The sequence below is a fragment of the Monodelphis domestica genome, chromosome 8 (assembly GCF_027887165.1).
Source record: "Monodelphis domestica isolate mMonDom1 chromosome 8, mMonDom1.pri, whole genome shotgun sequence".
Lineage (NCBI taxonomy): Eukaryota > Metazoa > Chordata > Mammalia > Didelphimorphia > Didelphidae > Monodelphis > Monodelphis domestica.
Window position 1 is genome coordinate 92,380,612 of NC_077234.1, and position 72,089 is coordinate 92,452,700.

The window sequence follows — 72,089 nt, forward strand, 5'->3', positions numbered from 1 at the left end:
CCTGTTTGCCAGCTTCGTTGGAATGTTTAGCTACTACTAGTGAATCTTGCTTCATCCCATTGGAGGCCTGACCAATAGAGGAGAGTTGGTTTATTGCCCCTCCCCTATGCTTTACTGCCAATGGATTAACCGCTATCAAAGTGGAAACCAGGCCTTTGGAAAACCTCCTCATTGAGTGAGGCAGCATGCCAGTTTATAATTCCTCTGGAAATCTTTACAAGGCTAGCTGTGAGACGGATGCATTTTATAATCCAAGCAGCCCTCGGGTCAGGAAAAGCTGCTTAAGGCTCACTGGCACAATTGGAAGTATAGAATGAAATGGGGCAACATGTTCATGGCTATGTGGCAGCTCTTGCTGCTCATTCAACTTTCCTCGAATATACCAAGAGCTTTTGTCCCACCCAGTGGATAAAAGAACACAGTGAAAGACATCCTTTGCAGAAATAACCTCCATCGCCAAAATCTTACCAGGGATTGCCACTCTTGACAAACCAAGCACAATGGGTGGTTTCCTCACCAGCCTTGCCAGCGTCAGTACAATTACTGAGGATTCTAAGTCTTAATCATATCAATTTGTTGGTATATTGCTCTTGGTTTTATGCATGAAAGAGTGTGTGTGATGTGTGCCTATGTGCCCGCCTAATGAAGGTGTGTATTTGCAGCTTGACTGATGGTCAATCATTTAAACAGAACTATCTCTAGACAATTTTTAAAATTTACATTCTGTGTATCACACGATGCCTTGCTCTTAAGAGTTCATGGTTTTTTTCCTAAACTTTTCTGGAATGTTTTAGAAACACCAGTACAATTGCAGTGTTTAATATTTTGGGAACATCTGACTCAACTAAGTTATATGTGAGTTAGCTGCCATTTAAAAATATTTTTTTCTTAATGAGTGATGGAATAGGCAGGTTTCTGCTGAATCTTTTTCTTTCTTTTTGTATTACCTAATCAAAAGTTTGAGTAAACAAAATTTCTCAGGGTCAGTCATACACTTTAATGACCAGTACTCAATAATCTTTTCTGTATATAATGAATACGTTTTTTAACACACTAATACAAGTGTTAAAAGGCAATGGTTGCCATGAACATAATGGAAGCATGACTGAATTTATTGAAAGAGAACTTGATATTTTGCTTTTTTCCTCATCAGACATATAGTTAATTTTGATATCAGGTACATTTAGGCTTTAGTTTCTAGATAGGAGTTAGCTATTCTTCTGGTTATTATAATAATGTGGTACAAATATTACAGGTTATTGTGGGACAGGAAGACCTGTTTTATTTTGTAAGATTAAAAGCAGATTTGTGGTTTATACTTACTCTTCTTTTTTGCCTATCGATTGCAGAATTAGAAAATAGCCATTTTTGTTACATAAAAATTAATACAGCCTCTTCGCTTTTACACAATGACAAGTGCGGGTCTTTATTTCCAACCTTGAAATAAGTCATTAAATCCTTCTTTTTCTCTCATTGAGCCTGTGCTGATATGTGATGTGTGTGCATTGGCCCCTGATTTTTAAAAAAATTGCTTCCAGACCAAGATTGTCTTGAATGGAGATTAGTAGCCATGATTTTCTTGGGGTTTTTTTGGCTCTTATTCAATGGGCTGATTTTTTCTGTTTCAGGCAAAATCTTGAACTACTCTAGCCTCTTTTTCCCCTCACTCAATAGAGGAATAAAAATAACTACCTCACAGGGATATTGTGGGGATTATGAAAGTTTGAAGAGGAGTTTTAGATTTCTAGAACTGGACCTTCAATGGAATTCCAAGGAAATAGCTCTACTGAACAAGTTATTTGGTTATAAAATCTCTGCCATAGCTGGACAGGTAGTTTAGGAGAGCATGGTACTAATGAAGCCAAGCTCTGATTTAATTTCTCTTCAAGATAATTAGATTTATGAAAGAAAAAACTTTTAATGACTACTGAGATATCTACACAACAAATTCAGTTCCTTGTATTACCAGAGACAATCAGAACTCCAAGCCCACGTCTACTAATAATAGAAGAAAATCATCAGAGTGATACTGAACTTGTCAGAATCCAACTTCCTTCCAACTACAATCCAGCCCTCTTTAAATAGTAAATGCATGTTAAGAGGCTTTCAAAAGAAAAAGCATTATAATCATGTGGAATATTACTTTAAATAGCTCTGTTTAGACTTCAAATTCCAGGGAATATGGGAGCCCTTTGTGTGAAGAGTTATGCTCTTTATCAAAAAGCATGAGATGGTTGGAAATCAAAGAGTTCAATTGGTTACACTGTGGGAGTAAAAAGACCAAAGAAAAACAACTCCTTGAATACATGGGTTGAAGGGATATAGTTGGGGTTGTAGACTCTAGATGAACATCCTAGTGTAAACAACAACATGGAAATAGGTTCTGATCGAGGACACAAGTAATACCCAATGAAATTGAATGTTGGTTGCGTGAAGAGTGGGTGGAGGGGAGGGAGGTAAATAATGTGATTATTGTAACCAAGGAATAATGTTCTAAATTGACTAAATAAATTAATTCAAATGGAAATTTAAAAAATAGAAATGTTGTGAACACATTGATTTTTTTTACCCCTAAGACAATGCATTTTGTAACTAGATTAAATAGTATTGTCAGTTGGATTATATGCCTTGTAAATGAGATGAAAGATGAGTCAAAGAAAATGAAGGATAAGGCAAAGAAGATGAAAGATGAGGCAAAGGAGATGAAAGATGAGGCAAAGAGGATGTACTCCTATAAGAAAAGAGGTCTTTGGTAACTCATAAAAATTGTTATTATCACCTGACAGATAGAAGATTTATACTTAGAGGGAACAGTGGCAAACTGTATAGGATGAAAGACATAAATATGTATATAGATACAACTAGAGCTAAAAAAAAAGAGGTTAATACTAAAAGAAATGGTTAAAGAAACGAAAGGGGGCAAATTTATATGTAACAAAGAAGCTCATGGCGGGAGCAGGAGAACATCAATACACCAGAAGGGTAAAGTGGTCAGGGACAGGAAATACTCAACTCTTACATGCATTGAAATTGACTCAAAGAGGGGAAGAACAATCCAATCCATTGGGGCAGAGAATTGATTTGCACCTTATAGGGAAGTAGAAGGGTAACAAACAGACTGGTGGGGAGAGAAGCAGTACAATGGAGGGAAAGGAGGGGGGGAGGTAGTTTAAAAAGACTGTAAAGAAAATAAGGGCAGAATAGGAAGGGAGTGGATAGAAAGGGAAGTAAAATAAGGGTGGGAACTAGAGGGACTGATTAAAAACAAAACATTTATGTAAAAGGAAATAGTGAAAGAAGAAAAGGCAGGACTAGGAGTGGAAATCAAAATGCTGGGAAATACACAGCTGGTAATCATAGCTCTGAATGTGAATGGAATGAACTCACCCATAAAATGCAAGCAAATAGCAGAGTGGATTGGAATCCAAAACCCTACCATATGCTGTCTACAAGAAACACCCATGAGGAAGGTAGATACGCATAGGGTCAAAATAAGAGGATGGAGCCATATCTATTGGGCATCAACCAATAAAAACAAAAAAGAAGGCAGGAGTCACAATCATGATATCTGACAAAGCCAAAGTAAAAATAGATCTGATTAAAAGGGATAGAGATGGTAACAACATCCTGTTAAAAGGCAGTATAGAAAATGAGGAAATATCAGTTCTCAATATGTATGCACCAAATGGCATAGCATCCAAATTTCTAAAGGAGAAACTAGTGGAGCTCAAGGATGAAACAGATAGAAAAACGATACTAGTGGGAGACCTGAACCTTCCTCTATCCAAACTAGATAAATCAAACCAAAAAATAAATAAGAAGGAGGTAAGAGAAGTGAATGAAGCCTTGGAAAAATTAGAGTTAGTAGAAATGTGGAGAAAAATAAATAGGGACAAAAAAAAGAATACAGCTTCTTTTCAGCAATACATAGTACATTCACAAAGATTGACCATGTATTAGGGCATAAAAACATTGCAAACAAGTGCAAATGAACAGAAATAATAAATGCAACCTCTTAGATCACAATCCAATGAAAATAATAATTAGTAAGGGTACATGGAGAGGCATCTTGGAGATGCAAGGGAGAGTTGGGTGAAAGCTAGACTCCAAAGGTGCAGGAGTAGCCCTGAATAGGGCAATCCCTCACCAGAGATGCTAATCCTTCTTGAACATTCCATTCACTCTAGGGCACAAGGAATACAACACACACCCTAGCTGTCACTTGCCCTATCCCACAGTATTTCATTTACTTTTCAGTTAAATTTCCAATTCCTAAGTTCATCTGCCCTCTCTTTCCACTGCTTTCTGGAACTATTGGAATATTTACTCTCTCCTAGATGACTTCCTCTCACATTCCTTCCATCTTTTTTTAATTTAAATTTTTTTCCTTCCATCTTCTCATGCTCACTAAACCACAGATTTCTCTTGAAGACACTGCCTTTTTTGTCACCTTCTGCCATAGGTTGCTCCTTTCATATCCTTTGAAGAGTTTCTTGTTGCCCAAAACTGCTTGAAGACCTCCTTTTTCCACTGTCACTCAGCAGTCACAGCTTCACCTTTAAAGTAAACTTCTCTCATGATCTATGCACCTTCAGGACACTAATCCTTCTCTCCAAAACGTTAACACCTGGTTTAGCATCTGATTCTCTCCCCCAACCCTTTATCCCTTTGGAATGCCACAGTATCCCAATATCTCAGCCTACTGGCTGGACTCTTACGACCTCTATTTATATCAGGGATTCATAACTTGGGGAATCTAGGAGAATAGTATGCACAGTAACAGAAATATTATACGATGATCCACTGTGAAGGACTGACTAATCTACTATCAGGAAAATAAGTTTCCAAGATAGCCTGAAGAGACTTATGGTTAAAAAACACACATTAAAAGAAAACCATTATCCACAGCCAAAGAAGGAACCATTGGAATCTGATTGCAGATGCAAGTTTGCCACCTTTTACTTTATTTCCTTCATGAGTTTTTATGTAGATGTGTCTTCAGTCATGACATGGGGAGAATGGAAATATGTACTGCATGAAAGCCTATAGCAGATTTTTTGCCAGCTGGGGAGATTAAAGGAAGGGAGAGAATCTGAATCAAAAAGTACCAGAAATCAAATTGTCAAAATTGATTTGTATATATAATTTAAAAAATTAAATTCATTTAAAAATTTTAGGGAAGCTATGGAAAGATGTCTGGGGGGTCCATGATCTTAGATGAGAAAAAAAATTACATCTTATTTTCACTGTCAAGTTCCTCAACTTTCCCTCTTACTTTGCCTCCTTCATATCTCTGCTTACATCATACCTTCTTCAAAAAGCTTTTACCAGGGTCAGCTAAATGGCTCAGTGGATAGAGAGCCAGGCTTAAAGAGGAGAGGGACTAGGTTCAAATGTGACCTCAGATACTTCCTAGTCATCTGACCCAGGGCAAATCACTTCATCTCAATTGTGCCTAGTCCTCACCTCTCTCCTGACTTGGCTGCTAAGTATCCATTAATTCTAAGAGCAGGTAAGGGCTTATTTAAAAAATAAAAATAAAATGCTTTCCCATTCCTCCTTCATCTTAGTGCCTTCCCACTGAATTATCCCCAACTCATCCTCTCTATATCTTGTTTTTACCTAGTTATTTGCATGTTGTCTGCCCATTAGATGGTGAGATTCTTGAGAACATGGGACTTGTTTTTGCCTTTCTTTGTACCTTCAGCACTTAACAAATTGTCTGGCATATTTGTTGTGTTGTTTTCAGTCATTTATGACTATCTGTGACCTCATTTTGGCATGTAGTACGTGTTTAATCTGACTTGCAAAACACATTGTGATTTGGATCTTCTCAAGAAAATCTGTAGCATGACACAATATAGTAAACAGACTTATCATCCATAAATTGAGTAACTAATATCATTTTATACCCACATTGCAATTTTCTAAATGTGTGTAGTTACTATGATGCTTAGTAAAAACACAAATGCATCTTAAAGTGTTACTGAACTCTTAGTGGCTTAAAAAAAAAAAAAAAAACTCTTACCTTCTGTCTTAGAATCAATACTGTGTATTGGTTCCCAGACAGAAGAGTAATAAGGGTTTGGATCACACAGGTAAGAAGCGTCTGAGACTAGAATTGAACCCAAGATCTCCTATCTCTAGACCTAGCTCTCAATCCACTGAGCCACCTAGCTGCCCCCTCTCTTAATAACTTTTGATCCTTACATGTTTTCTTTATCAACCAATACTGAGAGTACAATGAAATTATGAGACTTTCAAATCAAAGTTAATGCATTTGAGAGTGTGGGATAATGGAAAGAACGACAGATTTAGATTCCAATGGTCAAGATTTTTTATTCTGTTCTTTCTTTTGCTTATTTACCTGTAAACGTGTGGCATCCTCTGTAGGTCTCCATTCTTACTCTGTGAAAATAGGGGGTTCAACTAAATCACTTCTAACCCCCTTGTTCTAATTCTGTGATCTAGAAGGCACAATTGATTGAAGCTATAACTTTCACCCTTGCAAATTTCAAAGTTTTAACCTGGTGCTTAGCAGGCATCAGGAAGAGGATCTTTTTTTTGTCACATAAGATCTCTGAACTTTTGGTTCCTCCTCTGCAAAATGAAAGTGATGCTACCTAGTACTCTGGGATGCAGGGAAGCTCAAATAATATACTGCATATTTTTATTCTGTGATTATTCAAGTGCTTTATCAATGTTTATATTATCAATGTTATGATTATCTACTCATATTTTACAAATGTTACCTCAGATGAAGGCAAGTACACTCTATAACTAAAAGAAACACTTAAACCCACTCTTTTGTTGACTCTGACCTCACTTATCCCACCCCATCCGCCATTTGCATCCTCCACCAACTCAGGATATGCCATACTTTGGTGGGAAAGGACTAAAACAAAGCTCTCCAGAACCAAGATACAAATTCAGAATGTCTAACTGGTTTGTTTCGTATTGTATCCTCACACTCACTTCATAATAATGGTTAAATTAGTTGGTTTTGCATCTATGTTTTTCTTCTGAGCTCCAAATCCATTTCTCCATTTCTGGCATAGACCTTTGGGTTAACAATGAATTACTTGATCAAATTTATTACGTTACTTTTTCTCTGTTGTTTTTTGTTTGTTTGTTTTGTTTTGTTAAGATTTGCACCAGTGATTTCATTGGATGTGGGGAATTCCCAATGTGAAGATACAACTCACTGGCAATTTATAATCTTAAGAGGTTATTTGACTTTTTTTCTGATCACTCAGCTAGTGTATCTCAGGTTTAGAATTTGAACCCAGGCCACAAATTACTCCAAATCAAGCCCTCTGTCCACTATACTGTGTCCACTAAGTTATGTTATTGTCATTATAATTAATCACTGAATGCTCACTTTTATAATAATAATGTAATATATTATAATTATTATATATTATGTGACATAATATATAATAATAATAATTGACCTCAAAATTTATGATCAGATTATTTTTATTTCACATATGAGGGAACTGAGGCTCAGAAGGATTAGGTGACTTGCCCACTATTTCACAACTATATCAGATGTGGTATTTGAACCCATCTTCATGACTCCGATCTACCATTTTACTACTTATTAGTACTTCTACTAGAATATATTTATACTATTATAACATACTTTCCTTTTTTAAAGTTTAAAACTGGAGCATCACATGAGGAAAGTCTTATTGGTAATGGAGTGAGCAAGACTATAAATCCACATTTCTGTAATCTATTGGTGGACCTGTAGGAAAAAATTCTCCAATAAAAAGGCATATTTTCTTTTATCTTTGACCCCATGCCAAAGTGTTCCATGTTTCTTCAATCCTATCCTTTACCAACTATTTATTCAGTGCATCCATTAGGCAACAAGCATTTGGTGTTTACTATGTCAGAAAATGAATATTAAATATTGTATCATCATGTAATCTGGAACAAATGAAAACAATAATTAACTTTTTTAAGTGTTTGCTATGCACCAAGCACTGTGCTAGGTGCTTCTGATATGAAGAAAAACAAAAACATCCCTACTCTCAAGGAGTTCACAAGAGAGATAGCATGCAAAGAAACTGTTCATACAAAATATATGTAGTGTAAAGGAAGGTAACCTCATTCAGCCAAGATCAGGAAAGAATAAATACAAAGAGATGACGGAAAGAGCAGCATCACCTACCGACAGTTCTTGATTTACACCTCTAAGTAAAGCAATTTTTATATAATGTGCCCAGATTTGGAGAAGGGAGAAAGGGAGGGAGACATAATGTAGCCCCTGGAGGGAAGAAGCCAGAATATGGTTTAAGGTCACATGGGGGTTGGGGCTAGCCATATGGCTGCCTGATCAAACCCAAAGGTAAAAGGATAGGGGCAGGGGATCTTGGGATGCATTTTATATCAATGATGTTAACTTCAAAAAGCTGTGTTGACCACACTAGCTTATGCTGATCTCTTTCTCCCTTTGCTCAATACCTATTGATCTAAAAGGAAGCGTTGTAGAGTTGAATATTTATTTGTTGCCCATTTTTTCCTTCTTTTTAATTCCCCAAATAGATTTGTAAGACTTTAGAAATAAGGACCATGTCTCATTAGAGACCTATAGTCTCTAATGCAGCTGTAAGAAGCCCAATAAATTCCCTGTGGAGACTGAAGGATAAGGAAAGGAGTCTGACTTGCCTTTAGTGATTCTCTAACACATTTAGGATACTAGTCAGTAGTCATTATAATAGCTAGCATTTATACAATGCCATAAAATTTGCAAAGCACTTTACAAATATCTCCTTTGATGCTCACAAACACTCAAGACGGTTGATTATTAACCTCCTTTTACAGATAAGGAATCTGAGGCAGAGGTTGTGACTTGTCTATCGTTATACAGCTAGAAAGTGTTTTAAGGTCAGATTTGCAACCAGATCTTTCCAGGTTCCAAATCCATCACTCTCTTCAATGTGACACTGCTTTGGATAAAACATAATCATCCTGTATTCAGTGATAAAGCTTTGGTCAATCTGCCTCCAATCTGTACTTCCCAGGCTGATTTCAGTTAACTCCTTCTACTACAACCCACCATTAAGTTAGACTACAGCCTATTTACTCTTCCTGGCATATAACATTCTCTCTTTTGTTGCCTTGTCTTTGCCCTGGCTATTTCCCTTGCCTTAAATGTTCTCCTCCCATATCTGTGTTTCTTAGAGCCTCTAGTTTCCTTCAAAATGCAGCTCAAATTCCACTTTCAACATAAGATACCATTTTCCTCTTGCATTGCCAACATGAGTTTTTTTCTGACACTCTCAGTTTTTAGGGTTCAGCCTTAAATGACAGGCTGAGTTTCTATTTTATCTGCAAGGAAATAGGGAGCCATAGGAGGTTTTTGAGGAGTGGAAATCATAGCTTCTGGCTAAGTTATAAAAAGAAGAATATAGACTTACTCTTGTTTCAGTGTACAACATTTGTAGTTCTTAAGTTCAAGCAATAGCCTATTAGTGCAGTTCCTTCTAGACTGGTCCAATTCAAAATACACCTTTTTTATTGGTGGATTAAAATTAGAAAGAAGCAGATATTATTGCTACCAGCTCATTTCTCTGGAAACAAGGCAGAGACCATGTTGAAAAAGACCCTTGTCAAAGAGTTGAGAAAGTCATGCTCTGGTTGAGGTTGGTCAATCAGGTGTCGGGCCAGAGGGTCCCCACAATAGCCAGGGATTTTCCCTGGATGCTCATAAAGGGGACAAGTTAAAGGTCATCTCCTCTCACAGGATGAGCAAGATTTATACCCATCACTGACTAAGGAGTCATAAGAGGGGCAACAGAATGCTTGTCTTTCAAGCTTGGTGAGAGGAAAATGTCAGCAGGTTAAGATCCAGAGCTCTGGATGATCCCCTTTCACACATCAGACCACAGACATTGAAGTCTTCTAACTTGGGGATGTTTGTGATTAAGCACTCATGACACATAGTATACAGTCTTAAACATGCTTCTTATTGCCTAAAAAGTCTGATGTAAGAAAGAGTCCCTTTAACTTGATTTGAGTATAGCATGGAGTTCCTATCTATAGAACCAACCTCATTGACTACATATGAAGGTGAGTATATTGAACAATCACTTATGTACTCACATTATACTGAGTAATACTGATTAGAAATAGACTAGGAACCAATCAGAGCAAACTATGCACCTTCCACAGCCAATCAATCAATAAAGCAATTGTTTTTCATATCTCCCAACTCAGAAAGGACAAGGATAAATGGGTTCTCAGTCAATAATTGATTTCTTCTCATTTGTGCATGAAGATATGAGAACAGCACAACAAAAGGGAAGATAGTGGAGAGTAACTGGTATTGACCTGATATTGGGTTGCCAAGGTATGGTCAGGGATAGTGGTATCAATATGGGATTGGGATAGAATATGCCTTCTAACAACTCCTTATTAGCAAGTTGTTGAAAACTTGAGACAAGGGGAAATTTCCAGTGCTATGGGACTGTCCAGAACTCGAGTGGTCCAATTCAGCATGTATTTGACTCAGAATGTAGATAATTGTGGAAAACAAATTTGGCCAGATGAATACTTTTGATTATTGTCAGTTGTCCATGCTAAAAAAACCAGACTTAAAGATCCATCTAGAGACAAGAAGGGTCAACAAATACACTTTGACTAGGCTGCCCAGAGTGACTGTGAATCTCCTACTCCTTTGTTGGCAAAGCCCTGGCACATGTGCACAGCTGGCACTCAAGGAGTTGCTCCATTCCCCCTGAGGACATTTTTTGTATACCCTACCCCTCTGATCACCCACCAAAGCAAGCACATTCTCCTTCCACTCTCTCTAGTAATTGAGGACTCACAGCTTGTAAAATCCCTTTGGGCACTCAAACTGGGAAAATGTTCACCAGTGCTGTCCTACTCTGTTCACACAAGCGTTTGTCAAAGCCCTTCAAGATGTTCACCCACTCCAGGGGTCTGCCTTAATTCAAAATTTTCAATAATTTATTCAAGTGGATGACTTGTTGCTTATAGAGACAAAGCGCCTATGAGGAAGATACTGCTTTCCTCTTGCACTGTCTTAAAGGAAAGGATCACTGAGTCTTCCCTTTAAGTTTGCAATATCTGTGGTTTGAGCTTCCCCCACCCCCTTCCCATTTGAGCCTTGATGAATGATAGGGTCCAGTGTATCCTTCCAATGCCAATACCAAAAACAAAATCCTAGGTCTATGCCCTATTGGGGATTGTGGGATGCTGCAACCCTTGGGTTCTAGCACTAGGGGAACTCACCAAGGAAATAGTGATTTGTACAGCTAAAGATGCCCCTGAATCCTTGATGCCTCTAAGGGCTTTGAAGAAAACAGGTGAGTGAAGTGGTCAATGGCCTATCTACCAACTTGGGCTACCCAATTATGACAAGACTTTTTTCCTTTTTGTACATGAAGAGAGAAGGGTTACCACAATGCCCTCTCCTATTTTTCATCTTTGTAAGCAAGCCATCCCACCTGTTCTTGCACTGCCTACCATTGTGCACCTTCCTTAGCCCCAAGCAACCCCCAAACTCTAGGCAGCTGATGTTAGAATAAAGAAGTTAGAAGTAAATAAGGTTAGCACATCAATCAGGGGACATTGTGCAAAGGCAGCCTGAGTGACTCCATGTTTGAACCCTTGGTTAATCTTTGGGTACATGTATGTGGGCAGCCAGCCTGCAAGGGATCACAGTCCAGAAATACCCTTGTGCTTATGTACATAGACATGAGAAAAGACTTGAGATACCACAAAACCCATTTTCACATATGTGTACTGAACGATATTTTTTTTGCCCTTACATGGAAGTCACGGACTCTTGTGTATAAAAGATATACATGGTTTGAAATTGGCATCTCAACTGCTTGCTGCCTTGGTATACTAATAAACCACTTTTATCTTATTTCCTGAATTTGTGTCATTGGCCAAAGCAAAGTCCAAACCAGGATTTTTCTTAACACAATCTTATTTCCTGCTACTTATAAACTTACTATACTGAGTAATAGATGCAGAGTGGTCAAGAGGACCAGAACAAGATATAATTTTAACACAAGAGCAATAAAAAACCACCTGCAGACACAACCTTTGGATTGGGCCACTCCTTGCTCTACAAATTCCCGGTAGTCTTGATAACATGACATATCATAATGGAGTTAAAGAGGAAATACCAGGGGCAGTCAGGTAGCACAATGGATAGAACACCAGGTCTGGAGTTGAGAGGGCTTGGTTCAAATTTGACCTCATACACTTCCTAGCTGTGTAATCAACAATTGCCTAGCCCTTGCTGCTCTTCTGTCTTAGAAATGATACTAAGATAAAAGGTAGAAGTTTATTTATTTTTTATTTTTTCATTTTTTGTCATGCAAAACACACTTCTATATTGGTCACTGTTGTAAGAGCAAAGTCACACATAACCAAAACCCCAGAACAAAACCAAAGATACACTGATGTGAAAGGCGACTCCAGCAGTTCTTTCTCTGGAGGTGGTTAGCATTCCCCATCATAATACTTTCAGTATTGTCCTAGATCAGTGCATTGCTGACAGACAATTTTTCACAGATAATCATGGGGTATATGGGGTGTTCAGGGAGGGCTAGTATCTCTGGTATGGAGGGCTTGTCGTGCCCTCTTAGGGCAGCTCTCCAGCCACTGACCCCCACCTGACACCCAGCTCTCACTTGTGGCTCCCAGTAGCTGCTAGCATGCAGCAGCGGCCACACCCCAGCCAACGGCTTCAACAGGCCGGCCAAACCTTGTGAGGGTAGCCATCGGGTCATTGACCCCTGGTGAACTAAGGCTTTGCTCACCCAGCATGTGAAGACTGCTTCGGCGGAACAGGTAGAAGAAACCAATAAAAAGGTTCAACGGCTGAGAGGGTGATGCAGCAAAGCACTGTGGAGTGCTCAGGGCGTGTTGGAGCACAAAGGACAACATGGCCATCCAGTGCAGTTGAGGAAGTCTCCAGGTGTAACAATTTTTCATGCCAATGGACCCAGGCTTCCAATGCCGAGAGAGTGGGACTGTCTGTGTGCATCGGCTTTTCCACTTAAATCTCCTTCACGCACAAGTATCTTTGTGTACACTCATCTATCCTGACCCCGTCCACCCTCTTCAAGACCTGCAGCGATGGGGGAGTGGTGACGCAACAGGTAGAGGTGACCACTGGCAGTTGTAGTCACGATCCTGCACGTAGGCGGCCCATGGACCAGTGGTCGCTCGGCCCTGTGGGCAGCAGGGATGTTCAGCAGCATCCTGGGCGACTGAGCATCCCTCTCTAGGAAAGCACTGCTCACCCTAATCAAGGGAGGGGACTAGAAAAGGTGTCCCAAACATTGCCTGCCCTACAAACACCCGGTCAGCACACCGAGGCTGGCGGGTCATCCCTTTAAGTGGTCGAAATCAAAGAAAACAAAATACAAAGAAACTCCTACTAGGAGCATGGAACATCAGGACATTACTTGATAGAGAGAATAGCCCAAGACCTGAGAGAAGAACAGCTCTAATCAGTAAAGAACTGGCACGATATAACATCGACATCGCAGCCTTAAGCGAAACACGCTTACCAGAAGAGGGATCACTCAGCGAACCCACCCCTGGATAGACCTTCTTCTGGAAAGGTAGAGCCACAAATAAAGACAGAATCCACGGTGTTGGCCTGACCATCAAGACCAGTTTGCTCAAACAGCTGCCAGACTTGCCTGTGGGCATCAGCGAGAGGCTCATGAAGATCCGTTTGCCTCTCAGCAAAGACCGGTATGCCACAATCATCAGCGCATATGCCCCAACACTGACCAGCACAGAGGAGACCATCGAGCCGTTCTACTCTGACCTGAGTGCCATCCTGCACTCAGTGCCCACAAATGACAAGCTGATACTACTGGGAGACTTCAACGCCCGCATTGGCCAGGACCATGAAAGATGGAAAGGAGTGCTCAGCAAGCATGGCATGGGCAAAATGAATAACGACGGCCTACTGCTACTCAGCAAATGCTCAGAGTTTGAACTCGCCATCATGAACACTGTGTTCAGAATGGTGAACAAATATAAAACAATGTGGATGCACCCACAATCTAAACAGTGGCATCTCATTGACTACATCATTGTACACCGGCGAGACATCCAGGATGTACAGATCACCAGAGCCATGAGAGGAGCTGAATGCTGGACAGACCACTGATTGGTTAGAGTGACTCTTCAAATGCGCATTGCGCTTCGCCATCCAAAACACGCCCAGACAGTTCGCGCATTTTACAACGTGAGTAGTCTTTGAGATCCATCTTATTTGCAAACATTCCAGGCCTGCCTGGATGACAAGCTGTCTGCCAAGGGACCACTCACTGGGAGCTCAACTGAGAAATGGAACCAGTTCAGAGGCACAGTGAAGGAAACATCAAAGGCAGTCCTAGGCCCCAAACAACGCAACCACCAGGACTGGTTCAAAGGGAACAACACTGCTATTGAAGACCTATTGAGCAAAAAGAACAAAGCCTTTATGGAGTGGCAAAATAACCCAAACTCTTCTCCTAAAAAGGACAGATTCAAGTCTCTCCAAGCCACAGCGCAGTGTGAGATCAGGAAGATGCAAGACCAATGGTGGGGAAAAAAAGGCAGAAGAAATCCAGCACTTTGCTGATATGAAAAACTACAAACAATTTTTCAGTGCCCTCAAGACTGTCTATGGGCCATTAAAACCCACCACCACTCCCTTGCTATCCTCTGACAGTGACACTCTCATAAAAGATAAAAAAGGCATCAGCAACAGGTGGAAAGAACACTTCAGTCAGCTTCTCAACTGACCCTATTCAGTAGACCAAAGCGCCCTTGACCAGATCCCCCAAAACCACACCATTGAACAACTTGACGCCCTTCCTTCAATAGAGGAAGTCCAAAAAGCCATTAAACAAATGAGTGCAGGCAAGGCACCTGGTAAAGACGGGATCCCAACCGAGGTGTACAAGACCTTAAATGGAAAGGCGCTCTAGGCATTCCACATAGTGCTGACCAGCATATGGGAAGAGGAAGACATGCCACCAGAACTCAGAGATGCCTCCATCATAGCCCTATACAAGAACAAAGGCACACGAGCAGCCTGTGACAACTACAGAGGCATCTCACTACTCTCCACTGCTGGAAAGATCCTCGCCCATGTTATACTCAACAGAGTCCTGTCATCTGTTTCAGAGCAGAACCTGCCTGAATCACAATGTGGCTTCTGACCAGATCTCAGCACCATTGACATGGTCTTCATGGTGAGGCAAATGCAAGAAAAATGTCTTGAGCAGAACCTGAGTCTCTACATTGTCTTCATAGACCTGACAAAGGCGTTCGACACAGTGAACAGGGACGCATTGTGGGTGATCCTCAGCAAGCTCGGTTGCCCAGCAAAATTCGTCAAACTGATCCAGCTCTTTCATGTCGACATGACAGGGGAAGTCCTATCTGGTGGAGAGACTTCCAATCGCTTCAACATCTCCAATGGCGTGAAACAAGGCTGTGTCCTCACTCTGAATAGTACATTCAACCTATCCTTCACCCAAGTATTACAACATGTTGTGATGGATCTAGACCTGGGCGTCTACATCAAATACCGACTGGATGGCTCACTATTCAACCTTCGCCGCCTGACTGCAAAAACAAAGACAACAGAGAGACTCATCCTGGAAGCTCTCTTCGCAGATGACTGTGCTCTCATGGCCCACCAAGAAAATCATCTTCAAACCATTGTGGACAGGTTCTCCACCGCAACAAAACTGTTTGGCTTGACTATCAGCCTCAGCAAAACAGAGGTGCTGTTCCAACCTGCACCAGGGAGGCCAACTAATCAGCCGTGCATCACAATCGACGGCAGGCAGCTTTCTAACGTCAACACTTTCAAGTACCTGGGCAGCACCATCGCCAACGACAGGTCCCTAGACCATGAGATCAATGTCAGGATCCAAAAGGCCAGCCAGGCACTTGGGCAGCTGCGCTGCAAAGTCCTCCAACACAGAGGTGTAAGCACTGTGACGAAGCTCAAAGTGTACAACGCAGTGGTCCTCAGCTCGCTCCTGTACGGTTGTGAGACATGGACACTGTCCCGGAAGCACATGAAACAGCTGGAGCAATTCCACCAACGCTACCTCCGGTCAATCATGAGGATCCGATGGCAGGACCGAATCACCAACCAGGAAGTCCTCGACAGAGCCAACTCCACCAGCATCAAAGTCCTGGTCCTCAAAACCCAGCTACGATGGTCTGGACACGTCATCCGCATGGACCCACAGCAAATACCAAGACAGGTATTCTATGGTGAACTGTCAGCTGGACTCGGGAAACAAGGCCGACCAAAGAAAAGATTCAAGGATCAGCTAAAGTCCAACTTGAAGTGGGCTGGCATTACACCAAAGCAACTAGAACTCGCTGCCTCTGACAGAAGCAGCTGGCGAACCCACATTCACCATGCCGCCACCACCTTTGAAGATGAGCGACGTCGACGTCTTGCCACTGCGTGTGAATGCCGACACCAGGCCACAGCCGCACCTCCCGTAACAACTGGCATCCCATGCCCCATGTGCCACAAACTCTGTGCCTCAGCCTTTGGACTCCAAAGCCACATGAGGGTACACCGTAGATGAAACTGCACAAAGACAATAGTCATTCTCGGTCACTGAGAAACTACCACCATGGTCCAGTATTGCTGTTATTCTGTACAATGTTCTTCCAGTTCTGCTTATTTCAGTCTGCATCAATTCCTGCAGATCTTTCCAGCTTTTTTCTGAAATCATCCTGTTCATCATTTCTCATACCACAATAGTATTCCATCACCAACATACAGAAGGTAGGAGTTTTCTTTTTAAAAGGACTAACATAGATACATAGTTGGGCATAACTTACAGAGAAATAGGAGGGCATGGGGATAGGATGACAGGTGTGGGGGTTAGAGAGGGAGTAGTCAGAAGTCAACTAGACTTCTAAAGATGGAAAGGGTAAAAAGAGAGGTGGGGGTGGATATAGGATGGAGAGAAATACACAAGTGCTCATTATTATTTTGAGCATGAATGGAAAATGGCTAGAGATGTCTATTCTTCCTTTCTTTGTACCATCCAGGGGAGGGGATAGTCTTTGACACACATGGACCCCCCTCTACTCATGGGCTTTCTCATTACATATGTTTTCCAGAATGCTATTAGCTGAAGTACACACTAGGGGTCTACCAGGAAGATAAATGGGGAGAAAGAAGGGGGGAAAGAACTTTGTACCAGAAGGTGCAGTTTCTTAAAGAGAGTGGGTAGAGGCAATGGTTGTAGAAGTGCCTGCACCCACCTCAGGAACTAGAGAACGCTTTGAAGGCAGCAACAGGTGCAGAAACAGATTCAGAAGTTGCAGAAGCAAAAAAAAAATTTATATATATATATATATATATATAAAGACATGGACAGCAGAGGCAGCATTGTCTAGGAGGCAGAATGCAGGGAGATTCCAGTCTCCTGGGACTTCTCTTGAACTTTCTCAATCATTTAGTCCTGAATTTTCTAGGACAGAGATGAAGTCCTTTAACTAACATCTATATGTTAGGAAGAGGTAGCATAATATATTGGGGGGGGGGAGGGTAAATCACATTTGGAGCCCTGAGACCTGCTTTCTCATTGGAGGACCTCAGGAAAACAATTTTTCCCCTCTGGATCTCGATTTCCTCATTTGTAAAATGGGAAGGTTGGATAAAATCCTCAAAATCCCAAAGATTCTCTGGTTCTATTCTCTAATACTTTGTGTCTAATAACAATAATAATAGAAGCTAGCATTTATGGTTTGTGGTTTACAAAGCACTTTATGTTTTGATCCTTATAACAACCCTGTAAGAAAGGGATTATTATTAGCCCCAATTTACAGATGAGGAATGTGAGGTAGACAGCAGGTAAACGGATTGCCCAGGAATACTCAGCTAATTAGTGTTTCAGATAGAGAAAGACTTTCCTGGCTCTAAGTCTAGCATCTTATTCATCCTGGCTGGTTAGGTAATGAGTGGTTGATGGATTGAGGACCACATTTCACAGTACACATGGAATTTTTTGAAATAGAAAATCCTATATTTAAAAATACATATTTAGAAAAAATTTTATAGAGCAGCTATTTTTACATGTCATTGGGAAAATAATATACCTTTTAATTTAAAAAATTGAGAATTTTTTAAATAAAGTTTGAAGAATAAAAAATGAAAGAGTCATTATTTCAAAATACAAAGGCATATCTTATTTACCACCAGGTTTCTTTTGTTGAAGATTTAAAATAGCATTTAATTGTCATTTTATTATGGGTCAAAGTTCTCCATTCATTAGTACTTATCTTTAATAGAGCAAAATTAGGATAAAAACAGTCAGACTCTTCTAGAATATTATAAAGACTTAGAATCAATGTTGTCAGATAATTTCATGGAAAAAGCTTCAAAACAAAAAAAGGAAATAAAACTCACAAGTTGTTAGGGGGACAGACTAGGGCAAGTCACCTAATGTTTTGGGGGTCTCTGCTTTATCATCTTTATTTTTTTCATTTTTTATTTTTAAACCCTTACCTTCCATCTTAAAATCAATACTTTGTATTGGTTTTAAGGCAGAAGAGCAGTAGTGGCTAGGTAATGGGGGTTAAGTGACTTGCCCAGGGTCACACAACTAGGAAGTAACTGAGGTCAGATTTGAACCTAGGACCTCCCATCTCTAGGCATGGCTCTCAATTCACTGAGTCACCCAGCTGACCCCTGCTTTCTCATCTTTAAAATCAGAGGGTTGAATTAAATAGTTTTTGAGATTTCTCCCTAGCTCTAAATGTCTCAACCTTTGGTGGGCAGAACTGCCCTGCGGATGGCCAAATCTTACAACAAGATGTAGTTAAAGGAAATCAAATATTGGATCAATAAAAATTGGAATCAAATACAAGGAAATCAAATGATTGATTATGAAGAAGACTGTCTAATATTTAAAGCTATTAGTCTCTAAAAGAGACTAAATGATTACCATCACACATGCACAAAAAAGGTTATTAATCATTTTTTCTACACAGGGTCATGGAGATTCAAAGTCTCATTTTGTTTTGTTTTTAATGATCAAGATCTTACCTCCTACTTGGAGGGATACAATGTGTATACATATAAATGTGTAATATAAGTTGGGTAGTAATTGGAACAAAATAGTCTCTTTTTTTGAAGGTTAAAATGAGCATTTTATTTTTAAAATTTTATTTAATTGATTAAGAAAAGTTTTCCATGGTTACATGATTCATGTTTTTTCTCTCCCCTCCTCCCAAGCCCCTCCCATAGCCAATGCACAATTCCACTGGGTTTTACATGTCATTGATCAAGACCTATTTCCATATCATTGATATTTGCACTAGGGTGATCATTTAGAGTCTACAACCCCAATCATATCCCCAGCAACCCATGTGATCAAGCAGTTATTTTTCTTCTGTTTTGACTCCCAAAGTTCTTCCTCTGAATGTGGATAGTGTTCTTTCTCTTAAGTCCCTCCGAATTGTTCTGGATCATTGCATTGCTGCTAGAAGTCCATTATACATTTGATTGTACCACAGTGTATCAGTCTCTGTGTACAATGTTCTCCTGGTTCTGCTCCTCTCACTCTGCATCAATTCTTGGAGTTCGTTCCATTTCACATGGAATTCCTTTACTTCATTTTTCCTTTGGTCACAATAGTATTCCATCACCAACAGATACCACAATTGGTTCAGCCATTCCCCAACTGAAGGGCATCCCCTCATTTTCCAATTTTTTGCCACCACAAAGAGTGCAGCTATGAATATTTTTGAATGTCTTTTTCCTTATTATCTCTTTGGGGTATAAACCCAGTAGTGGTGTGACTAGATCAAAGGGAAGGCAGTCTTTTAAAGCCCTTTGGGCATAATAGAACAAAATATTATAAAATTTCCCAAAAAAGAGAAAGTACTTTTTATTGACAAAATTAAGGAAAACTTCATGTTCACTTCTACCTGACTCTTCATAACTACATTTGGTGTTTTCTTAGCAAAGGTCCTAGAGGGGTTTGCAATTTCTTTCTCTAGCTCATTTTGCAAATGAGGAATTAAGGCAAACAGAACTAAGTGACTTGCCCAGGGTCACACAGTGAGTAAGTGTCTGAGACCAGATTTGAAATCAGGAAGATGAGTCTTCCTAATTTAGGTCCAGCACTCTTTCTACTATGCCACTTAGCTACCCAGAAAACTATAGAGGGAAGGATTATTCATCAGGGTTAACATCAATCAAGGGTCTTTGTCTATTTTTGTGTGATGACCTTCTCCAGTAGTATGGTGAAGTTTTTGGAGTTCTTTTCAGAATCAAGTTTTTGAATGCACAAAAGATTCTACATTGGATGACAAAGGAAGCCAATTATGTTAAAATAGTTATCAAAATATTTTTAAAAATAAATTAATGGTGCCCCTGGATAAGTCACTTAACCCTGTTTACTTAGTGCTTGACCTTCTGTCTTAGAGTTTTTACTAAGATAGAAGGTAAGAGTAAACACATACACATACACACACATAAATTCACCGACTACAAGTTAAGAACCACTGACCCAGATGGTATATAAGGACAATTCTAGCTCAAAGATTCTGTAATCCTCTGTTCATTACTTCATTTAGGACTGTAATTAAGTTCTGTCCCAATGCTAAGATATTCTGATTAACACATCATTTCTCATGAGTCCCTCTAATGCATAAATTGAGGTAAAGATGTGCTTCCTTCACTTTGAGTAGATGCTACCACTAACTGGATTCAAATTTATAGCAAAGGTTAATCCATCAACACTCAACCCTGTGCAATGACACCTAGGATTCCCAGGGCCATACTAACATATAGGCACCAAATAAGTGTGCTTTTGATTGCAAAGATATGTCATCCTCAAGTAACAGGAGCCAAATAAGTTTGTAGAAAAGCCTGCCGTAGAGAGGCTGAGTGCTTGCTCTGCTAGGCAGATATGAAATTGAGACCTATCCATACCGCTTAATCATTTGTCAAAAGCTAAGTACTAGGGACAGCTAGGTGGCACCGTGTGTAGAGAACCAGACCTGGAGATGGGAGGTCCTGGGTTCAAGTTTGCCCTCAGACCCTTCCCAGCTGTGTAACCCTGGGCAAGTCACTTAACCCTCATTGCCTAGCCCTTACTACTCTCCTACCTTGGAACCAATACAAAGTATTGATTCTAAGATAGAAAATAAGGGTTTTAAAGAGTGTATTGAAAGTGTCCCTGAGGGGTAGTTCTACTATATTTACAATACTACCACTCAAACATAACTGAACTATTCCCATCTCATCCAACAACTCATGCCTTGCCATTCAGAGGATGTCAAATGGTGCATGAGGCTATCTTTCCACCAAGAAAGTAGAGCAACAGTCGAAGGTCACAGATTTCTCAGTTAGTAGAACTGGAAAAGCAAAAATTGCCCTCCTCAAGTACCTGAAAAAAACTCTCTTCCCCTTCTGGAAGGAGGATATATATGTTGTACAACTCCAGAGAAATGGGCTAACACTACTTGATGGTTAATATAAGGAGACAACATTTTTAGCTCAGGACAAGGAAGCACTTTCTGCCAATCAGAACTGTCCAAAATTAGAATGAGATGCATCAAAAACTAATGAGACTTTGATAAATAAAAGTATTCACTTCAAGTAGCTATTGGGTGGTCATCTTTCGTCATATGGTAGAGAAGATTCTTCATTGGCTGCATTTCACTAGACAAACTCTGAGTTGCTTCCTCGTCTGATATTTTGCCATTCTGTTAAGGGACCTGTTCCTATGGTGGAGAGAGAGGCGGCACTGGAAATACGACTTTTTTCCTTAGGGTAAAAGCAGGCTGGGGCATTTGTTTCTTTTTTCCTTCTGCATCAGTCAGTTGGCTCACATCATTGTTGACTTCTGTCAGGATGGTTAAAATGTCTTCATTTCTGCAGCCAGAAAAGGGGGAGAGGGAAAGGCGTTTTAGTAAGACGTTAGAAAGAAACATATGATGGTAGAGAGGTTTGACCAGGGTCATGCGGCTAGTAGGTGTCAGAGATGGAATTGAACTCAGGTCTCTTTGACTCCGGAGTCAGCTTTTGAACCACTATATTATACCAACCTTTACCTATAAGCACATAAAATCCTAATAATGCCTCACATCATTCTAACTTACACTATCCATTTATCCAACAAGCATGTACTGAGTACCTACGTGAGGCACTGTGCTAAGTCCCACGGGGCTACAAGAGTGAATCTGATGCCATCCTTGCCCTCCAGAAGCATATTTAGTGGGGGCAAATAAGACATCATCATCATCATCAAAGCTTTTATATAGCACCTATTATGTGCCAGCCACCGGGCTAAATAGTTTTGGGTTTTTTTAACCCTTACTTTCTGTCTTAGAATCAATACTGTGTATTGGTTCCAAAACAGAAGAGTGGTAAGGGTTAGGCAATGGGGGTTAAGTGACTTGTCCAGGGTCACACAGCTAGGAGGTGTCTAAGGCCACTTTTGAACCCAGGACCACCCATCTGTATTGGCTAAATGTTTTATAAATACTATCACATTTGATCTTTACAATGACCCTGGGAAGTAGATGCTATTATTATCTTCATTTGACAGATGAAGAAATTGAGGTAGAGGCTAAGTGATTTGTCCAGAAACACAGCTATTAAGTCTCAGAGGCTGGATTTGAACTCAGGTCTTCCTGACTCCAGACCCAGGACTCTAAAATTACTCTAATATCATACAAATGGAGTCAAGTACCATATGAAAAAATTTTAGAGTGCTATAGGAATTGAGGGGGGGGATGAGTATGGTAGAGACAGAGGAAGAAGGGAAGGTTTTCTGGAGGAGGTAGGGGGAAAATATTGTTTAGATAAGTTGGTAGGGAGTAGGGATGGAGAATAGGACAGGCCAAGAATTCCAGACAGGACAAAAAATATAATCAAATGCATGCAGGTGGGAAAGCATGGGATATGGTTCGGGAATTGTGAGTATGCCTAGAACATAAGTTCTGGAGCCATATGTAGAGGACCTTGAATGCCAAGCTCAGTCTATTCTCTAAATTCTAAGGTTTCGCATTTGAATAACTGGAAGGATGGTGGAGCCATTAATAGAAACAGAGAAATTAGAGAAAGGAGTTGATCTGAACAGGGAAATGAGGAGATGTTCAACTGTGGATGTGTTATATCTGAGAGTCGCAAAGGAATTGTAATTCAGAACTGGAACGAATTCTAGTTCCAAATAAAGGAGTCTTCAGGACTAGAGATGGAGATGAGAGAATCATCTAGATAGAAACAAATAGTTAAAATTTCACAAATGGGTGAACTATCCAAGGAAAAGAGGACACAGAAATGGGCACTATGAGGAAAGCATTGGGACATCTATATCTGAGATGCAGCAAAAGGAGCCAGGAGAAATACAGAGAAAGAGTGACCAGATAGGTAGAAGAACCAGGAGCATGTACAGCCATATTATGGAATCTAAGGCAGGAGGGACTATCCAGGAGGAAGAGAGAGTCAACAGTAGAGTGTGTTACCAAAAAAAACAAGAAGGATGAGATAAAAGTGGTGGGAAATGATTGGATTTGGCTGATTAGAAAGTCACTGGTAACCTCTGAAAGCACAATTTCAGCAGAGTAGTCTGACAGAAGTCATTCTTAGCAAACGATACTGTAGATAGCATTCTCCCCACTTTATGGATTTGGAAAGTAAGACACCCAGAGGTTGTCATTTCATCAAGATTATACAACTTAAGGGGCAGCTGGGTGTCTCAGAGGATTGAGAGCCAGACCCAGATACAGGAGGTTCTAGGTTTAAATCTGACCTCAGACACTTCCTAGCTGTGTGACCCTGGGCAAGTCACTTGACCCCCATTGCCTAGCCTTTACTACTCTCTTACCTTGGACCCAATACACAGTATTGATTCTAAGACAGAAGATGAGGGCTTCAAAAAAAAGACTATAAAACTTGACAGAAACAGAATGTTCACCCAACTCCATCTCATCTCGAGTTCTTTGTAGTGTCATGGGTGTTTCTGTTGTGCCGTGACTCAAATTTAACTTTTTACAGTGATACTTGCTTTATTATTATGTTCCAATCAGAGACAGGAATGAATATTCTTCAGGTATCATTCTAGGTGGAAGTTATCTGCTGTATAAACTCTCTGTCACTGGGCAAGTCACTTGACCCCCATTGCCTAGCTCTTACCACTCTTCTGCCTTGGAGCCAATACACAGCATTGACTCCAAGATGCAAAGTAAGGATTTAAAAACATTAATTAATTAATTAATTAACTCTCTGTCAATCATTCAATCAATAAGAATTCATTAATCGCCTGCCATGTTGCCAGGCACTGTGCTGGGTGCCAAAGCTACAGAGATAACATGAGGGAGTTGCTACCTACAAGGAACTTCCATTCTATAAGGGCAGCTCAATGCCTGAGGGTGGGGGAGATGGTGGCCAGCAAAGGGATCTTTGGTTTAGAGCAAAGGTTCTTGACCTTTTTTACATCATGGATCCATTTGGCAATTGGATAAAGTCATGGTTAGCTCTCACAATACTAGTTGTTGTCTATATTCTCTTTAGAAGGAAAAGCTGGATTTCAATGAGAGATTAGTGGAAATAAAGATGTAAATTTTTTTCCCATCTGAGTTCACAGAACCTCTGATAACCCTTTGGCTAAGTAGTAACAGGGATTATGAGTAATCATCATCATCATCATCATCATCATCATCATCATCATCGTCGTCGTCGTCGTCGTCGTCGTCGTCGTCATTACTATTTAGTCCTTTATGGTTTGCACAGGGTGGATTGAGACCCAGACCTAGCAAATCTGCCCTCAGACACTTCCTAGCTGTGTGACCCTGAGCACATCACTTAATTCCAATTGCCTAACCTTTACTACTCTTCTGTCTTGGAACCAACAAACTATTGATTTTAAGTCATAAGGTAAGGGTTTAAAAAAAACTCCTCACAACAGCCCTATGGAAGTAGATGCTCTCATTATCCCCATTTTATAAATGAAGAAACAGAGGCACGAAGAATTTGCTTAGGGTCACCATAAGTAATGTGTCTGAAGTAGGATTTGAACTCAAGTCTAGTACATTAATCATATCACTTAGTTACCTGTAGAGTTAGAGCTTCACCAAAAACTCTAGGGCATCTATTGCCATACTATTTCCAGTAGGAATAACAAGGTTGATTTAATGATTTTTCTAGTGGGTATTTGTTCATTCCTCATTATCTCTAGGGGTTACTCATTTATTCTCAACCCATAACAACAACTAACATGATTAACTGGCCCAGAGAGAGTACCTTGGCACCATGCATTTCAGCCGATGGCAGAGGGCTTGAATATACCAGGAACCTTTTATTGTGTGTCGAATAGCACAACAGCCATCAACCGTGGCCATCCCAAGGAGGAAATCAGCTTCCACCGGAATGTATCTCTGAGGGTTCTCAACCTGGATAGGAGGTGAGATTTTGGCGTCTTCTTCCAGGAGCATACTTTCTTGAATATCTGGGCCTTGGCAGGCTTGGAAGAAAAAGAGCTTGGGTTTGTTAGCCAGGCCTGGGCATCGGTGAGCCTTGAAGTAGGAGGTGAGTTCACGAATGGCTATCTTCTCTTCATCCGAGGAGAACACAGAACCAGATTCGCCATGGGTGAGAACACAGCACACAAAGCAGTCACTCTCTCGGTGCTCCGGGGAGGTGCTACACTGCTGCAGAATATCTTCCATTTCTCTTTTTTCCTTATTGTGATGAATTTTCACCGTGAATCCCAGCCACTCAAACACACTCTTTAGTTCATCTGTAAAAAGGTTTTACCAAAATTCCAGAGTGAATCCCAATGAAACATTGCATTTTCACTCATTATATGTACCTAGAGAACTTCTACTCCCGTTCAAGGTGATGGGTAGAGCATTGGGCTTGGAGTCAGCAAGACATGGATTCTAATCCTATTACCTACCATTTGTATAGTTGGCTTTATGGTGACAAGAACTGTGTTAAGTGCTTTACAAAATATCATCTCATCCGATTCTTGTATTATTTCTCCATTTTAGAGTTGAGGAAACAGAATCAAACAAAGGTTAAGTGACTTGCCTGATGTCCCATAGATTGTAAATATCTGAGTCTGGATTTGAACTCAGGTCCTCCTGACTTCTGGCCCAGCGATCTATCCACTTTGCCACCACCAACTACCTCAGAGTTAATTTTCTACCCCTTCTTTCCTTTGATCTTTATTGCTTTTATTGTGTTGTTCACTCACATCTATGTGACATCATGAACAAGTCTATGGGGTTTTCTTGGCAAAGATACTGCAGAAGCTATCCACCTTCTCCAGTGGGACCTCATATTACAGATGAGAAACTGAGGCAAATAGGGGTTAAGCGGCTCACATGTTTCACATGGTTAGTAAATGGCTGAAACCCAATTTGAACTCAGACCTCCCTGATTCCATTGTACCACTAAACTGTCCCTCTCCTTTATCCTACCATCCTAATAGTTCATGGATTAGAGCTATAAAGGTCTTTAAAGTCATCTAGCCCATTTACTGATGAGAAAAATAAAACCTGGAAGATTCTGTGTACTTTCTCAAGGTCACGTTTAACTGAAAACCTTTGAGAGATTTTTATGTCATGGGGCTGATAAAGTGTTAGATTGGAGTCAGAAGAACTGGATTCAAATTTTGTTCCAGATACTAAATGGGTCTTGTGATCATGGATGAGCCTCTTTAAGCTAACCAAGCCTCAATTTCCAACTCCCTAAAATGGGGATAAAGTTCCTATCTCACAAGAGCTGTGAGGTCCAAGTGAGATGAGATATGTGCAAACTTTAAAATGAGATATAAATACAAAGTACAGAAGCTAGGTGATATAATGGATTGAATGCTGGACTTAAAGTCAGGAAGACTACTTTCTGAGCTCAAATCTGGCTTCAAACCCTTACTAGTTAAATAGTCCTGGGCAAATCACTTCACCCTATTTGCCTCAGTTTCCTCTTCTGGAGCTGGAGCTGGAGAAGGAAATGCAGTGTCTTTGCCAGGAAAACTCAAAATGGGGTTATGAAGAATCAGAAACAACTGAAATAACAGGACAACAATGACAAATTACAAATATAGAAAGAAAATGTGGAATGCAGAATGTATTCTCCCTAAGAATAAGGATGGTCTTGATTTGTTAAAATGTCATATCCCTACTCTATCAGAGCACCTGACATATAGCAGACCATATATTGAATAGAATTGTTGAAATTAAAATTTTAAATCCTTTTCAGAATCCATTGGCTTCAATTTAGTCAACATCATCCAAATTCCTTACCTGCATCTTTACAACTTCCTCTCCTTCTTTTCATGGTCTGAAATTCAAAGTTGTTGAAAATGATGCAGTGACCTCTGTGGGAATGATCCATTCTATAGAATTTTGCCTCCTTGGGAGTAAAAACAGGAAAAAGCATTACAGAAATGCACACTCCCATTAAGGTACCATCATGTAATTCCCAGACAACAACTCCAATGGTTCATGCTCTTTTGAGGGGAAGGGGAAAACAAGGGGGCAAGAGGTGAGGACTGGGAGGCAGTAGTTCCCCAATGCAGTTTTAGAAGCAGTTTTCCTCCTTAGTCCATATTTTTGAATAAATGCATGGCTCTCTGGATACTAGACTTAATGAGGATGCCCAGAGATTCTGACTGCTCTTTGCAATCTATTGTAATGGTAAATCGTTACCAAGTCATATATGAATGATCCTAAAATACCTTGAGACAGAGTTCTTAACCAGGGAACTTGATTTGTTGTTATTTTTTAAGATTTTGATCACTATTTCAATGTAATTGCTTTCCTTGGTAATTCTATGTATTTAGTCTCTGAAATTTATTTTGGAAAGGATCTATAGGCTTCACCAGGTTCCCAGAGGAATCCTTGACACAAACAAGGTTATGAATCATTGCCTTAAGGTGGCATCTTGGTGACTCAGTGGATAGAGAGTCAGACCTGAAGACAGAGAAGTCCTTGATTCAAATGTGACCTCAGATACTTCCTAGTTGTGTGAGCCTAGGTAAGTCACTTAACTCCCATTGCCTAGCCCTTACCCATCTTCTGCCTTAGAAGCAATGCATAGTATTGAATTCAAGACAGAAAGCAAGGGTTTAAAAAAAAAAAAGAATCATTGCATTAAGATCTTTTACTAAATGTTATCCCCACTTACTTTCTCTAGGCAATTTCAAATCATACAGGATACTCCTGCCCCTCTTCTGAATTTGAAAAGTCCTAAGATTTTCTCTCTGGGCACTACCTTTGAGCAAGGTCAAGGTGTCCTCCCTTCCTCCCCCCCCCCCAAAAAAAACCTAGACCATTACACATGTCTAAACAAAACTGAAGAAATGCAATGTTCAGTTCAAAATCAGGGTGTGTACCTAGTCCAGACTGCTGGAAGAATTCTTTTCAAGTGTAATGATGGTCTGACAATTTGCAAAGTGCCTCAGATGGAAGAGGCTAAGGAGCCTGACTCAGAGAATCAGGATGACTCACAGTGTGACTTACTTCCTTATCTGGCTCTACCTATAGGGCCCCATTGCATTGGCACATGGCACTTCCTATTAGGGAGTTGTTCCCCCACTACCCACTCCATCCTATCTCCAATCACTGAAGGTATATGAATCTCTCAGGGGCACAGGCTACTCCTTCTCCTGGTACAGGTCTATCCTCTATGTTGATGCCACTCTACCCACATTGTCTTCAGTGGGCTCCCACCCACGCTCCCTACTTAAGATCCTTCAAATGAGACTAGGATTCTGGCAGGAGACATGGAAAACCAGATAAAATCCTTTTGGAAGATCTTCCCTGGCAAATCTTACAGCATACAGCATCCAGACTTACTCAGAGGCTATACAGGTACTGCTAGGAACAAGGTTCCTAGTATCATTATATAATTTGTATAAAGGAAAGGCTTCTGCCACTTTGGCTTTAATGGAATCTCACAACTGGGTAGGAATGGTGACTGTCTGCCTTTGTTTCTACAGTCTGTGATTCTTTCCAGCTTTCCTCACCTGCACATTTAAAAAATGCTTCAGTGATAATGTTTCCCTTTTTTTCTTCCTTTGTTCCTTCCTTTGTTCCTCCCTTCCTTTCTCTTTCTTTTGCTATCCCATCTTTAGTTCCCTTTTTTAACTTTATTAAGCAAAAGAAGAGGAAAAGCCCTTATACAAATTTGCATAAGAAAGCAAAAGAAATTCCACATTAGTCATGTCTGAAAAAAGTGTGCCTCCTTCTGCACCTTGAGCCCATAATCCTGTAACTGGAGGCAGATTAGCATGCTTCAGGATCAGTCCTCTGAAATATTGGGTGGTCATTGCATTGACCAAAATTCTTAAATCTTTTGGAGATGTTTTCTTTAATGTTATGTTAAAAAATTGTTCACCTGGTTCTGCCCACTTCTCTCAATATCTAGGTAGAGGACTATAGAAGTGTAATGAAGACTAAGTTGCCCTATGCCCATGGCTTAGGGTGGCTAGATGATGGCAGTGCCTAGAGTACCAGATCTGGAGTCAGGAAGACCGATCTTGCTGAGTTTAGACTGGCCTCAGACATTTACTTGGTCATCTGATCTTGTGCAAATCATTTAATACTATTTGCCTCTGTTTCCTAATCTCTAAAAATGAGATGGAGAAGGAATGGCAAACCATTGCAGTATCTTTGCCAAGAAAATCCCAAATGGAGTCACAAAAAGTCAGACACAACTGAAACACCTGAACATGATTAACGTGTTGACCCATTTTACTTAACTGAGTTTCATTGTTATAAGGAGGGTTCTGTTGGAGGAACAGAGACCAAGAAGGATCATTTGGAATTGTCAATAATAATTTTTCAAAAGAATATCTATAAGACTTAAAAAAAAAGATTGTTGATTTCATAAGATTCAGGAGACCCAGGGGAATTTCCTCTACCAATGCAGATGGGGCATCTATTCTGTGACTTTTAGTCTCAAACTATTCCTGGGACACGGAGAGAGTAAAGACTTTGTCCCAAAATACACAATCAATGTGGGAATCCAGGTCTTTTTCAATCTAAGGCTAATTTTCCATCCACTTTTACATGTTCCTTCTGTGTGAATTAATTAAAATTGCTTTTGTTTTTTTTTTAAAGAAATAGCAAAGGGCCAAATGCAAGTCTCCACCTCCTAATATCACATGGTTTCAGTTCCCTGGTAGGTCTTCAATGCCAGAGATCACATTTGTGACCTTCTTTTCCTCTAAGTGGTGTTTCTCAGTAATTCCTCTTTCTCACTCTAGAAGGTTACACCCAGAATTATCCCTTTTCTTTTTCTTTCTTAACCCTTATCTTCTGTCTTAAAAGCAATACTAAATATCCATTCCAAGAAAGAAAAGCAGTAAAGGTTAGGCAATTGAGATTAACTGAGTTGCCCAGGCTCACACAGCTAGGAAGTGTATGAAGTCAGATTTGAACCCAGGACTTCCCATCTCCAGGCCTGGCTCTCTGCCCACTATGCCACCTAAATGTCCCCACTCCTTTTCTGACTAGAAAAACAGATCTCCAGAAACTTGGGTTTTTTGGAGAAGAAAAGTTGTGATTTTTGTTGCTGCTTAGGAATTCCCCTTCTCTGCTCAAAAGCCTAGAATTCAGGAATTCTCACTATTTGACCACATTTCCTCTTTCTTAGGACCATGCAATTAGAAGCACACACTATTGCAACATACTCCATGTGACTCACACCAGCAGATATATCAAATTCTGAATGCAAAAATGCATTAAATTAAAGTGGGTGTATATATAGCTAGTTAGAGGGAAAAGTACAATATAGAATGTGGAATATGAGATGATATAACATAAACAAATATGACATAGTCAAATATCATATATAAGTTCAAGATAAACTGTCAGTGAAAAGATCACTGCCCTTAGAATCACAGGGACTGCATCTGAATATCTCCTTTACCACTTAAGATCTGTGTGCCCTTGAACAAGTTCCTTAAATATGGTGCTTTGAACTGGAAGGACCTACACGAACTGATTGATGCAGAGTGAAATAAGCAGAATGGGGAGAACATTGTACACAGTAACTGGAACACTGAGGGATGATCAAATGTGATTGACTTCTCTACTAGCAGCAATGCAATGGCCTAGGACAATTCTGAGGGACCCATGAGAAAGAACGCTATCCACATTCAGAGAAAGAACTGTGGGAGCGGAAATTCAGAACATGTGATTTTTCATTTGTTTATATGGGTATAGGATTTGGGGTTTGGGTTTTAAGAGATTATTACAAAAATGAATAATATGGAAATAGGTTTTGAGTGCTAATACATGTATAACTCAGTGAAATTGGTTGTCAACTCCAGGAAGGGGGGAAGAAGAAGGGAGGGAGACAACAAGAATAATGTAATAGTGAGGGAAAAAATTGTTTAATACAATAAAATTTTAAAAATATATGGTGCTCTGTCACTCGGGCCAGGAATTTTTCAGAAGCATTAACTGAGATTATATGAGGTAAGGCAAGTATTCCCAGCCTCTCCCTGAGCCAATGGTTTCTTTCCTTTAAGTTGGACATCTATCTTCAGAGAGTCACATTTCCCCTCCAGATCTAGCCCAGCTTTCATTGCAACCTCCTTTGGCTCTGAAGTATCCAAAAGACCCCCATGGCCCAGGAAAGGAAGTTAGATTGATCTTGCCCACATTGCCCTGAAGATGCTGACTGGAGGGCAGGAAAGTCAGGAGTAATCAGTCTTCCATGGAGATCCTTGGTATGTGAGGAAATGCACATGACTCAGACAACAATGGCAGGAGCCTGATTTTCCAAGAAAAAGAGTCACTGGCTATAATAAAGTCAACAAATGATAAACAGCTTATCTTTAAATAGTATCTACTATGTGTCAGACACTGTGCCAAGCATATTACAATTATTATCTCACTTGACCTTCATAACAACCCTGGGTGGTAAAGGATATTATTGTCCCCATTTTACAAATGAGGAAACTCAAGCAAATAAAAGTCAAGTAACTTGCCCAGGGTCACACATCTAGTAGATGTCAGAGACTGATTTAAATTCAGGTCTTCCTGACTTTGGGTCTAGCTCTCTACCCACTGAGTCAGCTAACTGCCCAAAATAGCCAAGAAGGACTATAGTTCTGGGGCATCAAGATAAAATAGTAATGGACCAATAATTCAGGCATGCCAATGGTGTCAAAAAGGACTCAAGACAGAGCAGATTTCGCCCAGAAGTGACAGGATCTCAGTAAGAAGATATACAAATTCAGGTTCAAAGGCAAGGATTAGTGAATACCCTCATCTAAGGAGTTATTGGCTTCATTCTGTTGGCTGAAGGGTAGGTGCTTCCTCTTTTAAGATGGAAAGTACAGTATGGTTTATACCACTCTGTGTGTGTGTGTGTGTGTGTGTGTGTGTACACATATGTATGTGTATGTGAATTGTAGACATATTTTTGATGGTATAAGAAATAAACAAAGTGCCTTAATTGAGAAACTGTAGAAGACATACTAACTCCTTCCCTTTCTGGAAAACACATTCTTCCATTAGGTTTTTAAAGCCCTGGTCCTTCCTAACTCTCCAGTCTCCTTACACTTGATTCTCTTCCATAAATCCTCAAAATCCAGCAACACTGGTCTTCTTGCTGCTCCTCTTCCATCATCTTCCATCTCTGTACATTTTCTTTCTTTTTTTTAACCCTTACCTTCTGTCTTAGTATTGTGAAAATTTATTTTTCATATAATTTAATTTATTATCAGGGATTTAAATTAAATATGAAATAAATAATTTTAAAAGTATTTTTCTACAGGGTCCTGGATTATAAAGGCCTGAAGTCAGTTCCTGTATTTTAGGGAAAAGTCCTGAGCCAGATCTGAGACCTTCGTTCCATCTCTAGATCTTTTCATTCTCTTTGCCCTAAGAAATGTTGTCCTTTCATAGACTCTGGCTACTTTTCCAGCATATGGCACCTATCCAGCTGTAGGGATGGGAAAGGGAGGATAGGTGGATGGACCACCTCTTAATTAGCTATCACCAATTAAAGATGTACTGGGATGGTCAAGGGAGAGGCTGAATAATGAGTTCCTAAAAATCTATTTATTAGGTTGCCTAACCCAGCTCTGGTCATCCCTGGTCCTGAGAGAGCTATGGAGACCTGTATTACTTTATCAATTATGATGCTGGCCTAACTAATGAATTTATATTCTTACCCGAAAATTAGTCTCCTAGATCATTTTAATTCTATCATATTAAAACATGCCCTTGAACAGACCACTTTGCCTCATGAGTCTCACTTACTTTATTTGCAAAGTAAAGATATTAAGATTTATACTATCAAAAAAATTATATCATATTAATTCTAAGAAGAGAGGCCAGGACTAGACAATCAGGGTTAAGTGACTTGCCCGTGGTCACATAGGTAGTGACTGAGGTCACATTTGAACCCACGCTCTCCCAACTCCAGGCCTGGTGCTTTATCCACTCTGCTACCTAACTGCCTCAACTCTGCACATTTAAATTTTTTTATTTATTTTCAACTTATTTTTTAACTCTTACCTTCTGCTTTAGAATCAATACTGTGCACTGGGTCCAAGGCAGAAGAGGGGTACGTACTAGGCAATAGGGGCTAAGTGATTTGCCCAAGGTCTCACAGCTAGAAAGTGTCTGAGGCCAGATTCTGCACATTTTCAGTGTCTAATGCTCGTGCCCCTAATGCTCTCCCTGCCCGTCTCTACCTCCTGACTTCCTTCAAGCCTCAGCTAAAATCCCATCTTCTGGAAGAAGCTTTCCCAATCTCCCTTAATGCTATTAATACTTTCCCTCTGAAATGACTTCCAATTTATCAACTACATCTTATTTGTATGTAACTGTTCACTTGTCTCTCCCATAATAGTATGAGCTCCCCAAGGGCAGAGGACTGGTTTTGCCTTTATTTGCACTTAGTACAGTGCCTGGCACATAGTAGCCACTTGATCAATGCTTGGTGACTTGCCTAGAAAGATACCCATGTCCTGCTATCATCTTTGCAAATGGAGGTCAGCATCTTTTCTTTGTTTGTTTCAGAAAAGGATGGGAAAGTTAGAATCAACTCATGAGTGGAAAGTGTAAGAGAATACATGCAAAAATCAGTATTGAGGTCTCCAAATCATTGATGACTAAATCAGAAAAGTATTTAAGGAAACATCCAAACCTCCATTTCATCAGATGTGGTCCCAGTGATGGCTGATGCAACATTTAGCTTTTCCTCCTCTAGAAAATAAAGAATACAGATTTTTTGTGTTTTTACCTTTCCATGAATGGTACTAGAACTACATTCTATGCAAAATGGTTCAATTGCCCTATTGTTTTGGGGGGATTGGTGCATGGTGGCACAGTGTGATAGAGAGGTGGAGCCATAGTGTACAGAGCACTGGGCTTGGCATCAGGAGCAGCCAGGCAGCTTAGTGAATAGAGCCAGAACTAGAGGCAGGAGGTCTGAGATCAAATTTGGCCTCAGACACTTCTTGGTTGTATGACCTTGAACAAGTCATTTAACCCCAGTTGCCTAGCCTTTGCTGCTCTTCTGACTTGGCTCCAATATTTAGTATCAATTCTTAGACAGAAGAAAAGAGTCAGACCTGACTGAACAACAACCATCCAGTTCAAGTCATAGTTCCAGGGCAGACTGAGAAATGGACCTGATTACGTGTTGGGGTGACGACCAAGGAGGGAAGTCCTGGGATGTGGGTAGCAAAAGGAGGAAGTTCAGGAGTCTGCAGCAGCAGTAGCAGCAGCAACAGCAGTGGGAAGGAAATTCAGAGCTGAGGTTCATTTCTGGCAGTCTACAGGGGAATAACTAGGACAGAAATTCCAGAGTAGAAGGCAAATCTACAATCTGCTGCTCTGAATCACCAGAATTTTTCAGCTGGCTAATAGGAAGAGCTTAGCAACATCAGCCTAATGTTACTCAAGAACCAAACCCAGATCAGGAACTGGCAGAGATCAGACCAAAGGAACAATAGACTTCGCCCAGCATCAGGGCTCTGAAAAGTTCCACAGTCCCCAGCCTGTCCTTGATATCCTGAAGCTCTCAACTCTTAATAGCCCAAGAAAACAGCAATAGAACTAGCACAGACCTTCCCTCCAGAAGTGCTGAAGAGCCAAGTTCAATGTCTAGTCCAAAGTCAAGAAAGAGGCTGGAAGAATGAGCAAAGAGATAAGGCTGCTACCCTAATCATCATATCACTAATATTTATATAGTGCCTACTATGGACTAGGCACTGTCCTAAGGGATTTCTTTTATTTATATATAACATATATATATATAATGCATATAATGTCAATTATACATGTAAAATATTTTCTATATATGTACAGATAATCTCAATTGTTCTTACAACAATCCTGGGAGTAGGTGCTATTATTGTCCCCATTATACAGTTGAAAAAATGAGGCAAATCAAGATTAAGAGACTTTCCCAAGGTCATAGGTCGATGTCTGAGGTCAGGGATACACACTTAGACCTCTAAACAAACAAGGGGAGAGGAGAGACTAACACCTGAACCTCACGCTCATCTGAGCTGTTCAAAAAAGGGAAAGATACACCCACACAAAGTTGGAACAGAAATACATTTCACTCAATTGGAAAACAGGAGAGAAAGGGGAGAGGAGGGGAGGGACAATTAGAAAGAGAGCGAGTTTAGGGAGGATTCGTTCTAAGCAAAACAAATTCTAAATATATACAAAAATATTTCTCTCTCTTTTTGAGGTAACAAGGAATAGGAATCTGAGGGGGATGGATGGCCAGAAACTGAAGAATCAATGAATACATCACGGCATATAAATGGGGATGGAATCTTATCAGCAATGTCAGAGAATAAGTGATGAAACATGCTTCCCAGCTTGTGATAGAGAAGTGAAAGACTCAGAACACGCAATGATTTTTTTGGACATGGCCAATGTAGAAGGGTATTTTGGTTGACTATTCATGTTCATCATGGTTTTTCTTTTGCTTGTGTTTTCAATCGACAGAAGGAGTTGGGGTGGGAGAGTGAAAAGAGATTTTAGCTGATTAAAACAAAAAAAATTTTTAATGTAAAAAAAATTTTAGAAAAGTCAATACTAGAACCAGGGTAAGGATTAAGGAGCTAAGGAGAAGGAATCAGAGATCATAACTTAAAAAAGAAAAATTTAATAAGTAAAAAAGCCTTCCTAGCTTTAGAATTAAACTTAGCTTAGTTAACAAACCTTGTGACTTTGACAAGAACTCTTCTGTTATAGGCTGCTCCGACAAGCTCTCAGACTCCCCTGGAAAAGAACACAGAAAAAGAAATCAAATGCTTATTTGTATCAAATGAGAATAAAATAGGGGGCATCTGGGTGGTTCAGTGAATAGAGTGCCAGACCTAGAGATGGAAGGTCCTGGGTTCAAATCTGGATTCAGACACTTCCTAGCTGGGTGACCCTGAGCAAGTCACTTAACTCCCACAATTCATAGTATTGATTCTAAGACAGAAGATAAAGGTTATTTTTTTTTAATGAGAGTGATGGGAATTCCAGGTAAACATGGCTGTAATCTAGACGCGAATCACTTCCTCTCCCCGGCACCGAACGAAATAGACTACCTCAAAAGAGCATAAAAATCTTCCTTGGAAGAATGGAGGGACTCTCCAGTACACCACAGCAACAAAGGTATATGGGGAGTGAACATTTTCACACTATAAGAAGGAGGAAAAGCTTGCACAAAAATGTGAACTGAGCTGCCCTTCCCCTACCTCCCCCACAAAACCAGAGTAGGAGCTCAGAATGCTCACTGGGGATAGCGAGGGAGTGAGGAACGTCTCTTTCGGGGGGGCACACCAGGGTCCTTGGGACCTAAGGAGGACTGCTAGAGAAATACCTCTAAGGGCAGTTTCACTAGAGAACTCTGTGCACTGGAGAGCGCGTAGACCATGGGGGCCCTTGCAAACTGTGAACAGTGTGCAGTCTCAAGAAACTGTAGAAACTGCCTGAGGCCAAAGCTCCACACTTCTCTGCAGGGGGGGAGGGGAAATCCTAGGAAACTAACAGGGACTACCAGAGATCTACCCCTCAGAGCGGTTTTACAGGAGATTCCTGTGCACTGGAGAGAAGAGCTTGGGGGCGGGTGTGCTAACAAACCGTGGAGGCTGGGAAGAACTAGTCTGAGGCAACTTAAATCCACAGAAAACCTGCCCATATCACCCAGACCTCTGACCAAAAAGGAAAGGGAAAACCACCAAAGAGATGGCTCACACTGCCCAAGATCAACCCTCCAAGAAGAAAGGGAAAAAAGTGACTATTGAAAACTTTTATGGAGGGAAAAACTAGGTGACAGAAGAGAGAGAGGTTGAGATTCAACCAAAATCAAAACATGCCCCCCCAAAATGGAAATTATCCACAAGCTCTGGAAGAACTCAAAATGGAGCTTATCCAAAAGATGGAAACCCTCTGGCAAGAAAAATGGGGAAAAACCAGAAAGATGTCAGCAGCCTGACAGACAAGACCTCACAATTGGAGAAAGAGCTGGAGGCCACAAACAGAAGGGCAGACCAAACTGAAAAGCAAAACCAGTACTTAAAGACCAGAATTAAGCAACTGGAAGACAATGATCTTGCAAAACAGCAAGAATTAATTCAGCAAAGCCAAAAAATTAATAAATTAGAAGAAAACATAAAATATCTCACTGACAAGGTGACAGACCAGGAAAACAGAGGAAGGAGAGACAACTTAAGAATCATTGGTCTACCCGAAAAACTAGAGATAAACAAAAATCTCGATAAACAAAAAAAGAAATCATCAAAGAAAATTGCCCTAATGTTCTTGAGCAAAGGGGAAAAATAGAAATAGAAAGGGTTCATAGAACACCCTCTATACTAAATCCCCAAAAGACAACCCCCAGGAATGTAATCGCCAAATTCAAGAGCTTCCAAGCTAAGGAAAAAATCTTACAAGAAGCCAAGAAGAGGAACTTCAGATATAGAGGAGCCCCCATAAGGATCACACATGACCTAGCAGCAAACACACTAAGAAACCACAAAGCATGGAACACGATATTCAGAAAGGCAAGAGAAATGGGTCTCCAACCAAAAATCAGCTACCCATCAAAACTGACTATATACTTCCAGGGGAAAGTATGGGCATTCAACAAAATAGAAGATGTCCAAGTATTTGCAAAGAAAAGACTAGAACTCAGTGGAAAGTTTGACAACCAAACACAAAGAGCAAGAGAAACATGAAAAGGTAAATATGAAAGAAAGGGAAAAGGAGAAAAATGTTATCTTTTTATTTTATTCAAACTCTCTTCTATAAGGACTACATTTATATCAAATTATATATATATATATATATATGTATATATATATATATATATATACACTAATATGTGGGGAAAATGTAATGTGTAACTCTCAAAAATTGTATGCATCATTAGAGTAGTTAGAAGAATCATGCATATGGAAAGATTGGGGCATCAAGACGATATGGAGAAAGGGGGGAGAAAGAAAAAGGGAGAGGGGAATCATTGATGGTACTAAGATATACTTCAAGAAATAGAAAAAAACTAAATAGAATAATCTTTCTCACACAAAAGTACACATGGGAAGGGGAGGGGAAGAATTCTCCTATAAGGAGGAGAGGAAGAGAGTGCCAATTGGTATTACTTAAACCTTACTCTCAGTGAAATCAACTCTGAGAGGAAAGAACATCTAGATTCATTGGGATCTTGAATTCTATCTTATCCAACAGGGTAAGAGAGAAGGGGAAGTTAAGGAGTGGGAAGGAGGAGGGAGTATAAAAAGGGAGGGAAGGAGAGGGGGGAGGGGAATAGAACAAAAAAAGGAGGGGCTAGAAAGGGAAGCATATCAAGGGAGGAGACTAGGGGGACTGATCTAAAGTAAATCACTGATTTAAAAGGTTATAGCTAAAGAAGAAAGGTCAGAATTAGGGGAGGATGTCAAAATGCCAGGAAATCCACAAGTGACAATCATAACTTTGAACGTGAATGGGATGAACTCACCCATAAAACGTAGACGAATAGCAGAATGGATTAGAATCCAAAACCCTACCATATGTTGTCTTCAAGAAACACACATGAGGTGGGTTGATACTCACAAGGTCAGAATTAAAGGATGGAGTAAGACCTTTTGGGCCTCAACTGATAGAAAGAAGGTAGGAGTTCCAATCATGATATCTGACAAAGCCAAAGCAAAAATAGACCTGACTAAAAGGGATAGGGAAGATAAATATATTCTTTTAAAAGGGAGTACAGACAATGAGGAAATATCACTAATCAACATGTATGCACCAAATGGTATAGCACCCAAATTTCTAATGCAGAAACTAGGAGAATAGAAGGAGGAAATAGACAGTAAAACCATATTAGTGAGAGACCTGAACCAACCACTATCAAATTTAGATAAATCAAACCAAAAAATAAATAAGAAAGAGGTAAAAGATGTGAATGAAATCTTAGAAAAATTAGAGTTAATAGATATATGGAGAAAAATAAATAGGGACAAAAAGGAATACACCTTCTTCTCAGCACTACATGGCACATTCACAAAGATTGATCATACACTGGGTCACAGAAATATGGCATACAAATGCAGAAAAGCAGAAATAATAAATGCAAACTTTTCAGATCATAAGGCAATAAAAATATTGATCAGTAAGGGAACATGGAAAGCCAAATCAAAAATTAATTGGAAATTAAATAATATGATACTCCAAAATCGGTTCGTTAGACAGCAAATCATAGAAACAATTAATAATTTCATTGAGGAAAATAACAATGGTGAGACATCCTTTCAGATCTTATGGGATGCAGCCAAAGCAGTAATCAGAGATAAATTCCTATCCCTGAATGCTTATATTAACAAATTAGGGAGGGCAGAGATCAATGAATTGGAAATGCAAATAAAAAAACTTGAAAGCGAACAAATTAAAAACCCCCAGAAGAAAATCAAACTAGAGATCCTAAAAATTAAGGGAGAAATTAATAAAATTGAAAGTGATAGAACTATTGATTTAATAAATAAGACTAGTAGCTGGTACTTTGAAAAAACAAACAAAATAGACAAAGTACTGGTCAATCTAATTAAAAAAGGAAAGAAGAAAAGCAAATTAACAGCATCAAAGATGAAAAGGGGAACATCACCTCCAATGAAGAGGAAATTAAGGCAATCATTAAAAACTATTTTGCCCAATTATATGGCAATAAATATACCAATCTAGGTGATATGGATGAATATTTACAAAAATATAAATTGCCTAGATTAGCAAAAGAAGAAACAGAATTCTTAAATAATCCCATATCAGAAAAAGAAATCCAACAGGCCATCAAAGAACTCCCTAAGAAAAAATCCCCAAGGCCTGATGGATTCACAAGTGAATTATATCAAACATTCAAAGAACAGCTAATCCCAATACTATACAAACTGTTTGACATAATAAGCAAAGAGGGAGTTCTACCAAATTCCTTTTATGACACAAACATGGTACTGATTCCAAAGCCAGCCAGGTCAAAAACGGAGAAAGAAAACTATAGACCAATCTCCCTAGTGAATATAGATGCAAAAATCTTAAATAGGATACTAGCAAAAAGACTCCAGCAAGTGATCAGGAGGGTCATTCACTATGATCAAGTAGGATTCATACCAGGAATGCAGGGCTACTTCAATATTAGGAAAACCATCCACATAATTGACCATATAAACAAGCAAACCAACAAAAATCACATGATTATCTCAATAGATGCAGAAAAAGCCTTTGATAAAATACAACACCCATTCCTATTAAAAACACTAGAAAGCATAGGAATAGAAGGGTCATTCCTAAACATAATAAACAGTATATATCTTAAGCCATCAGCTAACATCATCTGCAATGGGGATAAACTAGATGCATTCCCAATAAGATCAGGAGTGAAACAAGGATGCCCATTATCACCTCTATTGTTTAACATTGTACTAGAAACATTAGCAGTAGCAATTAGAGAAAAAAAGAAATTGAAGGCATTAAAATAGGCAAGGAGGAGAACATCTTTGCAGATGATATGATGGTCTACTTAAAGAGTCCTAGAGTATCAACTAAAAAGCTAGTGGAACTAATCAACAACTTCAGCTAAGTTGCAGGATACAAAATAAACCCGCGTAAGTCATCAGCATTTCTATATATTTCCAACACATCTCAGCAGCAAGAATTAGAAAGAGAAATCCCATTCAAAATCACCTTAGACAAAATAAAATACTTAGGAATCTATCTCCCGAGACAAACACAGGAACTATATGAACATAACTACAAAACACTCTCCACACAACTAAAACTAGACTTCATCAATTGGAAAAACATTAACTGTTCATGGGTAGGACAAGCCAATATAGTAAAAATGGCCATTCTACCCAAACTTATTTATCTCTTTAGTGCTATACCCATTGAACTTCCAAAAAATTTTTTTACTGATTTAGAAAAAACCATAACAAAGTTTATTTGGAAGAACAAAGGATGAAGGATATCCAGGGAAATAATGAAAAAAAAAATACAAAGGAAGGTGGCCTTGCAGTCCCAGATCTCAAACTCTATTATAAAGCAATGGTCATCAAAACAATTTGGTGTTGGCTAAGAGACAGAAAGGAGGCTCAGAGGAATAAACTTAGGGTAAATGACCTCAGCAAGACAGTCTATGACAAACCCAAAGACTCCAGCTTTTGGGACAAAAACCCACTATTTGACAAAAACAGCTGGGAAAACTGGAAGACAGTATGGGAGAGATTAGGTTTGGATCAACACCTCACACCCTACACCAAGGTAAATTCAGAATGGGTGAAAGACTTGAACATAAAGAAGGAAACTATAAATTAGGTGAACAGAGAATAGTATACATGTCAGACCTGTGGGAAGGGAAAGATTTTAAAACCAAGAAAGACATAGAAAGAGTCACAAAATATAAAATAAACAATTTTGATTACATCAAATTAAAAAGGTTTTGTACAAACAAAACCATGAAACAAAATGAGAAGGGAAGCAACAAATTGGGAAACAATTTTCATGACAAAAACCTTGGACAAAGGTCTAATTACTCAAATTTATAAAGAGCTAAATGTATTGTACAAAAAAATCAAGCCATTCTCCAATTGATAAATGGGCAAGGGACATGAACAGGCAGTTTTCAGCCAAAGAAATCAAAACTACTAATAAGCACATGAAAAAATGCTCTAAATCTCTTAAAATCAGAGAGATGCAAATCAAAACAACTCTGAGGTATCACCTCACACCTAGCAGATTGGCTAACATGACAGCAAAGGAAAGTAATGAATGCTGGAGGGGATGTGGCAAAGTCGGGACATTAATTCATTGCTGGTGGAGTTTTGGAGGGCAATTTGGAACTATGCCCAAAGAGCAATAAAGACTGCCTGCCCTTTTATCCAGCCATAGCACTGATGGGTTTGTACCCCAAAGAGATAATAAGGAAAAAGACATGTACAAAAATATTCATAGCTGTGCTCTTTGTGGTGGCCAAAAATTGGAAAATGAGGGGATGCCCTTCAATTGGGGAATGGCTGAACAAATTGTGGTATATGTTGGTGATGGAATACTATTGTGCTAAAAGGAATAATAAAGTGGAGGAATTCCATGGCGACTGGAACAACCTCCAGGAAGTGATGCAGAGCAAAAGTAGCAGAACCAGGAAAACATTGTACACAGAGACTGAAACACTGTGGTACAAATGTAATGGACTTCTCCATTAGTGGCAATGCAATGTCCCTGAACATTCTGCAGGGATCTAGGAGAAAAAACACTACTAGCAGAGGACAAATTGTGGGAATAAAAACACCGAAGAAAAGCAACTGCTTGACTACAGGGGATGAGGGGACATGACAGAGGATAGACTCTAAATGAACACCCTAATGCAAATACCAACAACATGGAAATGGGTTAGAATCAAGCACACATGTGATACCCAGTGGAATCGTGCATCAGCTATGGGAGGTATGGTGGGGGGGGGGGGGGGAGGAAAGGAAAATGATCTTTGTTTCCAAGGAATAATGTTTGAAAATGACCAAATAAAATAATGTTTAAAAGGAAAAAAAAAATGAGAGTGATATAAAACTGTTACAGAGAACTACTGCTAAGTTCTAGCTGTCTAGTTCCTGGTTTTAACCGGGTACATCTTGTGCTCAGACTTTTTTTTCTCCTAAAACTCCTTTAGTAAAATTCTTAGTCCTGCTGCCAAATATCTTGGACATAATTCTCTTTGTTTCTGCTACAGCACATGCTTTACATGAAGTAGGAGTTTAATGAATAAATGAGTGAATGAATGAATGAGAATCATAGTTTTGGACATGTGTGGCCTCAGAATGCTATAAATATGGCCACTGCTGGCTTCCTAATTCTTCCCTCTCTTCTCTCTGAAAACATTAAACCTTACCAAGAATGATGGACAAGTTGTGAATTTAGATTATCCCACTGATCGATAATGGGATCAGTATTGTGGTGAGAACAGAGTAATGGGGGCTTCTGAGCTACAGCACTAAAAAGGTTATCCCCTCCAGCCCCTTTTCCTGAGGGGACATTGTAGTCACATTCTGGGGGTCCAATTTATCAGTGCAAGTGGTAGCTGGGACAAGCACCTTAAAATATGTTCGGTACAAATTCACAGGATCAGAGATTTTAAACAAGAAAGGCTCTAGAGGTCAATTTACAGATGAAAAAACTGAGACCCAGGCAGTTGACATGACTTTCCCCTGGGTCCCAAATAAGGCACATGTTTGAGGAAGGGCTTAGTCTGAGAAAAAGCCTGCCTTGGATATAGATGCTGACATCAGTTTTCAACAGTGCCTACCCTCCTGGCTTTTAAAAAAAATTTAATATGAATAATATCATTAAATATATTTAACATAGTAATAAATATATAACATAATAATAAATAATATTAAAACAATATTTTCTTTTTCTTCTCAATTGTATGAAAAAAACATTTTATACTTCCTTTTCTTTTTTTAGTTTTAACTAAATTCTCACCATTCTTCCTTCTCTCCCATCTCCCTTCCCTAAATTGACAAGACAATCTGATGTAGATTTTACATAGGTAATCCTCCCAGTTTATGTCTTTTTTTAAAGCCCTTACCTTTTGCCTTAGAATCAATACTGTGTATTGGTTTCAAGACAGAAGAGTGGTAAGGACTAGGCAATGGGGGTTAAGTGACTTGCCCAAGATCACATAGCTAGGATGTATCTGAGGCCAGATTTGAACCCAGGACTTCCCGTCTCTAGACCCGGCTCTCCATCTACTGAGCCACCCAGCTGCCCCTCCCTGCCTAGCTTATTTCAAAGAATGTTGGCTAAATTTTTTAGATTGGATTTAGGGTTCAAGTTCATTTTATTTTTAACTTTGGAGTTCGACACCACTCTTACTTGGTTTACTAAAAGATTAAATATTTTGGGTGGAGGATTAAAGCTTTCAAAAGTCAAATTTCTGAAGATTCTTCTCCCTCTCTCTTTCCCCCTCCCTGTTTTGGGAATATCAGATGAAAAGAACTCAGAGGAAACCAGTTTTGTGGCAAGTGCCAAAGGCATATTTTTATTTCTGGCCATGTCCAGAGTTACCCAATTATACTACAATAGCAGGAAATACGCTTATACAGTTAGTCAGGGTAAGTAGAGCTCTTCAGTAGAAAAGGTAATTAGGGAAGAAGTGAGTCTGAGGTTATTATAGAAGGGGAAATTTTTAAAAGTGGGCATCAAACTTGGAATTGTGGGGGACTCCCTCAAGTTCAATCAACTTATCAACCAGCATTTATCAAACAGCCCAGATGCATTCATTCCTTGCACCCCAATTTTCTCAACTGAAAATTCCTCACATTCTGTGACCCTCGGAATACAAAAGTCATCAGTGATACCTGCTCACTGATTACGCCGCATCCATGGTATGGTATCAGCTCAAACTCGGGCAACTCACCTTTCTCGCTTTTGTATTGCTCAATCCTTTTTATGAGATTTATCGACAAAGGCTTGCATATCTTCACCAGCATCTCCAGATTGTTCTCACTTAAAAGGTTTTGTTTCTCCATGTGTCTCAAGAGACTTAAAAAGGTCTGAAAAAGAGTCTACATTAGCATATAAGCCAACATTGTGGTTTGGTTTATCTTGACTATTTTGGTCTCAAGCATGTGAGTAAGCACAGGGGAAAGGGCTGGCCCACATGCTAAGAATTTTCATATTAAGTTTCCCAGGTCTACTATGAGGCAAACAGGAAAGGGAGAGCTAACGAAGATGCAGGTTGCTGCCCAAAGGCTGAAGTGATGGAGATGGAGACCATAGCAAGTTATATGGAGGGCCATACAACTAAGCTGAGTGGATGCTACCATCTTTGCCTCTCTGGTACTTTCCATAGGCAGCAGATGAAAATAAGGAGAGCCAAAACCTCTGGATTGGTTTTCTTTTCTTTCTTTTTCTTTTTCTGTGTGTGTGTGTGTGTGTGTGTGTGTGTGTGTGTGTGTGTGTGTGTGTGTGTGACTGGCTTATTCATTATCTTGCTATTTGCAGAGCAAGTTTTCTTTGAAAGAAAGAAAGAGAAGATGAGAGCAAGCAAAAGAACCCTTTATAGTGGATCCTCATAAATAGACAACCTACACAAGCAGAACCAGAAATAGTTAAAAGTTAGAAAAGTCATCAATTTCCCCACTCACCTTTAATGTCTTTGGGATATGCTCTTTCATGATGAATTTGATGTGCTCAAAATCTTCTGTAGTGATTTCCTCAGAGAGGTTGTAAAGCATGACTCTGAGATATGAATTCAAGAACATCAGTAATCAATGCTCCACAGACAACAGAGGAGCCCAATTTGTGTCTCCTTTCATTTTCTTCATTCCCTTACTAATGGGTTCAGTAGAGAAGGAGAATGAGAAAAGGCATAACTCAGACAGAAGAGGGTTCAAGTACTCCTAAGCAAATACAAGATGCCTGAGTCTCTTCCAATGATTCAAATCCCTCTCAAGTGTTCTCTGTAGGAGAACCAGGGAGTATCATTTACTAGGCTATAAACTCAAGGAAGGCAGGAACAGAGCCTTATCAGAATTTTGGATCCTTTTTCACCCATCCCATCCCAACATCCCAAGGCCCATCCATAGCAGATCCAGTGCTCTGTACACAATGGGTGACAATAAATATTTGTTTAATTGGCTTTCAGAATTCTAGTGTCTGTTTCTCACATTTATTCAATCCAAGAAGAAATGTAATTCCCCTCAAATCAGCCCAAATCTCAGAAACTTTACCTGTATGAAGAAATTTTCCTTTTGGAAGAAAGTTCTTTCTTTACTTTTTCCTTTGTATACCCAATTTTCTGTAGTAGATTATGGTGCTTAATTAGGAAGAGGAGCTCTGCCACTAGGAAGTAATCTCCTTCATTCAATAAATCTTCATCCATGAACTTCTGGAATAGTTGGTGACCTGACTCTATATCCTCAAGATTCCTAGGTGAGATCAAGTCACTGCAGAGAAATTTAAGGGCTTCTATTTCCTCCGGCTCCAGTTTTTCATTAATGGAAAGAAGCTGCTGGTTAAACTTGATTTTACTGTTATCTTCCATTTTGGGACTAGATCTTGACTCTTAAGGGCAAAATGGTGACCTTCTGAAAACAAAAACAAAGAAAACTCTACAATGTAAGTCTAGCTCATCTAGTAGGAAAGAGATTAAATGCAGAGGAAGCCAAGGGAAGGGAAGGGAATCTTCTAGTCTCTAGAATTACCAGAATTATAAAAATTACCTTGTTTTAAAAACATATCTTATATGCCCCAAATATGTATGTTTGTCTCACAAATAGAATGGAAGCTTCTCTTTGTTCTTTTTTTGTATTTTCCTTTCCTAATTCCAAGTAATAATAATTTTTTCAACACACATTTTCCAAAATTATAAGATTCAAATTGTCTCCCTCTCTCCCTTCCTTCCCCTCCTCTTGAAAAAGGTAAGCAATTTGATCTGGGTTATGAATGTATGATGATACAAAATATATTTCCATAGTGATCATTGTTATGAGAGAATAATCATATAAAATCAAAACCCCCAAATAAGAACACAAAATGAAACGAAAAATAGTATGTTTTGACTTTCATTCAAGAGTCCATCAGTTCTTTTCTCTGGAGGTGTATAGCATTCTTTGTCATAAGCTCTTCAGAATTGTCTTGGAGTATTGGACTGCTGAGAATAGCTAAGTCTTTCACAGTTGATCATTGTACAATATTGCTGTTAAGGTGTACAAAGTTCTTGTTCTGCTCACTTCACTGTATATCAATTCATGTATGTCTTTTCAGATTTCCTGAAATCATCCTGCTCATCATTCCCCATAGCAAAATAGTATTCCATTATAATCATATATCACAGATTGCTCAGCCATTCCCCAAATGATGGATGTCATCTCAATTTTGAATAATTTGCTACCACAAAAAGACTGCTGCTGTAAGTATTTTGGCACAAATAGGCCCTTTTCCCTTAAAAAATTTTTTTCTTTGGGATTCAGACCTAGTAGTGGCATTGCTAGATCAAAGGGAATACACAATTTTATAACCTGTTGTGTGCAGTTCCAAATGGCCCTCAAGAATTTTTGGATCGGTTTGCAACTCTACCAACAATGCAATAGTATCCCAATTTTGCTCAATCCCCTCCAACATTTATCACTTTCCTTTGCTGTTATATTGGTCAATCTAATAGGTTTAGGTATTACCTCAGAGTTCTTTTAATGTGTACTTCTCTAATCAGGAATGATTTAAAACATTTTTTCATATACTTATTGATAGCTTCCATTTCTTCAACTGAAAATGGCATGTTCATAACCTTTGAATTGGGGAATTATTTATATTCTTATAAATTTTATATCAGAAATGAGGCCTTTCTCAGAGAAATATTTTTGACATTTTGTTGTTTCCCTTCTAGTCTTGGTTATGTTGGTTTTATTTGTACAAAACCTTTTAAATTTAATATTGTCAAAATTATTCATTTTACATATCATAATATCTTCTATCTCTTGTTTAGTCTCTTCCTTTGCCCATAGATCTGACAGGTAAACCATTCCATATTCCCCTAGTTTATTTATGGTATCACCCTTTATGTCTAAATCATATACTCATTTTGACCTTATCTTGATAAAGATTTATATCTAGACACTGCTGACTTTAATGCCTTCACTGTCTTTTTCTTCTCTTATTCCTACAGTTAGCATTTCTAACATAATATTAAATAGTGGTTACAATGGGCATCCTTGCTTCACCTAAGATCTCATTGGGAATGTTTTTAGCTTATCTCCATTGCAGATACTTCTGATGGTTTCAGATAGATACTTCTTATCATGTTAAAGAAAACTCCATTTATTCCTATGCTCTCTAGTGGTTTCTTTGTTTTTAATAGAAATAAGTTTATTTTGAGAATGTGAGCTTTTCATAGACAGAAATGGATTCATCTTTGTCTATGTACTCCTAGCACTTAGCCTATAGTAGCTATTTAATAAATGCTTGTTCATTAATTCTGGTATGTTAATTAGTGATTCTTTAAAATTAAATAAGTGAAATAAAGGTTTAGTGATTCCTTTAAAAAGAAATAAATTACTAGCTTCCCTTTCTCTCTATTAAGAAATCATTTTATATACCTTTCTTTCCTTGCCCACCAAAGAAAGGGAAGAGAGCCTTTGAGATTTTTCCATCTTCACCAAAAAACAAAGACTTAATAACTTACCATGTGTAAAACTACTATGCTACATTCTAAGGAAGAAAATGATAGTAAAAAAAAGACTCATATATAGCAATTCCTCTATAACTTGGTAAATTAATAATTTTCAAGGATTGCTAACACTGAAAATTTTTATATTTGAGGAAACCAAAGTAAACAGAACTAAGTGACTTGTTCAAAGGCACACAGCTAATAAGTGTCTGATGCTGAATTTGAACTTTGATCTTCCCGACTCCAGGCCCAATGCTCTATCCATTGTACCACCTAGCTGTATGAACATGCTACATTGGAGGAATGCATATTATTTCCTCTATTGTTTCCTATGGAAATCCTTCCAATCCCTATTTATAATATTAACATGGTATTGATACCTAAACCAAGGAGAGATAAAAGAGGGAAAGAAGACTACTGATCAGTGACCCCAATGCATAATGATGTAAAAATATTAAATAAATTCACATAAATCATTAGCATTCCCATATGTTTCCAAAAAAAACTTATCAGGAAGAGCTAGAAAGAGAAGTTCCCCTTAAAATAACACCATGGAGTGTGGAAGAGGCTGGGAGGCAGTTAGATGGCTTAGTGTATTGAGAGCCAAGCCTAGAAATGGGAGGTACTGGGTTCAAATTGAGCTTCAGACACTTCCTAGCTATGTGACCCTGGGCAAATCATTTAACTTCTATTTGCTAATCCTTATTGCTCTTCTGCCTTGGAACCAATACAGTATTGACTCCAAGATGGAAGATAAAAGTTTAAAAAATGAGATAATTACAAAAACTATGAAATATTTGCAATGCATCTACCAAGCTACATCCGGCTAGTATATTAATCCAGCTATAAAGCTTTTTTTTCATCCCCAGAAATGAAGGGAGAACTAAATAATTGAGAAAATATCAATTGCTCATGGGTAAGTCAAGTCAATATAATAAAAATAACACCATCTACATTGATTAATATTTACAACTCTATACCAACCAAACCACCAAAGGAATATTTTAGAGGGCTAGAAAAAATAATGAGCTTCATCTTGAAGAGCAAAAAGTTAAGAATCTTAAGGGTAATAATGAAAAGAGAAGTGGTAAGGAAGAAAGTCTAACAATACCAGATCTCAAACTGTACTACCCTCACTCTAGTACAGGACCTCATCGCCTCAGTGACTTGTTTCTTGCAATAGTCTGATGGTGAAGCTGTCCATCTTAAGTCTCTCCTCACTATTCTTCATTCAGCTACTAAATTGATTTTCCTAAAGTTCAGGTCTAATCATGGCAACCACCTACCTCTACTCAGTAAAGGCTTCCTAATTGCCTTCAGGAGCAAAAAGAAAATGCTTTGTTTAGCATTCAAAGTCCTTCATAACCTAGCCCCCTCTTACCATTCCAGTCTTCTTACACTTCAGGACACATATCCTTTGAACCAGTGGCAATGGCCTCCTGACTGTTCAACCAACAAGACACTCGATCTCTTGGCTCCAAACAGTTTCTCTAGTTGTCCCCCATACCTGGAATGCTCTCCTTCCTCCACTCTGACTACTAACCTCCTTGGCTTCCTTTAAATCTCAACTAAAATCCCAACTTCTCCAGAAAGCCTCTTCATTTCATTGCCTTCTCTTTGTGAATTTTTTCCTATTTATCATGTATATAGCTTGCTTCATATATATTTGTTTGCATGTTGTCTCCACCATTAGATTGTAAGCTGTACATTTTAGAAATTAATATCCAATACTCCAAGTATTGTATTTACGAGATTAATTAATAATGAACTTGAATCAAAGGTAAATAAAAGGCTAGAGAAACAGAGAGAACTCACCAGCCTCACACATGAAAAAGAGAACAAGGAAGGCATTATCCACAGCTTAAAAAACCATAACATAAAGGATGCAGGTAGACAGAAAGGGGAAAGGATTCTTGGGACGAGGGGAGAATTCTGGGAGATAAAGTCCAAAGGATACAAAATTTCCACTTATACAAATCTCCTTAAAGAGAGGGACTGCCTAATGCTTAGCACAGGGCCTGGCACAGAGTAGATGCTTAATAAATGTTTATTGATTGACTAAAGGCATTTGGTACTGGATAAAAAAAACAGAGTTCAATTAGTGGAATAGACCAGATATAAAACTTACAGAAGTAAACCAAATTGCAGAGCAGATAACTCCCCAAATTTTATTTACTGAGGGAAAGACTCACTATTTGACAAAAAACAGCTGGAGAAACTAGACAGCAGTCTGGCATAAATTAGATTTAGACCAATATTTCACACCTTGCACCAAGATAAACTCCAAATGATGAAAAGATGATATCATAAATAGATTAGAGAAACAAAGGAGAAATTACTTTTCAGATCTATGGGTGGAAAACTGTTCATGACTAATTGAGCAATGAAGAAAATCACACAAGATAAAAATGAACAACTATGATTATATAAAATTTTAAAGGTTTTGCACAGACAAATCTAATGTATTTAAAATTAGAAAGGAGAAAGATAAAGAGGAGGCAAAAAAAATTTTTTGCAACTTGTTCCTCTGATGAAGATTGCATAACTAAGATACATACAGACTTACTAAATTTTGTAAGTCATTCTTCGTCATTACAGGCAGTTTGGTGGTGTAGTGGATAGAGTTTCCACTTAAATCTCCTTCACGCACAAGTGTCTTTGTGCACACTCATCTACATCACAGATGAAAGCACACAAAGACAATCGTCATCCTCCCTTACCAAGAGACTACTACTACTACTGGACCAGGATGACATATTAAAATATAGCTTCAGACACTTAGCAACTGAGTGACTCTGGGAAAATCATCTTGACCTCTCACCCATCTCCCAGGGTTGTTGTGAGGATCTAATGAGATATTATTTATAAAGCATGTTGCAAACCTTAAAGTGTTATATAAAAGCTAGTTAACATCATTACTCCCCAACAGATAAATGGTCAAAAGTTATACCCAAGTATTTTGCAAAGGAAGAAATCTAAGTTATAAAACTACATGAAAAAAAATTCTAAATCATTAATAATTAAAGACATGCAAAATAATCAATTTTGAGGTGCTACTTCAAACCTTTTAGACTGACAATGGTAACCAAAGAGGAAAAGGACAAATAAAAGGGTTGGGAGAAAATAGATATATTAGTACGCTGCTGATGGAACTATCAGTTAGTCTAGTCATTTAGGAAAGCAAATTAAAACTGTGGCATGCCCCAAACTTTGCAAAACTATTCACTCTTTGTGCAGGCTATCAGATTTGCTGGACCTTTGGATATAGTAGCAGGGTAAGTAGCAATGGCTGTGCATCTGGAGGGCACATGGGGAGGGCCCAGTAATCTCTCTTTCCTATTGTAAAGATTGAGTTTGGTCATTTTCTCCTTGTCAGAGTTGCTAATTTCAGGAGATTTTGAATGTGGGAAGTTGGGAAAAGAGGCCAAAAGACCCAAGTATCAACCTTTCAAAAAGTTGCCCCAACAAAAGCTCTTTTCCCCCTTGCAAAAGAATTACGATAATAATCATCGAGGGCATTTTGAGTAAACAGCTTCCAATCTTGGTGGAGGAGGAGCATGTATTTGAAGTCCAGGAACAAAACCCACAAGAGTGAGTTTCAACTACTTTGTTTACTCTGCACATTTGGCCCTTTTAACTGTCTTTCTCATGTCTGAGTCATTACTTTACTCACAGAGAGCAAAAGGAGATAACACTGAATGAATCTGTTTGGTTGGAGTGGAGGAAGATTAGGAAGCACCTATCTCCTTTCTTGACAGGAAGGTAATGGAATGAAACCTACATTTTTGGACAGAGGCGATTTGGGAATTTGTTTTGCTTAATTGTGTATTTTTGTCACAAGGGTCTTGTTTTCCTTATTTTCTGGGAAGAGGGGGTAGAGAGAGAAAATAAAAATATATGCAGGTTAATTAAGAAAATAAAAGTTTTAAGCAACTAGAGAGGGACATCAATAAAACTTATTTTAAAAAGGAAAAAATAGCACATGGCACTATTGCTCTTAGCAGAATCTTTTGTGGTGAAACCTCTGTCAAATACCCAAAATCAAAGCAGAATAATACTGTGGACAGAGCATTAACTCTGAAATCAGGAGGGCAGGGTATAACTGTCTACTTTGTACTTGACTGTCTCCAAGTCACTGAGTCTCCCTTGGCCTCAGTTTTCTCATCTGCAAAATGGGTAGGTTGTACTAGATGACTTCTGGGCTTGTTCTACTGTAGCTCCAAAAGCCTGTGACCCTTGACAGAGCTAGCTGAGGGAACCTAGAAGAGGATAATTCCTTTGTTTTCCAAAAGCCAACAATTACACCCAGCAGAGTTCTGAGTCCTTTAAAAATGGAGATTTGAATCCCAGACTTCAATTCCCAGAAGTCCTTGGTAGTTCCCAGAATTCCCTATAATCCCACCTGAGATACCCACCTGGGCAGAGAACAAAATGGGTATTTAAACTGCCTGTACTGCCTACTTGCTCTCTCTGCTTCCTCTTTGAAACACATGTGTCTCTCAAGATGTAGAGTAGGTGGCAGTGAATGGGCTTTTCAGCCCTCCTAGACATGTGCTTTCTTATTTTGTATTTTCTTTAATTCTTGATTCTAATAATCTTTAATAAATCTCTAAAATATAATACTTTTAGTAGAGAAAACTAAATTTAATTTTAACAGTCCTTATGCAAAAGGCCTAGAAATGACAAGCCTGCCAAACACTTTGATCTTTATTTAGCTCTAACAATCATCATGACTCAGTAAAATAAATAAATAAATTTGACTTCTGTTAATATTACATACACACATTTTGCTCTTTTTACACACTTTTTAGGTGCTTTTGTGATTAGTAAAAATACAAATTCATTTTGAAAAATACTGGTAAATTCACAGGAGTTTTTTGTATGTATTTTTTCAGTCAATGAATAGGAATAGTCCATCTCCTATCATATGGGAATCTGCAAATGTTTTTGACTTTAAAAAAGAATACTTCTCAAAAGGACCAGAAACCAACTAGGCTACAATAGCAGGAACAGAGCAGGATAAAACATCTGGAATCAGTTCTAAAGACAAGGCATTACATATAAGGAATAAGAATAATATATAACTCACAACTTTGGGGACATGCCAACCAAGGGTGTGATATGTTTTGCCATGACCACCAAGTCAGGAAGGGATCACTAGTGTGGGGCTACTAGCCAGAAGAAGGCCTGGCTTTATGATGAACATTTTTTAAGAGTCATTCAAATACAGATATTCTACCATTCTACGGGAGGAAGTGGGAGGAGGGGAAGGAAAGAATATGAATCATGTAGCCATGGAAAAATATTCTTAATTAGTTAAACAAATAAAAATTTTCAAATATCTTTAAAAAAAAAGAATCTACCACGTGGTCCTAATTCAGGTACTATACCAGGCAATAGATTTATGCATAGATAAAAACAAGATAGTCTCTGTCAAATGATGAACATTTTCTAAATGTCAAGCATTTTAATATGCCTCTAGTTTAGTGCCCTAACTAGGAATGGGAGTGAAGAGTGTGGAGAAGGGGGAGGAATAATTGAGAAAAGTCCTGGGAAAGAGTGGGGTTTATTTTTAAAAAGAAATCATCCAAATATATATAAATGTGTACATAGTACAGATAGGACCCAGCTAATGCTTCCTACAAAATTTGCTAAATTATTCTGATAATCTACAGAAGCACCACTAGCAAACAGTTGGGAAGCTTACTTCAAACTCAAAGCTAAATTATGCCGGCCAACCTAATCCATTCTAATTGATTCACTCTAAAACATCACAGCTTGAAAGGCCCTTAGAGATCTAAACCAAATCCAAAGTTTTAAAGATGGAATGAAGAGATCTGCTCAAAACGAGACTTCCCATGCAGTAGAAAGGGCACTGAAACTCTAAGGAAAATGTCTGGATTCCAAGTCTATCTGCCATTTAATTTCCTGCATTTGTGACCTTGGAAAGAGCCCTTTTGAAAATACTTCGCTTAGTATAGTGGAAAAGGTACTAGACTGAGCCAGGAGTCACAGCTTAATGATTAAAGGCCTTAAAGTAATAACTGATTTACTTCATTTTTCTTGGGCTTCCATTCTGTCTTCTGTAAAATGAGGAGATTGGACTGAGTGAATGAAATGACTTGTAACGTCCTTTCTGATTCTAAATCCATATGAAAGTCATATAAGTATCTACTGGCAAAGCTAGGACAGAACAAGGAACTATTGGCTCCCCACTCAGATTTCTGACCCCTATACCAAGGCAAGATAAGACACTTTACAATATAACAACTCAAAGGTTGCTGCTACTAAGTAGTTTGATTCAAGGAGCGGCCATTGGTGGGAGTATAAACCATGAAACCAGTTTCAATGTTTCACCTGTTTGTTAGATTTGCTTCATACCCATGGTTTTAGCCCTCACTCTTGCTTCATACCCACGGTTTTAGCCCTCACTCTCATGCAACATAGGGAAATTAAACAATGACAATTAAGAAAGAGCCAAATCCAGCCAGCATTTTAGTAAATGTGCCCCCCGCCCCCCAAAAATTACAGTATATGTACAAAATCTTCCAGCCCTTATTAAGCAGCCATATCCCCCTGGGCACTTACCTTGTTTAGCAAATCTTCCTGGTGTGACACGCCAGTCCTAAATTCCAAGGTCTTTCCTATTATACAGCACAAGAACCTATTACATGGCTTATTTTTCAAATTCCAAAATAAGGCACTTTGAACATTAGCCTTCTGAGATTGCAGTTATCCTCTCCGTGAAGATGTGGGAACCGAATCAGAAACAGGAAAGACAATAAGAAATTGTCACTGTCTCAGAGTTCAGTGGCAAACTGGACAAATTCTAACTCCAAGTAGCCATTAAAGAGCCAGTTGGAAATGGAGGATCAAGCAGAGGCTATCCTCTTTCAAAGGAGGCATTTCCTTCTCAATCATCCATGCAATGATTCCCCTCCATAAATGCGTGGCCTTACGCAAGTATTACGTGAGTCTGCTTCATCTCAGACAATGAAGGAGGACTAATTTAACTTACTAGAAGTCGTATCTCTTGGACTGAAGCTGAGTCAGGAGGCTTTTTGTTTTTACTTTCATTTTCCTAAGACTGAAACAGGAACTTATGAAATGACTAAACTAAACTAAATGAAATGACCAACAATTAATTCATTGAAACCTGATAAAGTCAGCAAATAAAGAAAGGAAAGTTGATAGTAGACAGTCCCAGATGGATAAATTTGAAGTGCAACCTGGGAAAAGAAGGATGTCACATGTCTTGGGATCCAAGTGTTCCGTTTGAATGAGACAGATTGGGAGAATGAAGGAGGGAAAGCAGTTTTTGCCCTGCCCAGCTGCTGGGCTGAGTCTATTCCTGGCAGGTCCTAAAGATGCCTCTCATTTGCCAATCTCCCAATTAAATCCTATCTTCCCTTACAGGTGTTTTAATTAAAATAATCCATTTGATATGAACAATTCTTGGTAACTGCCCTTTCAAAGAAGTCTAAAATGGAACTATTCTTATTCTTAATTCTTATTTATTTATTTGTTTGTTTGTTTTTAAATATGTCTCCACGGTTACATGATTCATGCCCTCTTCCTCTCCTCTTCCCTCCCCCTTCCTGGAGCTAACAAGCAATTTCACTAGGTTGTATATGTGTTATCACTCAAAACTTATTTCCTTATTATTTATTTTTATAATACAGTGATCTTTTAAAACTAAAAGCCCAAATCCTATACTTATATAAACAAGTGATGTATCATGTTTTTCTTTTGTGGTTCTACTCCCACAGCTCTTTCTCTCAATATAGATAGCATTCTTTCTCATAAGTCCCCCAGAATTGCCCTGGATCATTGCATTACTGTTAGTGGCAGTCTATTATGTTTGATTGCCCCCACGATGTTTCGGTTTCTGTGTACAATGTTCACCTGGTTCTGCTCATTTCACTCCACATCAGTTCATGGTGGTCTTTCCAGTTCATCTAGAAACCAAGCAGGAGCTAAAAGAATTCTAACTAAAAGATTAGGGCCTTATGATATCTCCAACATATGCAGGAACAGGCAGGAAAAAAGAACTCCAATCTTAAAAGAATAATAATAGCAAGAATTTATATATGTATCCAAATAGATTTATAATATCACATATGTATTTATAAGGTTTAGATGTATATTTATAATATATATGCTTTACATATGTTAACTCATATAATCTGTACAACAACCCTATGGGGGTTTAGTATTAGCCCCAGTTTACAGATGAGGAAACTGAAGCACAGAGGTTATATGACTTGCCCAGAGTCAAGCAATTAGTGAGGCATCAAGCTGAGGTTCAAGACCTGTCCTTTAAAGGTATAAAACTCCAAAGGCAAAACTCCCTGGCTATCTGCAGGAACCAGGTAAAAATGTAATTAGCATTACAGGATAGCACTGCGGCTAAACTTCAACTGTGATCATTTGACCAACTTCTCCAGATGTTTTTATGCTTCATTTGGTATTTTATTGTATCATGAAGCTATTCGGATTTGAATTCAGATTAGCAATGTTGTCCATCATGCAAGAACATAGCTTGCTAGATTTCCCCTTTAAAACAAACAAAAAATGTGACTTGATCCCAAACTGCATTATATATTAAAAGTTAGAAATTCTAAAGGTGAATACAAGACAATCCAAATGAATTGCCAACACATTGGAATTATCAAATGTATTTAAAATTGTCTTGGACACTCTGAGACCCAAGTGTATAACTTTTTTTAAAAACCCTCACCTTCCATCTTAGAATCAATATTGTGTATTGGTTCCAAAGCAGAAGAGTAGTAAGGGCTAGACAATGGTGGTCAAGTGACTTGCCCAGGGTCACACAGCTGGGAAGTATTTGAAGTCACATTTGATCCCAGGACTTCCCATCTCTGGATCTGGTTCTCAATCCACTAAAACAACTGTGCCCCCTAGTGTTTAACTTCTGTGAATTAAAACAATATAGAAAAATCTTTTTCCTAAGTGGGTATTTTTTTTTTCCCTATCAGAGCAAAGCTTATTATTCAATAAAGCTTTTGAAGTCTAAAATAAACAAACAAAAATACAGATAAATAAACAAAAATAAAATGCAGACCTGGAAAATGTTAAGTTGTGGTTTTCTAAGTCAAATGTGGCCTTCAGGTTATCCATTTCTATTCAACACCAACGAGCTGCCCATGAGCTATATTCTAGGTAACTTTTTTCCTCTTGTTGGCTACTGTCAACAAACATTTATTAAACATTTACTAATGCCAGCTTCTGTGTTAATCTTTGAGGTTATATAACTATATAAGATTATATAAATAAGCAAAAAGGACAGCTCTTGATTTCAAGGAGTGTCCATTCTCTTGGAGAAAATAACATATAAAATCAAATTGAAAAGGGCAGTAGGAAAGAGACCCCTACATGGAGAGGCTGGCACAGTCTGAGGAATCAGAAACCAGTCTAAGATAGGAATGAAGCATGGCCAACCTGGCCCAGTTCCCAATATGGAGACCTGGGAAGGAATTCATCAATGGGAGAAAAGGGCTGCTGGGGCAGGGGGATATTTTAAAAAGACCATGGGTACAGAAAGAAGTAACTGGATAAGAAGACAGCTGAGATTTATAGTGACATCCAGAGAGTGAGAAACAGTCAAGAGAGGAATGGGAGATGAAGTGTCCCTACCTTTCCCCATTTCTGTCCAGGTTAGGATCTGGACTTCCTCTACCATACCCCCATCTCTGAAACCTCACTTCAGGCCCAGAATTCACACATTGGAAGTACTCTCAGCCCAGTGGCTTCCCCCTCCAATCCAATGACTCTCCCAGAGCTTCCATTTAGGGAGGGCAGTCAAGCCAGCTAGGTCTCATTCCTCTTCAGGCTAGGCTCAGATTTTCCTTTACCATAGCACTTCTTTGAAGGATAGTTTTTCACTCCATACCCCAACTTCTTCAGTTTCCATTTCTATATTGTCTTCCTCCATTCAAATATGAGCTGGCTGAGGGCAGAAGAACTGTCTTTCCTTCTTCTTATATTTATACTCCCACTACTTATCTTACTACATGCATTGTACAAAATTTAAAAAAATGTTAATGCAAGTTGATTAACAGAAATAGAGTATTAATGAATAAAACTTTAACCTACTAGATTCCAGAAGGCACTAGAAGCCAAAAGTAGAGAGTCAAGGAGAATTGGAGAGAGCAGCTTTCCTTGAAACCAAACTTTGTGAACCTGTGGCACATGTGCCAGAAAGGGCACTTGGAGCCCTCTCTGTGGGCACATGCACCGTTGCCCTTGCCTCAGCAGAGTTCATCAGAGTTCATTACTAGAAAGCCAGAGGACATGGGGCCAGGTTACTCCCCATCCTTCTGGCCAGCAGCTTAATGGGAGCCCTTCCTTCCTCTCCTGTCTGGAGTAAAATGGAAGGTTGAAGGTGGGGGGCTCATATGCCATGAGGGTTGCAGTTTGGGCATTTAGTCTCTAAAAGGTTCACCATCACTGACTGTCCTATGCCATTAGAGAGATCAAAAAATGAAGTAAGTGTTCTTTGTCCAAAACTGGCTTCTTTAAATTAATTAATATTAATAAGAGAATGTAAGGAAGACAATGCAACACAAAATGGATTTCCAAGAAAAAGCAAGAGATTGGAATTTTGGTGAACCGCCAATCAACCAGATGGAGACAAGATTCCAAAAGAATCTGGACAGGGGGTAATTGGGAAGCCCAGCAGCTTGTACTGTCTCACTTCTCATTTCCTCTGACTGTTGGAAGGAAGCAGGAAAACCAATCCCTCTCTTGGTCAATGATTATTTATTTGACTGAGTACTAAGAACATTTGGAGCTTAGCTCTAAAGAAATCTCTATCAGCTTTTGTTATCAATATCTTCCCATAGAGAAAATAACCTTATTTCCTGAATTGAACCCATTGTGAAAAATCTTTCAATCAACAGGAAATCATAGGAGATTAGGGAAACCTATTTCCCTCTCACCCCCTCCCATCTCCCTACTTCCTCTACCTTAAAGAATAAAACACCTTTAGTTAAAAGACCTAAATTGTGGGATTCATTATTGGGGAAACCCTTAAAGTTTACCATTCTGAAAAGAGCCATTAGATCAGTTGAGAAAGGGACAGGAAGTGGGGGGGTAGGGGGAGGAAGGAGTGTAAGATCCAGCCTTTACCCTAGCTGGCTTCCTGTGTCCTTATCCTATTAATATAAATCTTCTAGTATTAACATCTATTACAAGAAAGATGCCTTTATTTTATTACTTGTAACTACTTAACCTCTCCTAGGATGTTGACACATTGAGGCAGTGGGTCATCCCTTCAATCGCTTGTAAAAACATATGTAGATGAAATCTGGCCTCAGATATTTCCTAGCTGTGTGACCCTGGTCAAGTCACTTAATCCTAATTGTCTAACTCATACCACTCTTTTACCTTAGAATTCTAAGCAGCAAGATTAAGGGTCTTTCTTTTAAATATATAATAATAACCATAAATACCTGCAAGAGTCTCTTCAGTATGTGTGCATGTCTGTGTGTGAGGGGAACTTATGATGGCATTCCTTGGAGACCCACCAGGACATGATTTCTCTGTTCCTTCTTCCAAGCTAGTGGATTACCAAGATTCCAAGCTAGAGAGATTACCATGTAGCCACTTGAACCAAAGGGTAGAAGAGGGAGAAAAGGAATGGATTCATTAGGACAATGCTGTGCCTGGTCACAAGTATCAAAGTAGCCCCCACTCTACTCCCCATTTCTGACAAAACTAGCTAAGTTACTAGGGAATCATGATGAAATGGGTGAGTGTTGGCAAGATTCTGTAGAGAAAAATTAAACTGATTTTTCATTTTTTCTCTTCTCCACAACTCCTCCTCCCCCATACCTTCTCTACTCTCCCTTCTTGGCCTTGCTTAAATATTAAAACCTCATTTAAGGGCAACTCAGTGGGTTGAAAATCAGGCATAGAGACAGGGGCCCTGGGTTCAAATCTGGCCTCAGACACTTCCTAGCTATGTGACCCTTTGCAAGTCACAACTCCCATTGCTTAACTCATACAGATCTTCTACCTTGGAATACAGTTTTGATTCTAAGATGGAAGGTAAGGGTAATCTTTATTATATTATTATTAGAATCAATTGGTTCCAAGGCAGAAGAGCTGTAAGGGCTAGGCAATGGGGTCAGGGTCACAACTTGCTCAGGATCACAAATTTAGGAATTGTCTGAGGTCATATTTGAACCTGGGACCTTCGATCTCAAAGCCTGGTTCACAATCCACTGAGCCACCCCAAGGGTTTTTTTTTTTTTTAACCTTAACTGGTAAGGATGTTATACATATTCATTCTGTGACTAGTATGCATCAAGATTGGAGGTGAGAAGGTAAATGGTCCCTCTATAACACCTACAAAAACAAATGCCCCATCCCCACACCCCCAACACCAAACATACCCAAGTGTTCATATCCCACACAAATGACTCTCCCTGTCTACAAGAAAATAACTTACAGCCAACTTTTTTGCCTAGGGGTGTGGCACATCTGCTCATTCCTTTCATTTTCCCCATGTTTTTTTCTGACCACTCCTTAGAGTCTTATTCGATCCTGTACTGACCCCAGCTGGTTTCAATTCTGACACAGGACAACAGCACTTTCTTCAGGGAAAGATATGTTACAAGTACAAACCAAAAGGTGTTCCCACAGCCTCTCTGACATTGATTTTTCTCAACTTTCTCATCTTTGCCAGTTGTTGCATGGGAAGTGAAACTTGCAACTTGCTTGCCTTTACAGTTTTCTTATTACTGATTCAGAAAAATCTTCCACCTGGTTGTTTCTTTTGAAATTTCTCTGTTCAATTTGTTTATTTGTTTATTTGTTAGTCTTTTGAAAATGATTTGTTCATCTAAAAGATCACTCACTTACAAAAGTGAACAATATGGAAATATGTTCTGCATGATAATACATCTAAAACCCAGATTGAATCACCTGCCAGCAGCAGAAGGGGGAAAGGAAGGGAGGAAGATAAGTTTGATCATACAACTTGGGAAACTTATGGAGAAATTTATTACATGTAATTGGTAAAAAAAAATTTTAATTAAAAATTATTTGTTCATAGCCTTTATCCCTTAGATCAGTTGTTCTCAACCTTTCTAATGCTGTGACCCCGCAATACAGTTCCTCATGTTGCAGTGACCCCAAACCAAAAAATTATTTTGGTGGCTACTTCAAAACTGTAATTTTGCTACAGTTATGATTCAGAATGTAAATACCTGATATGCATTATGTATTCTCATTGCTACAAATTGAGAGGTTGATAATGTTAGATGTTAGATGTTAGATGTCCTATGTCTTATATCCATATTAATTCTCTACATACCTTGGATATCAGACCCACTATCAGGGTTATTTCATGTAAAGGTTTTTACCAGTTAAAAGAGTTCCTTCTCAAATATAAAAGCTTCTTCATTTAATGAAATCAAATGACCTATTTCAGGGATCAACAAATAATGATTTGAGAGCCAACTCTGGCCAGAAGACCTAAGAATAGTTTTTTACACTTTTTAGTTTTTAAATACAACTTTATTTTAAAATATAACTATTTAAGATTACATTTAAAATATAAACCTTATTTTTAAATGTTTAGAAATTTCTAAATACAAATATTTTTGTTTATATTAAAATTTTAAAACATAAATTTATTTTAAAATATAACTATTAAAAATATACTTAAAGTGTAAACCTAATTAAAAATTCAAAAACCCTTCATATCTCATTGTACCATATAAAAACAGATGGTGGCCAGATTCGACCTTTTAACCATAGTTTACTGATTTACCAGATCTTTTCTATCTTCTGTGATGTGCTTCATCCCTTATTTGGATTAGAATTCTCTGTCTAGCCATTGTTATTAACATTTAATACATCTATCTATTACACAAACACACACAACTTTTTCTGGTTTGACACCTTATATTTAATTTGAGCATCCACTTGGAAGTTATTGATACTTAGTGTAATAGTACCATAGAACTAGGGATAGAATGAGACTATGAGTTCATATTCTCTAATGCCCTAATTTTACAAATTAAAAAAAAAACTTCCTCAAAAAGAAGTTAACCAACTTACCCAAGGTCACACAGGCACACCTAGAATTTCCAGGGAAATAAAGGGGGAAATATGAGGTTGGAATGGCAAGTCTATTTCTGTCTTCCTTTCTTGCTTTCTTTTCTTTCCTTTTTTCTTCCTTGTTTGTTGGCCTTTCCTATGTACCTGGCATACTTTTCTGAGATTTGAGCCTGGCCTGCTGCTATATCCAGATCCTCTTTCCTAGAAAAGGAGTTCTTGACTTTTTAGGGTTCACAGGTATCTTTGGCAGCTTAGTGAAGCCTGTGGATACTTTCTTAGGGCTGTTATGGTGGGATTGTTAAAGGGGAAGGAGACAGGAGGAAACATATAAATATTTTATAGTTATTAATGGGGAAGGGAGAGGAAGGAGGGTAACAAGGGAGAGGGAAGTACCTAATCTAATTCTCAAACCTAAATTCCCTTAATAATACCCTAATGACTAACTTATCTAGGCTAAATAAGTTAAGTTCCCCCCAAACAGAACCTCAAAAAACAGAGTCCAGGAAATGAGTCAAGATTCCAAAGGAAATGTCCAAAGTAGGCCCAGCTGAGAAGTGGTTCTTCTTTGGTCTTCTATGCAGCTGCCAGCAGTCAGTAAAAACAATCTTTTCTCCACTAAAGCTGGTATTTTACAAAGGGCCAGAAACCTTGTAGAGAAGATGAAAATTCCATCATCTTGCCCCAGGCTCCCATGTGATTCTGTCACCTGTCCCTCTCAATCAAATGCAGTTCATTTTGCAAAATCCCTATGCAGGCTGGGTGAGAGGGGTGTGATAAAGGATGGAAAGGTTTGCAATTTGCCAAACTACAAGAACTGAAAAGTGCACACTTAGGCTAGGTATGATTGACAGTGGCATGTGACCAAGGGTCACGTGGGAGCCTGAGCTGGAGGATGGGGAAGCCGCCATCTTGCCCCAGCAGACTTTTCTTCTGGTCTCCTGAGGAAGTCAAGAGGAAGGTATTAAGAGGATTTTCCCTGTGTTGAACTGAGGCTGTAGGCAGCATTCAGTCTCACTTGGGCATCAGGACTTGCTTGGACATCCAACAACAACAGATCCGGGCTCTAACTGGTTTTGGACCCCTGCTGTGATATTTGGGTATTTTGTTAAGTTCTTGTAGTTTAGTAACCTAGTTAGCATAGTTAGTTAGTTTTTTTATAGTATTTTATTTGATCATTTCCAAGCATTATTTGTTAAAGACAAAGATCATTTTCTTTTCCTCCCCCCCACCCCCCGCGTGATTCCACTGGGTATCACATGTGATCTTGCTTTGAACCCATTGCCATGTTGTTAATATTTGCATTAGAGTGTTCCTTTAGAGTCTCTCCTCTGTCATGTCCCCTCACCCGCTGTATTCAGGCAATTGCTTTTCCTTGGTGTTTCCACTCCCACAGTTTGTCCTTTGCTTATGGATAGTGTTTTTTCTCCTAGATCCCTGCAGATTATTCAGGGACATTACACTGCCACTAATGGAGAAGTCCATTACGTTCGATTATACCACAGTGTGTTTGTCTCTGTGTACAATTTTCTCCTGGTTCTGCTCCTCTCGCTCTGCATCACTTCCTGGAGGTCGTTCCAGTCTCCATGGAATTCCTCCACTTTATTATTCCTTTGAGCACAATAGTATTCCATCACCAACATATACCACAATTTGCTCAGCCATTCCCCAATTGATGGGCATCCCCTCGTTTTCCAATTTTTGGCCACCACAAAGAGGGCAGCTATGAATATTCTTGTACAAGTCTTTTTATCCATTATCTCTTTGGGGTACAGACCCAGCAGTGCTATGGCTGGATCAAAGGGTAGACATTCTTTTATCGCCCTTTGGGCATAGTTCCAAGTTGCCCTCCAGGATGGTTGGATCAGTTCACAACTCCACCAGCAATGAATTAATGTCCCTACTTTGCCACATCGCCTCCAGCATTCATTACTTTCCTTTGCTGTCATGTTAGCCAATCTGCTAGGTGTGAGGTGATACCTCAGAGTTGTTTTGCTTTGTATCTCTCTGATTATAAGAGATTTAGAACACTTCTTCATGTGCTTATTAATAGTTTTGATTTCTTTATCTGAAAACTGCCTATCCATGTCCCTTGTCCATTTATCAATTGGGGAATGGCTTGATTTTTTGTACAATTGATTTAGCTCTTTATAAATTTGAGTAATTAAACCTTTGTCGGAGGTTTTTATGAAGATTTTTTCCCAATTTGTTGTTTTCCTTCTGATTTTAGTTACATTGGTTTTGTTTGTACAAAAGCTTTTTAATTTGATGTAGTCGAAATTATTTATTTTAGATTTTGTGATTCTTTCTATGTCTTGCTTGGTTTTAAAGCCTTTCCCCTCCCAAAGGTCTGACATGTATACTATTCTGTGTTTACCCAATTTACTTATGGTTTCCTTCTTTATGTTTAAGTCATTCACCCATTTTGAATTTATCTTGGTGTAGGGTGTGAGGTGTTGATCAATTCCTAGTCTCTCCCACACTGTCTTCCAATTTTCCCAGCAGTTTTTATCGAATAGTGGATTTTTGTCCCAGAACCTGGGATCTTTGGGTTTATCATATGCTGTCTTGCTGAGGTCACTTGCCCCCAGTCTATTCCACTGATCCTCCTTTCTGTCTCTTAGCCAGTACCAAATTGTTTTGATGACTGCTGCTTTGTAATATAGTTTGAGGTCTGGGACTGCAAGACCCCCCTCATTAGTTAGTTTTTAAAATAAGAATAGGCATAAGTAAATCCCTAAGCCCTTATTCCTTTCCCTTCCAAAACGATAAAGTAGATTTTTATATGTTTTTTCCTCTTGCCTTTCTCTTATCCAAAATCCTACCCTAACAGTTTAGCGAAGCCAGCTAGGTTAAGAATCGGTATATTGTATTTATTTCTTGTATGATTGTATTTGTCTCTGTGTACTTAGCTAGCTAGGAGCTTAGGGAGCTACATAGAATTCTGAGGGTTGGCTTCCTGAAGGGGTTGCTGAAGCTGCACCACAGACCCCGGCAGCCATCTAAAGAGGAAAAAAAACTATTTTGATTGTTCGAAATTTATTTGTGTTGTCTTTAGTATATGTACAATATACATTGTAGCAATAATCTTATAATGGAAGCTGGCACATCTGTAGACATGTTTAGCAATGTACTGTTTCTGTTCTTCGATTATTTTCTGTATGTACATATTTTGTATTTGTGATGTTCCCGAATTATTGTCATTATGTGTTTGCTATGGACTGTCTGAAACCCCTAATGGATGTTAAGCTATGTGACATTATGGCTTATGTACCCCTGGCTATAATCTGCGCCTATGTGGTGTATAAGTCTCGTGTCTCTTGTGTGCCTATGTGTTAAGGGTATAAAATATCTGGTGACCTGGTTTAGAAGGGATGACATGAAGATGATGCAAGTGAAGTTCTAACTAGACACCCTTGAGCACTTAATAAACCTGAATATGACTCAAGACTGTTTAAAAAAAAAGATAAATAAGAAGGAAGTTTGTGCCCCGCCTAGGAAGTTTGGGCTTTCAGTATGGAGAGGGGGAAAGGGAGGAGAATCCCCTTCTCAAAGCGGGGTTCAGGGGAGACAGCAGATATAATAGGTTGGCTCAGAGAGAGGAGAGGGGGTTTGAAGATTTTTTCCCCTTCTGCCTTCCCTCCTTAGCTAAGCTGCTCTCCCCAGTTCGCTCTTGTCCCTCTTCCCCCCCCCCCCCACTACTTGAGACCAAAAGGTCTCCCTTTGTTCTGTTCACTCACTCTCAGCTTGGGGAACAGATAACTTTAATGTTAACTCAATCAGGTAATACAAAAAGAATAAAGGGCAGGGAAGAATGGGAAAAGGAAAGTGGGGAAAGGGAGTCCCTGTCTCTGTCTAAACCCTTTTCCCTCCCTCCTCGAGTTTGGGGTGAACTCGGGCCTTGACAGCCTGAGCCCCCTGAGAGAAAGTCAGGTTGACTCACCTCTGGGCAACAGGAGCTGAGATAAAGTCTGCTCAGGTTTCTCTTTAGGAAAGATTTCCAGTCACCAGCAGGAAAAGTGGGTAACCCTCAAGAGAAAGTCTTTTTCCCACCTTCTCTCTTTGACTTCCATTGGAGAAACACTCACTCTTCTCCAAGCCAGTCTCTTCCTCCTCAGGATTCCACTCCTGGGGCCTCTCCCCTATTGAGGTCATTAATTTCACATACCCTTCAGTCTGGCACTTTTTCTTTAGTGCCAGCCACTGTCACAGGGCTTTGCACAAGATACCAACAGAGTGAACAATAATGGGAAAAAATTAAATAGACTAGATAAAGAGGAAGCAGCAGGAATAATTTCTTTGTGCCCACTTAGAGATATGCCAGTGGTAAAACAAAATGAAGTTCATAAAGTGAAAATACATTAGAGATTTTCCCCAGAAGATCTTGAGACCATCAGGAAAAGAACATCACTTTTTAATGACGAACCTAATAGGGTGATTAAGGAGATGCGTAGGGCAACTGATTTGTATGATCCAGACTTCAATGATTTTTCCCTACTGATGAAGGAGGTCTTGACTAAGAGAGAAAGAACCAAATTTATTCAGGAGACTAGAACAGATCCGTTATTGTAATCCTGGCCAGAGGATTTGAAGTTAGATACATCTGAAAGAGAGTTTATGAGATGTTAGTAGAGGCAAGAGATGCAATTTTGAAGGTAATGGGAAGGTATACCAAAAGGCCCAATTCATGGTCAAAATTTGAGGCAATCAAACAGAAGGTCTCTGAAGCTCCTGCAGTTTTCACTGAAGGAGTTAATCTAGAATGGTTTGGTTCCAAAGAAAGGAAGGTTTTCTTACTGGAGGGAATAGTTGATTCATCTACGAAATATGCCCATAAGTACTAGTATTTATAATCTTTGGACTCTTTGTTTTTAATGGCTAACTTCAAATCTTTTAAGATCTTGAAGTCAAAAGAGCCATATTTTGGCCAGGTAAAAGATATGTCCATCCATGCCTTACAAAGCTTTCTAGCTTCCTTCTTTGTCATCCAATTCTCCTTAGGCAAATTTGGATCATTACAGCAATTTAAAAGTTTATACAGGGCTGAATCAGGAGGAATATTTCCTGATTTCCTTTGATGTGTTGCCATATTTCCCATATTTTCTAATTTGTATGTCCTATTTAAGCTAGTTTGAGTATTGCTAAATTAGCAGCTTAAACAATGAAAAATTCCTAAAACATAAATAAAAACGGAGACACAAAGTTCTTCAATGTTATTGTGGAAGGCAATAAGAGGTTTAAAACAAAAAGCTAATGTAAGGAAATAGTTATTATAGCACAGCAACAGTATCAATAACGAATGTGTATTTAGTGTAATATTTGCTGCTATTAATAATTAATAATAACATGCATTTATTATAATTATTTATGATGATAATAATATACACTTATAATTAGCAATTATGTTATCAATAATCAATAATATGCGTTTATTATAATTATTATTAATTAACAACCATAAGCCATAAACAAGTATCAATAATCAATAATAACCATTCATAATTAATAATAGTTATTGAAAATTAATAATTATTGTTATTGATAGTACTAATAATACTATTATGTTCTAAAATTACTCCTTAATATTGCATGTAATTAATTTGATTTAATGTTGGCTTTGTTCAAATTTAGAAATTTGGTTTTAATTTAAATTTAATATTATTAATATTTCCTATTAACAATCCTTTTATTTAAATGTATTTAATTTAATAGCATTATTTTAGATCACTAGTAGCAGTAGCAAAGGAATTCTTTTTATTTTCCTGCAGTTTTAATTCTTGACAGTGGGTGGCGCTATAAATGCGTGTAGAGTGAAAGGTTCCAGTAAGAAAACCTTCCTTTCTTTGGAACCAAACCATTTTAGCTTAACTTCTTCAGTGAAATCTAGCAAGGAACATGCTCTGTCATCCCACCTGGACTGTGAAGAGGTTTCTCCTCATACTGACCCAAACCAGGACTTGGACCCCCCCAGCTCCTCTCCCTGCCAGAACTCACTCATCCCCCACTCCTCCCATCCCCTTTCCTCCCAATCTATCTCTCTACCCTCCTTTTCCCACACATCTTCCCTATCCCCACCCATACCATCCCTACTTTCATCCTTTTCCTGATCCTCCTTCCTACCCACCTTACTGTGAACCTCATCCATCCTTCTCCTCTCCACCTTGTTCCCAGCCCCTCCCCTGTTCATCTCCACCGGGCCCCAAGCCCCATCCTCCATCCTTTCGCTCTACCTCCCCACCTGCTGACCAGCTAGCTCCATTCCACCACTCCACCTCCTTCCCCTACCAGCCTCACTACATTAAATTCCAGAATATAGGCCAAGCAGCAGTTACCACAGATGATTCAAATAAAGATCTTATCCTTCTAAGAGTTGTCCCTACATATAACAGAAATGGAGATTTAGTAATCATTAGACATCATACACCTTTTTCTCCATAGGACATTGAGAAATTCAAAGGAAAAACACCTTCATATGAAGCTGACCCTGTGGTGGTGATAAATAAGTTTGAAAGCATTTTTCCCACATATAATCCCACATGGTTTGATGTTGAAGATTTGCTCCAGGCCTTACTAACAGAAAAGGAAAGGAATAAGATTCTTTCTCTTGTTAATCAGGCCCAAGAAGAGGGAACAGCTTATTGGCCAACTGAAGATCCCAAATGAGACTCAAATTCAGAGCAAGATTACTTAAAACTATGTCAGGCTAGAAATGCATTGATAAAAGCTATGAAAGCATGTTATGAAATTCCTAAAATAAAACACTCAAGTCAGAATGGAGTTTATGGTGGTTTAATCACAATGGGAGTAAGAAAGGGGAGAGGAAGAAAAGGAGAAAGGTGAAAGGTTAACTCAACCTTCTGGCCAGAGCCAGAGGGAGATTAGGCCCTAAGGCCAAGGTAGAAAGGAAAATCAGTCCTTCACTCACATGACTGATCTGAAGAAAAGCTGCCTGTGGGCCTCCTCCTTGCTCAAGCTCCTAGAATGAACTGGCGCCTAGCCCTGTCCACAGGAAGTGAGCAAACTCCAGAGGCTGTTCTCTACCTCACTTCCTGAGCCTCATGCGTGCCAATGGTGGCTCAAGCTTGGTTTGGGACAGCCCAGGTGGGCAGTTAGTTATTTCTGATTTGTCATTGACTAGCACATGCCCCTGTAGTGTGGGTGTGCACAATTTTGGGTGCTAGACCAAGCAAGATGGAGATTTTAAAATTCACAGATTAATTATTCCATTTTATTACAAGGAACAAGTAATTTTCCTTGATTGTTTGTAAGCTCAAGATTCCTCACAGGGAAATGAGAAAATTAAGCCACCTGTGAAAAAATCATTTATCTTGCATGAAACCATTATGCTGTCAAGAATCTGTAAATATAATACAAGAATATAGAATGTTAATCAAGTGATTTGTTAAAAGTTAATGTATCACTTTTCCAATTGTTTCTATTTATACATGTGTGTTAGGTAATGTATCTGTGTGCCAAGAAAATGGATATAAAAATAAACACCAAGTCTGGGGATGGTGGAGCAGCTATCAGATGCAAAGCATTCCCATTGCCATAAAGATACAGCTATCTTCCGTTTATTATTTTTTTAACCTTTTAAATATTATTTTATTAGGTCATTTTTAAACCTTATTCATTGGAAACAAAGATCATTTTCTTTTCCTCCCCCCCCTCCCAACACCCCTCCTATATCCAGAATCCACGTGATTCTTCTGGCTATCATATGTGTACTTGATCTGAACCCATTTCCATGTTGTTGGTATTAGCATTGGGGTGTTCATTTAAAGTCTCTCCTCAGTCATTTCCCCTCAACCCCTGTAGTCAAGCAGTTGCCTTTCCTCGTTTTTACTCCCACTGTTTGTCCTCTGCTTATGGGTAGTATTTTTTCTCCTAGATCCCTGCAAATTGTTCAGGGATATTGCATTGATACTAATGGAAAAATCCATTACATTCAATTGAACCACAACGTATCAGTCGCTGTGTACAATGTTCTCCTGGTTCTACTCCTTTCACTCTGCATCACTTCCTGGAGGTTGTTCCAGTATCCATGGAATTCCTCCACTTTATTATTCCTTTTAGCACAATAGTATTCCATCACCAACATATGCCACAATTTATTCAGCCATTCCCCAATTGAAGGGCATCCCCTCATTTTCCAATTTTTGGCCACCACAAAGAGCACAGCTATAAATATTTTTGTATAAGTCTTTTTCCTTATTATCTCTTTGGGGTACAAACCCAGCAGTGCTATGGCTGGATCAAAGGGCAGACAGTCTTTTATCGCCCTTTGGGCATAGTTCCAAGTTGCCCTCCAGGATGGTTGAAGCAATTCACAACTCCACCAGCAATGAATTAATGTCCCAACTTTGCCACATCCCCTCCAACATTTATTACTTTCCTTTGCTGTCATGTTAGCCAATCTGCTAGATGTGAGGTGATACCTCAGAGTTGTTTTGATTTGCATTTCCCTGATTATAAGAGATTTAGAGCACTTTTTAATGTGCTTTATTAATAGTTTTGGTTTCTTTAGCTGAAAACTGCCTATTCATGTCCCTTGCCCATTTATCAATTGGAGAACGGCTTGATTTTTTTTTTGTACAATTGATTTAGCTCTTTGTAAATTTGAGTAATTAGACCTTGGTCAGAGGTTTTTGTTATGCAGATTGTTTCCCAATTTGTTGCTTCCCTTCTGATTTTAGTTGCATTGGTTTTGTTTGTACAAAAATTTTTTTTAATTGTATGTAATCAAAATTATTTATTTTACATTTTGTGACTCTTTCTCAGTCTTGTTTGGTTTTAAAATATTTCCCGTCCCAAAGGTCTGGCATGTATACTATTCTGTGTTCATCTAATTTACTTATAGTTTCCTTCTTTATGTTCAAGTCATCCACCGATTCTGAGTTTATCTTGGTGAAGGGTGTAAGGTGTTGATCCAGAACTAATCTCTCCCACACTATCCTCCAATTTTCCCAGCAGTTTTTATCAAATAGTGGATTTTTGTCCCAAAAGCTGGGGTCTTTGGGTTTGTCATAGACTGTCTTGCTGAGGTAGGTTATTTACCCCAAGTCTATTACACTGATCCTCCTTTCTGTCTCTTGGCCAGTACCAAGTTGTTTTGATAATCACTGCTTTGTAGTATAGTTTGAGATCTGGGACTGCAAGGCCACCTTCCTTTCTGTTTTTTTTTGTTTGTTTGTTTTTCATTATTTCCCTGGATATCCTTGATCCTTTGTTCTTCCAAATGAACTTTGTTATGGTTTTTTCTAATTCAGTAAAAAAGTTTTTTGGAAATTCAATGGGTATGGCAATAAATAGA

The 72,089-nt window shown here is 38.9% G+C and overlaps 1 protein-coding gene and 1 pseudogene across 1 annotated transcript; one reads left to right on the forward strand and one right to left on the reverse strand.

The window, feature by feature from the left end:
* The window catches only part of LOC100013092 (tumor protein p53-inducible nuclear protein 1-like), a 723-nt pseudogene extending 176 nt beyond the window's left edge, over positions 1-547 (forward strand).
* An 18,628-nt stretch (positions 548-19,175) lies between these two features.
* Positions 19,176-56,110, reverse strand: LOC100016987 (caspase-10). The gene is made up of 9 exons (XM_007501608.3): positions 55,277-56,110; positions 46,254-46,610; positions 45,669-45,762; positions 44,939-45,074; positions 36,211-36,270; positions 34,175-34,233; positions 27,307-27,415; positions 25,301-25,796; positions 19,176-21,928 (listed from the first exon to the last, which is right to left on the reverse strand). Exons 2-9 carry the CDS (start codon positions 46,565-46,567, stop codon positions 21,778-21,780), a joined length of 1,419 nt encoding a protein of 472 aa, XP_007501670.2. The 5' UTR covers positions 46,568-46,610; positions 55,277-56,110; the 3' UTR covers positions 19,176-21,777.
* Between the last annotated feature and the right edge of the window lie 15,979 nt (positions 56,111-72,089).

Excerpts from the sequence above, each read along its gene's own strand:
- LOC100016987 (XM_007501608.3), bottom strand. The coding sequence starts at position 46,567 with ATGGAAGATAACAGTAAAATCAAGTTTAACCAGCAGCTTCTTTCCATT. Across the intron at positions 45,075-45,668 it reads ATATCCCAAAGACATTAAAG|ACCTTTTTAAGTCTCTTGAG; the intron begins GTGAGTGGGGAA and ends ACTCTTTTTCAG. Across the intron at positions 36,271-44,938 it reads GCAATACAAAAGCGAGAAAG|GGGAGTCTGAGAGCTTGTCG; the intron begins GTGAGTTGCCCG and ends GTTCTTTTCCAG.